The 72,089-nt window shown below is 35.2% G+C and overlaps 4 protein-coding genes and 2 pseudogenes across 4 annotated transcripts; all 6 read left to right on the forward strand.

Annotated features, from left to right (window-relative positions):
• The first annotated feature begins 14,502 nt into the window (after window positions 1-14,502).
• Window positions 14,503-16,539, forward strand: LOC132033714 (7-deoxyloganetin glucosyltransferase-like). The gene is made up of 2 exons (XM_059423762.1): window positions 14,503-15,393; window positions 15,490-16,539. The coding sequence occupies exons 1-2, from the start codon at window positions 14,880-14,882 to the stop codon at window positions 16,419-16,421; spliced, it is 1,446 nt and encodes a 481-aa protein (XP_059279745.1). The 5' UTR covers window positions 14,503-14,879; the 3' UTR covers window positions 16,422-16,539.
• A 3,843-nt stretch (window positions 16,540-20,382) lies between these two features.
• Window positions 20,383-22,194, forward strand: LOC132034854 (uncharacterized). Its single transcript, XM_059425201.1, has one exon. It carries the CDS (start codon window positions 20,383-20,385, stop codon window positions 22,192-22,194), a length of 1,812 nt encoding a protein of 603 aa, XP_059281184.1.
• Window positions 22,195-38,515: 16,321 nt separating this feature from the next.
• LOC132035714 (small nucleolar RNA U3) lies at window positions 38,516-38,698 on the forward strand (annotated as a pseudogene).
• A 2,867-nt stretch (window positions 38,699-41,565) lies between these two features.
• Window positions 41,566-43,333, forward strand: LOC132033711 (7-deoxyloganetin glucosyltransferase-like). Its single transcript, XM_059423759.1, has 2 exons — window positions 41,566-42,197; window positions 42,289-43,333. Exons 1-2 carry the CDS (start codon window positions 41,669-41,671, stop codon window positions 43,218-43,220), a joined length of 1,461 nt encoding a protein of 486 aa, XP_059279742.1. The 5' UTR covers window positions 41,566-41,668; the 3' UTR covers window positions 43,221-43,333.
• A 5,963-nt stretch (window positions 43,334-49,296) lies between these two features.
• LOC132034855 (7-deoxyloganetin glucosyltransferase-like) lies at window positions 49,297-58,367 on the forward strand (annotated as a pseudogene).
• Window positions 58,368-61,029: 2,662 nt separating this feature from the next.
• LOC132033712 (7-deoxyloganetin glucosyltransferase-like) lies at window positions 61,030-63,617 on the forward strand. Its single transcript, XM_059423760.1, has 2 exons — window positions 61,030-61,603; window positions 62,562-63,617. Exons 1-2 carry the CDS (start codon window positions 61,081-61,083, stop codon window positions 63,491-63,493), a joined length of 1,455 nt encoding a protein of 484 aa, XP_059279743.1. The 5' UTR covers window positions 61,030-61,080; the 3' UTR covers window positions 63,494-63,617.
• Window positions 63,618-72,089: the final 8,472 nt, after the last annotated feature.

The following is a 72,089-nucleotide window of genomic DNA, read 5'->3' on the forward strand; positions in this document are numbered from 1 at the left end:
TCAGCCAGCTCACTAGAAGAATTAGGGGGTGGCAGTCCAGATTACTTTCTCCAGGTGGTAAAGCAATATTGATCAGACATGTGTTATTAGCAATGCCTATGCATTTGCTTGCCTCTGTCCATCCATCGAAGACTGTTTTGGGACAGATTGAGAAAATCCTAAATACTTTCTTTTGGGGATCCTCTGATGGTAATGAAAGGCATCATTGGGCTGCTTGGGCCAAGATGTGTTATCCTTACTCAGGAGGGGGGGGGGTGAACTTTAGAAGGCTAGCTGACATTTGTAAAGCATTTCTTGCTAAAATATGGTGGAATCTCAGAACAAAGAAGTCACTGTGGGTTGATTTCTTAAAGGCTAAATATTTTAGGTGGTCGCATCCCTTGATTAAGCAGCTCACAAGTGGTGTGTCCCAGAATTGGAGAGCATCATGCAAGATTAGGTTTGAGGTGGAGCAACATTTACACTGGGTGGTAGGCAAGGGAGATATATCATTTTGGTTTGATAATTGGACCACCTTTGGGCCACTGAGCAGCTATCTAGCAGATGGTATTAGACCCATGCATATCAAATTAAAAGAGGTTTGGCAGGAGGGAGTTTGGCAAGAATAGTTGACTGATGTGCAATGGCCAGAGTCACTTTGGCGTATGTTGCATAACTTGAATGTAGTTCTGAATGAAGATAAACTTGATAGGCCTGTATGGACGGCTAAAAGCAAAGGCACTTTCTCAGTCTCATCAGCTTGGCAGATGTTGAGGCAGCAGAAAGATCCATCTAGCCTCGACAAGGCCATTTGGCACAAAGCAGCACCATTTAAGATGGCATTTATGGCATGGAGGGCAGTGCATGACAGGGTGCCAACTAATGAAAAAATCTACAGGTGGGGTTACCCTTTGAAAACTGAGTGTTATTGTTGTAGCAACTCAGATGGAGTTGAAACAACCGAGCATTTATTTTACTCAGGAGAGTTGGCCAGGGATTTGTGGCACATCTTCGCCCTCACCTTTGGTATTGTTTGTCAAGGACACACCTCATTCGGGCCTTATGCCGAAATGGCGGAGTTGGTGTCGCAATAAATGCTATCGCAGCTTTTGTCACTAGGATCGTACCTCAACTGATCATGTGGGAGTTGTGGAGGTCAAGGTGTGCGAAGAGGTATGGGTAGAGGCCCCTTCACTTAACAGATCAGTCACATTAGTCTCCTTTACTCTATCTTAGCTGGTTTACAGAAGTTTGGGCGATTGAAGGTGGATACAAGATGGGACAATCTGAAAATTTTTATTGATCTGCCCATGGGTAATAGATTATACAAGTTGGTGAAGTGGATCAAACCACAGCCCCTATTTGTTAAAGTCAATAGTGATGGTAGTTGCATTGGAGGGGTGTGTGGAGCTGGTGGAATCATCCGGGACTGTAATGGTATGTTCATCATGGCTTATTCAACTTACTTGGGGCCTGGTACAAGCAATTGGGCTGAAGGAAAGACTATGTTAGCTGGACTTAAGCATTGCACGGACAGGGGCATGAACAAGATTATAGCAGAGGCTGATTCAAGTTGCTAGTGACTGTTGTTAATGAAGAAACAAGTGCTCCATAGAGGCTGTTAGAGCTGGTGGACAGAATCAAAGAGATAATGGAAGAGAAAGGTGTTATAGTCCAGCATTGCTATAGGGAAGCTAACAAAGTGGCAGATAAGTTAGCCGCCCTCAGTCACATCCATAAGCAAAATCTGGTTTTCGCAACCTTCACTGGACTGCCAAGTATAGTGAGGTGTCTGTTGCAATTGGACAGGCTCGAGATGGCATCCTTTAAAGTGAGACAAAGAAAGGCTTCAGAGATACAGTTTGAGCCTCCTTAAGTTTGGTAGTTTATTGTTTATGCAGAGTTGTTTTGTCTTAGCATAGGGTATAGAGTTTGGTTTACTAAGCTCTCAACTATCATAGGAAGGGTAAGGCAGTATGTCCCCTCTTCCTTCAATGTATTTCTGTCTCCTTCTTTGAAGCAATGAATAAAGTCGGCTGTTAAAATTTAAAAATAAAAAAAAATAAAAAAACCATGCATCCATAACTATCTTTTTCATATTTACAATTCGTAGTTACATTAGGCATTTTCACTGTATTTGATGTATTTTAGTGTATTTGAATACACTGTTCAATTGTATCCAACCTTATGATGTCGCATGTATTTGATTGTATTTGAACGTATTCGAATTGTCGCGAAGTTGAATGTATTCACTGTATTTGAATGTATCTCACATGTATTTGACTCATTTGTATTTGAGCTTCTTGTCTTGTACTTGCTGGTCATTTAAGCCAATTTAGAGACTGCTAATGCAGATAGAAGACTTCATGATACGTCAAGAAACATGGTAACAAATGATGATGATCTCCTTATTCCACCCTTTGAATCTTTGACTATCGATTCGAGCGTCTTCAAGATATCTTTAACAAAGGTATCAAATTTTCGTAAATTCATGTACCCAAATACATATGACAAAATACACTCAAATACACTCAGATACAAGGTAAAGAAGCTAGGAAAAATATTTAAGAAAAAAAATGTGGTTGGCTAGGTTTGAATCTGGGCGGGAAGGGGCAGAGCCCACACCCAATAACTACTCCAGTCGCGGCTGCTTGATGTATTTTGATATAGCTATAAATGATAATTTACAAAATCACTGTAGCTACTAAATATAAATAAATTAAAAGATAGTTCTTATCAATAATTACTTTTTATAGATAGCTATGCTAAGTAATTATTCAAAAAATGAAAGACCACTCCAAAACAGGGGCAATCGTGTGAATTGCCCGAGCAAAAACTTATTGCTATTGTAAGCGATATAATAGTGGGCTGTAACATCTCTTTCTTCACTTAATCCATGTCCTTTTAGTCTGGTCTTTGTTTCAATCTTAACTTAGTAGGGCCTGGATTTATTTTGAAGGGAAAAAGACATAAATGGCCATCCGAGTGAAACTATTGATACCTAATGGCCCAAAAATGTTAAAGGTCATTTTTGAGCTTTTTTAAAATAATTCTATTTTCTAGCCATTTTTCAACTAATTTCAGCATTTGTATATAAATTGTATCATTCTTGCATCAAAAGTGTATCATATGTATAGAAAATGTATCATACATATACAATAGTGATACATATTCTATACAACAATGATTATACTATATATGTAGAGAATGTTGCATAGAATATATATCAGTACTGTATATGTATAGAAAAATTGTATAATATGTGTATAATTAGTAAGTATACATTAATTATATATTTATTAATCAGGAATTATACGTTGATTATACATTTATTATACACAAATTATACAACAATGATATATTTTTTATATATATACTTTATGATACATATTCTATAAGATAATGATATAGTTTCTATACGTGTGATACATTTTTTCTATACATATATAGTAGTGATACACATTCTATACAATAATGATTATATTGTATATGTATAGAATATGTATCACTACTGTATATTTATTTTTTGAAGGCTCATAATTTTTTCATTGATCTTTAGTGGAGTCACCTCGCTGGGCGGCTAGTGCCTGGGATTAATTTGGGTCGAAGGGCCACGTCGCGGTATTAAGCCCCGATTGAAGCCTTTTTCAGCCTTTTTTTTGCTGGAGGCCTCTCAATGTCCTTTCCCTATTTTGAATCCTGAATAGCTGAAGACTACTTGGATCATGACTGCTATTCCTATTTAGAACAGTTTCGAAATATTTAAGATGGATAGGGTCCAATGTCATCTTAGTGAAAGACTTTTTTCATAACCAAAAATGCAATTTAAACACCTCCTCTGTTTCTTAATGCCCTTTATTTTATGGGGATTGAGCTTTAAGAAAAAAGGGGGTAGCGTTTAAGACTTATGGTCTTCAGTCCTTTTTTAAACTCTTACCCGGTCAACCTATGTAAGATAAGTTTAAATGTGGGGAGTAATTTTTTTTTCTAATCTAGTTTTGATATAAAAAAAAGTTATTTTCAAAATGTGAAAATTTTAAAACAAATAATAACACAAACAAATATACTTAGTTAAATATTAACATATTAATATTTTTAAAAAAATTAAAAAAAATATTAATATGGCTTGGGCACTTATCAACTCTTGAAGTGGCTTTTGGAGTTGAGTTAGACTTAAGATTCGTTTCTTTGACATAATTACTATTCATTACTAGGTAGAACAAATATGTACTAATAATTACTAAACAACATTCTGCTTTAAAATCAAATACAGTGGTCCAAGTACAATGATAATGCATTATTTGTTTAGTTGTTATAAGGCCGCCTTCTAGCTTGACTGGATTTAAAAAAAGTGGTCAATTATTTAATTTGGTTCTCACATTCTTGTGCTCAAAAAAATTGGCGATTCTCTTTGTCAAAAGTCAACCTATATAGCCCAGTCGTGCACAATTGAAACTCAATAAGGTGAAATACTAAAATTGATGGATACAAATTGGGCAATTGGCAGGAATGCCCCTCATTCGGGGTGGTCTTTAATTTTTGTCCCTCAAATTGTTGGTCTTTAATTCTTGCCCTTCACGTAGAAACCCTGAGATTCTGGGTTCGAACCCCGGCTCTGGTATAAAAATAAAAAATAATTTCGCAAGGCAAGGATTGGGGAAAGTTATGCCGGATTTGGCATAAGCGCCTTAAGGCATAAGTATAGTTGTGTTGGATTCGGCATAGGTTGTTTGCCTTATAAGATAAACTTTTAGTTATGCCTTAAGGCAACCTATGCCGCATAAGACAGACTTTTCTCAAAGCCTTGACTTGCGAAATTATTTTTATTTTTATGCCTGAGCGGGGATTCGAACCCAGAACCTCAGTATTTTCGGCCACCTTTTTAAGAGAAGGGAAAAACTTAAAGACCACCAATTTGAGGGGCAAAATTTTAATACTACCCCAAAAGAAGGACAATCCGCGCAAAAAAAGCATACAAATTTAGCATTTTTTTTGTGCGGATTCCCTTCAAAGGCATTGGTCTTTAATTTTTGTCATTCGCTTAAACAAGTGCCCGAAAATACCCTAAGGTTCCAGGTTCAAAACTCCCGCTCTGTAAAAATTTTAAAAAATTCACAAGGCAGAGTTTGTCTTATGCCTAACAGCAAAGTATACCTTAAGGTATAAGGTAGAGTTTCATGCAAACTCTGCCTTAAGAGTTGAGTTTGCAGGCAAATTCTACCTTGCTATTTTTTTTAAATTTTTGACTGAGCGGGGGTTCGAACCGGAAACCCAAGGATTTTTAGGCGATGGACAAAAATTAAAGACTAATAATTTGAGGGGCAAAAATGACCACCCCCGAATCGTGCAAATTGCTAAAAATTGGGCAATTCGCAGGAATGCCCTTATTTTGGGGTGATCTTTAATTTTTGCCCCTCAAAATGGTGGTCTTTAATTTTTACCCTTCGCCCAATACCATAAGGTTTGGGGTTCGAACCCCGGCTCAGTAAAAAAAAAAAATTCGCAAAACAAAGTTAGGCCTGCAGGCAGAATTTTGTCTGCTTCAGGCAGAGTTTCAATTTTGGCCAAAACTCTGCCTTAAGGTAGAAGTTTGCCTTCAAAAAATTTTGCCTTAACCTTCAAGCAAAATTCTACATTGTGAATCCAAACCCTGCCTTGTGAAATTCCTTCTTTTTTTTTTTCTTTACCGAGTTGGGGTTTGAACCCAGAACCTCCGGGTATTAGGCGAATGACAAAAATTAAAGACCACCAATTTGAGGGACAAAAATTAAAGACCACCCCAAAAAAGGCCAATCCGCGCAAAAAAATGACCCAAATTTAGAGGTGTCAAATAGAGCTGGCCCAGCCCAAAACTAACAGGTCATAGACTTAAATGGGCTTGGACGAGCTGACTTTTTACCAACAAGCTTTTAAAATGTCAACCAAATATTAAGCGGGCTTTTTACTACAGGTTCGTGCAAATGTCCCTAGTCTCCAGTCTTATCAAAATTTTCAATTCAAATGAAGGGATAAGGAATTCGGAAAGGTATCTATGATAATAAAACTACACAGGTTAGTTAGAATCTTGTCGATAATTTGACATTGCAAGGTAAAGGTACTAGTCTTCCTCCTATTGTAGTGAAAAATCAATTGCAATTTAAGGGTAGCATGACTCAAGTAATGAGCAATATTGAGTTATTTCCTACCAAACATATATTATTTGGTTTTGAGCAAGATGACGAGGAGAAGCAATTGCTCAAAACTATGAACTTATGGTAAGAGCAAAGCCGGTATTTATTCATCAAAGAAGAATAAAAAATACCTAGTGTCACTATTTGAGCACAATCTCTAAGTCTGTAGACACCTAATTGCTAGCATTCCTTTTTAAATTATCTTGTTTTTTAATATTTATTTTGTTTCACTGTATCATCTTATGTGAAAGAGGTATTAAACATATTTTGCTTAAGTTCAGGAAATCAAATAATTATATAGTCACATGTTATTTTAGAATTTCATGATATATATGTGTAAAAATAAAATTCTCTTATAACAAAGACACAAAATTAAATATAAATTCATAAAAGACTACAAAATCAATTGACCGATCCGTATTTTCTTAAACTTTGTGCTTAGTTAAACCATGATACATTAAAAGAATAACGGAAAGAGTAATATATTATTACATCCAAGGGATTTCTTCTCTAATGACATCGTTTCGCGAGTAATAAAATCTATCTTGTAGTCAAGTTTTGGTCGTAAAGAAAAGGGGTCAATTGGTTGAAAATTTGGGAGATTTTTGAATCTCGTAGTCTTAAATTAAAAATATGTATAACATACTAAAATACGATTTAAATCTTGTAGTCCTAAAGATGCAATGTGGGATATTGAAATTAACGAGTTACAACTTACAACTAAATATAGAATGTAACATTCATTTTGAAACAGACTAAAAAGGAAAATAACACATAAATTGAAATTGAGGGTGTATTTAGTTCTGTAATTTTATTCTTCACTCCACTCATTTCTTACCTTTTTTTTTTTTTTAAATTGCATTAACTAAAATTTGAGAAATTAACTATGATTAGATGGTTAATTGCACTTTATAGAAGACTTCCCCTTTAGTCAAATGAACCTAGCTTTGATAATTTGATCTGTTACCCCGTTGGAATCAATCATACTCAAGAGAAATTTATTTTGCAAGAACTAAGTTAAGAATTCCTAAATATATTGGTTAAGTGACCTAACAAGTCTCTTACACTTGCGACAGAGACTTGTTAAAAAGGGTGTGAAATCTACCCGGACACATATTTAAGTTATGAAATTCTTTTTGGACATGTTGAAGGAGGAAGAAAATGATTCACAAGTGAATTTGCATCGAGCTTGAATGATAGGACTATTTCTCATTTTTAATTATATTATCGGTAAAAGAAAGTGTGCTTACCAACTCCACTTTCTTTCTTACTATTATTTCACCGGTAAAAGAAAGTGTGCTTACTAATATACCTTTGCAATTATCATTATTAGTAGGCTGAGCTGTTACTATTTTGTCATCAATAAAGAAATAAAAAAGGGGTAATATGAGTAGTCGAGAATAGTCTGCAAGAGATATAGTAGCTCAGTTGGTTGACTACCTGAACTTTCATTTTGTTGGTGAGGGTTCGAATCCCCACATTGTAATCCCCTTCCCCTACCCCCTATGTAATAAAAACAATTTTTTAAAAAAAAAAAAAAAAAAAAATAGTCTGCAGAATCATGATATGCTAAAGAAAGAGCAATATAATTAACTAACCGCTTAAAATATAGTTTATGCATCCATCAGAAGGTCGGGAGAAAAAAGAAGTGAAACTTATATAAACAACTATTTTTTAATAGCTTCTAACAATTTATAGCTACTTTTTCTATATTTAAAAATCGTAGCTAGTTTTTGTTGTATTCGGTTGGATTTCGCGTTTTTGAAATACACGGAAATACAAAATCCGGCAGAGTTCGCGTTTTTGAAATACATGGAAATAGGGAGAAGTTGATTTTGGTAGCCGTTAGAGTAGAGAGAAGTGAGAGCGTTTATTTTAGAGAGAGAAATAAAGTGGACAGTGTATTTTAGGGATAGAGTAGTTAATGGACCGTGCATTAAGGAAATGAGGAAACACAGTAACTGAAATATAGTAGGGTAATTTTAGAATAATATAGCTGCGAAATTAAATATTAAATAAGATAGTTATTATTCATAATTAAGTCTTAAGGATAACTATGACAAGTAAATTTTCCAAAAAGAGAGGCATGTCCAAGCACAACTTTAATGCTGAATTACCAATTATTCATCTTAAGGGGCCCGTGAATATGGATAGATAGAATATGTCAGCTATGCACATCTCTAACAGGAAAATAGTATAACATTATTAACATATATAACTTTGATCCTCCATGAGTTATAATTTGCACATATATATGGAGATTTCGTTTTATGCTTACTATTTTGTATGGCTTAGTTATCTCACTTCTCAAGGCTACATGGCCTATGTATTATCATACCAAATGCATTTACCTTATATCTTTTTTTTCTTACTAAAGATAGACTTTCTATCTTTCAAAAAACACTAGAAAAAGCTTGTTGTGAGACCAGTCTCCTCAAATCATCTGTAACATTTTTTTTTAGGACGAATAAAATGCTCAGTTAGTATTAAAAAAAAAAATATGGTGTCCCGCTTGCACTCACATGAGTCATGACGGATGAGACCAATACCAAACATCAATAACTTTTTCTTTAAAATAATAATCTTAGGTATAACATTGCTGTAATTGAAACATAATTAAGCAACGGAGCTGATCATACTTCTGTATCCTCGCGGATTTCAACTTTGTCATTTTGCATGCGCATCATGATATATGTGTAACACGTCCAGGATTGAGAGGGGATTCAGCCAATATTTATTTAGATTAAAGAACAAACACTGCCTAAAGAAGATGAAAAACGATACAGATCCCCATTCCCTGAAAAAGTTTGATTTGTACCTAATGTTAATTTCCAACACCTCCTTAGAAGTCGTTTTCTAGAAAGAAAAAAAATTTAGGTGCTCGTGTATTTCAATTGATGGTTTGTAACTTTGTATATGCGTTGAATTCTTTACTTGATTTAGTTGTGTTAGAATGATAGAGTGATTGCGCAGTGATGTAAGTGTGTAGCTATGATAGGAGTTAGGTTGAAAGCTGAGTAGCTTAGCCAAATCAATGTATACCATAGAAGTAGTTGGGCTCAGTAATTAGTTGATTAATAAACAGTTGTCAGTGTGTATAAATAGGTGATAATTATTGGTAGTTAAGATGCATGATCATATGAAGAACTGAGTTCTCTCTCCCTCACTTTCATAGGGGCGGCTCAACATATTGAATTTGATGATCTAAAGTCAAAATGTATTAATTAATTTAATTTTTGTCCTTGGTTCGGGTTTTCTAAATACCAAACCAAATCAATAGCATCAGGTTTTTAAATCTATAAACCAAATCAAACCAACAAAAGTCGGGTTTTTCGACCATGGGTTTTCTCGGGATTTTCGGGTTGCTCGGGTTTTTCGAATTTTTTTGGGTAAAGTCTTCATACAAAACATATAACTTGTACTTCAAATATTTCTTTAATCCTAGTAAGATACGACTATCTAATTAAGATATTTTTTTTAAAAAATAACACAAAATGTGAGATGAGAGATGTCATTGTACTAAAATATTCAACAAAAAAGAGTAATGAAATTGCATAAAATAAAATGATCATAATCTAAAAGTACTAAGTCATGCTATAATAAATACGACTAATTTATAAGGCATATAGAAAATGATCGTAATCTAAAAGTACTAAGTCATGCTAGAATAAGTACGGCTAATAAGTATTAATTACTTGACTAAATATTAAAAAAAAAAAATTAAGTTATGTATTTTCACTGTATAAACTAATACAAAACTGAAGAATAGATATCCAACATTATTGTCATTCCTAGTGTTAAATTTTTTTTTTTTTGGTTAGTATTAGTATTGGTTTAATTTTTGTTTGATTTTATTTGAGTTACTAATATCTAAGCTATAAAACTTATTGGACCATTCAAAATTTAATTTCAAGCTTGAAATAATATGTTAAAAGACAAAAAACTATGAAAAGGTTTAAGAAATATTTATAAATTACATTTTAAATAAATATTTTTATTTATAAAATAATTTTATACATGTAATGTCGGGTTGGTTTGATTCGGTTTGACTTTTCTTAGTTAAAACCAAACCAAACCAAACCAATAGTGGTTTTCTTTTTAAAACTAAACCAAGTCAAACTAAATCATTAGTCAAGTTTTTTTCTTAGTTTGGTTGGCATTATCGGTTTGGTGCGGTTTATCGGTGACGAGACCAAAGTGCATAGGAAAATTCGCTCGTACTCTGTCAAATTCTAGTATAGTTTAAGATATCGTCCCACAGAGATTGGAACCACCTAGGCTACAGATGCGTATTGTCTTGGGTACTATTTGAGAGAATCAAATTGATGAAAGGAGAGGTTTTGAAATTATAAATTACTTAAAATAAAATAAACAACTTATTAGAAAATTTAAAAAGAAAAGAGTTGGGAGTCGTTGAATCCACTTGGTACAATTATAATAAAATCTCATTCTATTAAATTCCACAAAAGAATAGAAAAATTTATTTGACTTGATTTGTGTTATGAGGAATAAAGACCTCTTGCGATTAGCCCTTAAAATCACTAAACTTACTTGAGTCAGTCCATCCGCGAGAATTAGAACTGAAAGAAATAAGATAGAGACCCCTCAAATCATTAAACTTATTTGAGTCAATCCCTCCGTGAGAATTAGAACCCAAAGAAATAAGATAATAATTTTAAACCAACAAAATTATTTGAATTAATCCCTCCGTGAGAATCAGGACTAAAAGAAATAATATTGAGATTTTTGAATCGATAAACTAGCTTGAATTAATCCCTCCGTGAGAATTAGGATTAAAAGAAGCAAGATCAAAGATTTGAATATCAAGACATGAAAAAATTAAAGTAAAGATAATATTATAACATCATACCAAGCTTCTTCAACTATCCCAATAAAAAAAAAAACTACTCCATTGAGGAGTACGTAAGAAAGAAATAAAAAATAAAATACTACTCCTACAAATATAAAATAAAAAGAAGAGAAATAGAGCAAAGACTATTTCTTATGTCTTTCTCAAGATTGGATTCTATTCTCTCCTTTGTAAGCAAAGTGATGCTTCAATTTATAGGAGAATGTAGTGTCTCCCCCTACGAATGCATTCTTTAAAGTAGTGCTCACATCCGTGACCTTACTTGATGGGTGAGAGTATGACAACGATAGTCATACCCGTGAATTTTACAACTCTTTTCTTGATGCCACAGTTGACGGGTGTGAGTATGAAGCAGCAACACCCGTGAATTTCAACACTTGACGGCTGTGAGCATGAAGCGGTGACACCTGTGGATTTCAACACTTGACGGGTGTGAGTATGAAGAGGTGACACCCGTGGATTTCAACACTTGATGACTGTGAGTATGAAGCGGTGACACCGGTGAATTTCAACACTTGACGGCTGTGAGTATGAAGCGGTGACACCCGTGGATTTCACAACTTCTCCCAATGTTGACTTTTGTAATTCCCACATGTAAAACTCCACGGTTATGACTTATGAATTCGTGGTTGCACCTATTGAATTCTTTGCTTACTTTTTTGACAATTCGTTTCTCTCTATTCTTCTGCAGTACTCTTCTTCCTGTAAAATTCTGTCAGAAAATATGAGAGAATAAGATATAATTATTCATGTTTTATTTTAAAACTTATTTTTTTATGTGTAAAATTATATGAATAATTTACACCCATTAATCGGTTTCCTTTGTACCCCTAGCTGAGCCTATTATCCACCAAATTTTGAACCTTGCGACACTTACCTCAAGAGATTTCTTAGTTAAAATGATGAGACACACAAAAAAAAAAAAAAAAACTTACTTTTTGATGCATGCATGAATTAATTACACATGACAAAACCAAATAGCGAATTTAGAAATTTGAGTTGAATTAGAAAATGAAACCGTCATAAACATTAACAAAAATAATATACATAGAAGATGAAAAGGTAGAATTGATGAGAAGGTAAATATATCACTTAATTTAATGAGAGAGGATTTTTTGTTATGTACCGATCACTCAAATATATACAATTTTTAACAAATACTGAAAATGTTATTGAAGTCTTTTATTAATAATTGCATAAATTTTGTCTTATATGGAGCATAATAATACTGTGCTACATATTTTTGGATATTTTACTCAATTTCTCTTGTACTATTTAAAAAGGCGGAATAAAATGAAATTCCGTCAATAGGTATATATGTAAGAAAACCTTTGGGACCCTTAACATTTCACTTGCCTTACCTTAGAGCCGTCCTACATCTTCTTCGTCATCACAATTCAACCATAGATTCATCGCAATTTAACAAATTGATGTTTTCTTTTAATAATATATTAGTCTTGTTAATAACCATCAGTGTGGGAAAAAAATACCGTTAGTGTTACGTTGTTATTTAATAGCCCCATTCCTCGCTCGAGGTCACAGGAACACATCGGGTTGGGGTCAGCCTAAACTGGCCTCCAATGATGGTGAAATTATATTTTAAAAAAATGTACCAATTACCAATCAATTTTAAAAGCGAGAATTTTTTGTCAACTCTAACGTGACCTTGAATCTTGATAGATGCATATGATCAGATTTACCATTGGATCTATACGTTATGGGGAAAATAGCTACAGTGCACTTTAACATTTGACCGGATTATTTATAACACACTCAACCTTTACGTGAGCCTATTACCCCCCTTAACTATTTTTAACTGGTATTATTAAGCTCCCAAGTGCTGAATTGGCAAAGCCTTGAGAGAGTGAGGAGCACTAGAAATGTTTTAAAAAAATCCTACAGCCATTATTAGTTTTTTTCTTTTCTTTTTCTTTTCATTCTCTCTCTATTCTTTTTTCCTCTTATTTCAATCATCTTCTGCAATGGCCATTTTCAATCATCTTCTCCAATTTCATAAAAACTCACTGAAAAGTATATCTCTATGTTCTTCTAATATAATTTTTTTTCCTACATCCATTTAAATTGCTTTACTTTATCAGAACAATCCTAAAACCTAGAATTTTTTTTCCAAATTTCCTTGCATTTGTGAAGAAAAAAAGGAAACAGAGCCCACCGGAGAAATTTTCTTAGATGGGACAAATTTTGGCTCAATTTGAACCTAAATTGCTACTCGTGAATTCAAATAATGAATCAGGTATATCAAAAGGAAGAATGGAAAGAGCAGTGAAGGAGGCAATTATGAGAAAATGGAAGAAAATGAAAAATAAAATAAAATATAATTACCCAAAATGGGGAAAAGGAAAAGAATATAAATTTAAAAAAATTATAAAATGTACACGTGTCGGCGCGCGCACAACACGTTCAGCCATAAATCTGGCTGTCCAGTTTTAAGGTGGAGTTTATTTCAGTTAAATATAGCTAGGGGGGTAATAGCAGCGCCCCTCTCCCCGTAAAGGTTGAGTATGTTTTAAATAATCCGGCCAAACGTTTGAGTACATTGTAGCTATTTTGCCATACTTTATACATATTCATGAATTCAATTTTAATTTGCGTGCATGTGCTGCACTATGGGAAGACTAGATTTTTAATGATCTTAGAATCTTATAAGTATATTTTTAATTTGTAAAATTAATTTGAATAATCTTAACCCAACGGATCCTTAAAAACATCGTAACTCCGTTTCACAACGTGAAGATAACAGTATGTATATGCATATTTTATACCTTTGGGATGTTCCTTAATTTTCTTTAAATCAAAATTTACCAGATCAGAGATCTATTTGCAGCATTTGTCTCATAAGATGCCAAAACCCAATTAATCACAAGACGGAAGCCTAGTCAAATCTTCACTAAAACCGCATAATTACTCCGAAAAGTACATATTCCTTAAACGAAATATGCTCAGGTACATCGATACCCTTTACAATATATATAAACGAAAATTAAATATGCTCAGGTACATCGATACTTCCTATAGTTAGAAACCTTTACAATATATATAGAGCATTTTCTTGGAAATATATTTCAAAAACTCTTTCTTTCTTGTGAAAATTATAATATAATAAATCATCAGGAATGACATAAAATAATTGTTGAATCTTACTTTAAAGCGACTTTGCTGGCTCCAAGGTCTGCGTTTTATTATTTTAAACGCCAAATGAAAAATAATCCAATCAAATAAATAAAGGCAGCAAGTTCAAGCCGGCCAGCCTGGGGAAAAGGAGAATCAAGTAGAGTAGTAGTTTTGTGCACAAATTGTTTAACAACCATATTCCTATCATAGTTAGGCGTTGATAGAAGTCGACAAAGACCTTAAATAAAAAACTAGTTACGCCAATGATATATATAACTTAAATCCGATTACTATTTTTTCCCGGGGAATACAATACGACTTTAGTATCAATCTTGGTAAATTAGTCCAAGTGTGGAATTTCTCCAATCGAAAATCTCTATATGCTCTAAGTGGGTGACATAGTGACAAACAAATGAAAGTTTGAGAAGAGTAGTCATAGAGGAAAAATGAAAAACAACTCTATCGTCCAGGTGTCATATTTATCCTTTCTTCTTTTAAAAAAAAAAATTAATTAAAAGTTGGCTGTCCGGTGATGGAATTCAACTTTGACTGATCTCCCATTTCCAGTTTTCTTGCTTGACTTTTAATCTTAACATTCAATTCTTACAAGTTGCATCTCACTTTTGATATTCTCTATATATAAATACCTGCACCTTCTTCTACTAGCCAAAATCAGACCAATCTTTTCCCTTATTACTCTTTCAGATAAACCTAAAGCTCAGTTAGAAATGGGTTCCACTAGAACTCATGAACTTGACAAGCCTCATGCAGTTTGCATACCATATCCTTGCCAAGGTCATATCAACCCAATGTTAAAGTTAGCCAAAATCCTCAATCACAAAGGCTTTCACATCACTTTTGTCAACACTGAATACAACCATAGGCGTCTCCTTAAGTCTCGCGGCCCTGATTCCCTCAAAGGGTTTCCATCTTTTCGATTTGAGACCATTCCTGATGGCCTCCCACCATGTGATGCCGATGCAACTCAAGATATTCCAGCTCTATGTGAATCCACTACCAATACTTGTTTAGGTCCTTTCAAAGAGTTACTTGCAAAGCTCAAAAATACTAACGTGCCACCTGTCTCATGCATCATTTCCGATGGTTGTATGAGCTTCACTCTTGATGCTGCTCAAGATTTGGGCATCCCTGAAGTTCTCTTTTGGACACCAAGTGCTTGTGGTGTATTAGGTTACGTGCATTACCGCGACCTTGCTGTAAAAGGATACTTTCCACTTAAAGGTATAGTCTTGTTTTATTTGTCCTGTTTTAAAATTGCAATTTAAATGTATTTGTGTTTTAACTTTTGTTCGTTTATGTTTTTGGGGGAAACTGCAGATGCAAGTGACATGACCAATGGGTATTTGGAAACGGCGTTGGATTGGATACCAGGCATGAAAGGTATACGTTTGAGGGATTTACCAAGTTTCTTGAGAAGTACAAATCCAGATGAATTTATGTTCAAGTTCCTTGTCCAAGAAACAGATAGAAGCAAATCTGCTTCTGCAATTGTTATCAATACATTTGATCCATTAGAGAAGGAAGTTCTTGAATCACTTCAGACACATCTTCCTCCTATCTATGCGATTGGGCCCTTGCATTTTCTTGTAAAACATATTGAGGACAAGAATTTGGAGTGCTTGGGATCTAATCTTTGGAAAGAAGATCCAAAGTGTCTTGAATGGCTTGATTCCAAGAAACCAAACTCTATAGTTTATGTCAATTTTGGGAGCATCACTGTCATGACCGCAAACCAACTAATCGAATTTGCTTGGGGACTTGCCAATAGCCAGATGGAATTTTTGTGGATCATAAGGCCTGATATTGTATCAGGGGAACAAGCAATTCTTCCATCCAAATTTGTGGAAGAAACTAAAGAAAGAGGGATGTTAACAAGTTGGTGCCCGCAAGAACAAGTCCTTAGCCATCCTGCTATTAGAGGGTTCTTGACTCACAGTGGATGGAATTCAACCCTTGAAAGTATTGGTAGTGGGGTGCCAATGATCTGCTGGCCGTTTTTCGCGGAACAACAGACTAACTGTTGGTTCAAAGGAACCCAATGGGGAATTGGAATGGAAATTGACAATAATGTGAAAAGGGATGAAATTGAAAGTCTTGTGAGAGAGTTGATGGTCGGACAGAAAGGCAAAGAGATGAAGAAAAAGGCAATGGAGTGGAAGAAATTGGCTGAAGAAGCTGCTTCAAAACCAACAGGATCATCTTACGTGAACATAGACAAATTGATCAACGAAATTCTCCTCAAACACTAGATGGTTAATTTTCATATTTTAATTTCCTGCTTTGAGCACTTGTTTCCCACTTTTGTTGTATTGCAACTTGGTATAATATGATTAATGATAAAAGAAAAATATATCTTGCTAATAAAGAGCTAATAACTGCCCTATAATTTTCTTCATGAGACCACGAAGCTTGCGCGAAACCAATTTATGTACTTAAGCTCTTAACAGCTACTTGTTCTGCTTTTGAATTATCATCCCTGTATCCTTTTCTAAGATTTTTCATGATCAAACAATAAAGATAGCTTTCATGTGTTGGAAATTTTACGGAAAATACTTGATCACGAACCTTGTCGGAAAATACTTGATCACGAATCTTTGTGAAATTCTTGAAAGCTTGAGGTATGTCAATTAAGACACTATCCTTCATGAGATATTTCACCCGATATGGGTGTATCCTCCAGGATTAATGGCTCTTCTCTAGTATAAAGCGGGCAGGAAATTTAATCTAACAGCATTTATATTAAAAAAACTCAGCACATGAAAATATGACAGGAGAATTTTTTGTATATTTTCATCCATTCACCAAAGAGCAACAAGTATTTATAAGTGAAAGAAGTCACTGCCATAATAGAATATCATGGCAACACCGGTTAATAAAAGAATTTATCAATAAAGAGGTATGGCAATAATGGGTGCAATCAAGGCTATTAAGACTCATACGTTTTGCCCACATTGAAGGTAATTGACAATGAATTAAATCACATAATGGCTAATTAATAATTTGGTCAACTTGAATAATAAGGCTCATTTGAATGGTATTAATGGAATGAATTTAGATAAGAATTTCTTTTTGAGATATTACATGAATTTTTTCAACATCATGGATAGGAACATCTTCATTATTCTTTGTGTTTTTCTGGGACCATTGTGATAAGTTATGCTATCTTGTGTTTTGATGATTTGACAAAACTTATTCGAGGAACCAGATATGTTTACTAAGGGAACATATAGGGACCGGTACGTAGTCCGCTTGACAAAGTCCCTTGCATCGTCGTATACCAATTCTACAATCTTTAATATGTATCGATTGACCTCAAGAATCACAGCTAGAAGATAAATGCGCTTGCTGTGAGGTCAAACCAAAGGTTGAGTTGTCCCTATCCATTGTCACATGATCCTCACCTGCTCCCCAATGTATATACAACATGTTACAATGATTAACCTGACACTTGTAAATCTGAAAATCACATTTCTCTCAAGTGCTAGCCGCCGCTGCTCTTAAGGTCCTCTCAAGAACAAGGCTGTTTCAAACTCAAGGACCAGATCCCAACACTGAAGATGTTTTAAGTCCTTAGGTTTGTTGAGTCTTATTCATTTGTTCTTTACTTGTAATCCTACACTACTTTTAAGAAGTGCCAAGTAGGACATAGGTCAACCTTTGTGGGTTTGTGTTCTTGGCTAGATTTATTCAAGTTTTGTTTGGGTTCTTGGCTAGAGTTAGTCAAGATTTGTCTTTGCAATAGAGTTATTGTAAAGTGCTTACAATAGAGGTATTGTAAGGGAAGTGATTAAGAGTTTAATTCTGGGTTGCAAATAGGTTGTAATCAAGGTTCGGTTTAGTGAAGTTGAAATCTTCTTGAGAAAGGCCGCGTTTTTCATCAGCGTTTAGCGAGTTTTTTTCATAAATATCTTGTGTTATTTCTTTTTTTTGCTTTGAACAGATGTAACCCGATTTTCTATAATGTTTGGTGGACTCATATATTCTATCACATTGCTAATACTACTTGATGGTAACTTCCAAAACAGGACATTGGATTTACCATCACTCACCAGGCTTTCACCACCCCTGATGGCCGGGTATTTGTCGTTGACCCTATCTCGTATATTATTTAAATAAAATAAAATAAAAGTTAAAGTACAAAGGAGAGGGTTATAAAACCGAACCTCCATGGCAAAAGCGAAGAAAACCAAGGAGAATTAAGAAATGGGTGTTGCCCATAAACATCGAAGCTTATTACAAAAAGGTCTCATGACCTGATAAGGATTCTGGTATTAGAATCCTACTGCATTAAGGGCCCTTAGCCAATTCCTTTTTTATGTGTTCTTATACTAAAATCCAGCTCTATTCATAAGTATGCTCGGCTAACTGACGCTCTTGGTATTAACAAAGATCTTTAGATATATCAAGAGTAGCTCTCGTTTTGCCATCACGTTAATCTCTCTGAAGCAATGATAAACCTTTCCATTGAGCTTATAGAGTGATAGAGACTTTCTTGGATTTTTGTAATCCAATCTATTACATAACTTTTCAAGAATAATTATATGACCAGTAATCATATCAACAACTATTTTTGAATCCATCTCTAATAGGACATTGTGACTTCATTTTTAAACACCATTTCAAGTTGAAAATAATGTTATTCATAGCTTTTCAAGTAGAGATTTTGATTTGTCCATACTTCAATAACCAAGAAAATCAAGGTCGAAGCTGTTATTTTTAGGGAGTTTGGTCACTAGCTTACTATGACGGCTTGTGAGTTTTTATAATGTCTTAGGCATTAGATTCTACTCACTCTGTTTTCTTTTACCAGTCTAGTATTATAAAGACTTTTTTACTTGTCTTTTGTAAATCAAGAGAGTTTTTTTATTTTTTATTTTACCCTTATCGCTACCCTGAGATATGTATTCTTTAGTATATCAAAGGCAAAAGACATAGATTAAAGGATGGACTTCAATTTCAAGCCGGAGCTAGATTTGGAGTGTCGGCAGCAGAGATAGTTTCCAAAGTAGGGATTTGGATTTGCGTCTACAGGGTTATTTTTGTGTAAACTTTATGCACATTTTTGGTGGATATAAATACCCTCCTAAGGTTCTGAAAAAGACATTCTCTGCACTTATTATTGTCTTTTTGTGAAGGAAACATTTATTATTGGTTGTTGGAGCTTTAAAGAGGAATCTTGCACTTTATTTTGTGGCTTTCTTCCAAAAAGCTTTGTAAGCATTATGGCTACATTATTTATCTTTGTCTCTTACTTAATGCAAATGTTTAGCTAAACCCATTAGCTAAGGTTGTGGGACCTAATGTGTTAGTTATGTGATTGGGTTTCATATTTATACCTCATTTATATGTTAATGATACATTCTATGAACTCTTCATGCTTTAACGTCCCTTGATGTTGCAAACATCATTTGTGCCTAAGTACTTTCCTTTTGCTTGAGAAAGAAGGTGGAAGTTAGGAAATGGGTTAGATAGCAAGGATTTGGGTCATTAAACCCATCTAATAGCTTGAGCTAGAGATAAAATGACTAACTTGTAGCATATTAGGTGTTTACACTGTCCACATTCTAAGGCTTGAGAAAGCTTAGTAATGATATTTATTAATTTGGTCGAAAGACTTTTGATAAAATTAAGTAATCCATCGTTAATCGCATCTAGACATTTAAAGAGATTGAATTGATACCCACTAGCATTACTTTCCATTGAAACCGCAACCATAGTCCCTTTCTCCAATAGTTTACACCTTATAACAACACCTTTTAGTTATTACTGAACAAACATCAAATCAATTACTATTATATTCCCCTCTCCCTTGAAATATAGACTAATAGTCGAGCATTACACTTGATAAGTATATTTCTTCACTGTATTCTCTGTGGGATTCGACCCCAACCTCATTGGGTTCTATATTTGACAACGACCGCTTACTCCTGATATTTAAGGTGTAATTTGGGCGTATCAAATTTTGGCGCTGTTGCCGGGGAATACTGTCTAGAATTTACTAATTAGTGTAAAACTTTACTTTTAGTCTTTATTGCTTTTCTTATTTCCTTTTTGTTGTTGTGTGTTGGGCAGGCAATATGGACGAGGCTGGTAATCCCATCCGAAATCCACCTGTGGTGGTCATTGAAGAGGCGGCGGGGGTAGGCTATGCGGCCCGCACCAAATTCCCCGCCTCTAATTAGAAATTCGAGTTTTCACGTGACCAACACAATGCTACACCTGCTCAACACTAAGGGCCTGTTTGGTGGTCTACCCAAAGATGACCCGAATAGGCACTTGAGGAACTTTCTTGGGATTTTTTCTACCGATGTGCATTCGGGTGTCTCAATTGAAGCAGTTAATCTACGGCTCTTCCCGTACTCCCTAACCGGGGAAGTCACGGCTTGGTTAGATGATCTCCCGTTCGGATCCATCATTACTTGGGAGGAATTGACCGAAGTATTCCTCAAGAAGTTCTTCCCTCCATCTCGGATGTTGCAACTCCATGACGAAATCAACAACTTTCGTCAACTTCTTGATGAGGCTCTCCATGAAACTTGCATACGTTTTAAAAAGAAAGTGAAAAGCTGTCCTAAGTATGGGTTGCTCGATAGTGTGCTACTACAAACATTTTATAGGTCTTTAGATTCGGTCAACGAATCAGTGGGGAATAACATCACAGAGGGGTCTATTATGGATAATTCTTATGCCACCGTTTGTGAATTGTTGGATAAATTGACCGAGACTAATGAAGCATGGCACACTAGGGATTCGAAAGTAGGTGGAGGAAGTTCCTCCAAAAATGTGTTAACTCGTGAGATGATTAAGAAGGAGGAAGAGAGAGATGAATCCATGGCTAAACTTGTCACCCAAATGGACCTTCTTACAAAACATGTCATGGGTGACGGAAGCAAAAAGGTGAATACAGTAGAATCTTATGAAGGGGGTTCTCTGGATGAGCAATGTTTCCAAATGTATGATGAGGAGGCAAGTTATATCAAAAATCAAAGGGAGGGTTCCCGTCCAAACTACCAAGGTCCGAGTCAAGGATCTTGGTGGCAAGGTCAAGGGAATCAAGATTGGAACAAAGATCAATGTCACTCAAATTGGAGAGATAATCATGACAACAATCAAAGGGGTTACAACAACAACTACAATAATCATCGGAGCTCAAATCCGTATGTCCCTCCAAAGGGTAATCAACAAAGCTCTAGTCAACCGCCCACTAGCGATCTCGCTAGTTCAAAAATTGAAGATATGTTGAAGAAAGTGGAATCCACCGACACCTTTTTCAAGGAGACTAGAGACGAGGTTAAATCAATGGGGCAAGTTGTGAGTTCACACTCCACCTCCATTAAACAATTGGAGTCTCAACTTGGCCAAATCTCAGCTAGCCTCAACCAAAGGCAAAAAGGCTCACTCCCTAGTGATACAGTTACAAATCCAAGGAATGATGGTGATCATAAATATAATGCAATTACTACTAGGAGTGGCAAAACAATTGGGGAAAAGACATTGGTGAAAGAGGATGTGTTGATTGACGATGAGAAAATGGTTAAAGAACCCATGGTTGTTGAAGAAGAAGTGAATCCAAAGAAGATGCGGGCTAGTATTGAAAAGCCCATTGTGGTTGAGGATGGTCCGGAAATTAATGAAGCTTCACAAGGCAAGGAAACCGTAGAGGAGGTATCCAGGGCTTCACCGCCCGTTATGAAGCCTCTTCCTCCATTTCCTCAACGATTAACGAAGAAAGCGGACGGTAGAAAATTTCTCAAGTTCATTGAACGATTAAAGGGGCTCTCAATAAATATTCCATTGGTTGAGGAACTTGAGCAAATGCCCGGCTATGCAAAGTTCATGAAAGATCTTGTGACCAAAAGAAGGAGTCCTGGCCTTGAAACATTGGGGGGCACTCATCATTGTAGTGCAATTGTTACCAAAGCTTTGGTACAAAAAAAAAAGACCCCGGAGCTTTCACAATTCCACGCAGAATCGGTAAATACAAGTTTGCAAAAGCTTTATGTGATCTTGGAGCAAGCATAAATTTAATGCCGCTATATATATTCAACAAGTTAGGATTGGGCACTCCCCGTCCCACCACGATGAGATTACTTATGGCAGATAGAACTGTAAAAAGGCCCATTGGCATTCTCTATGATATGCTTGTGAGAGTGGATCGATTTATTTTTCCGGCCGATTTTGTGATCTTGGATTGCAAAGTTGACTTTGAAGTTCGCATAATCTTGGGAAGACCGTTTTTAGTTACGGGGCGTGCCCTCGTGGATGTGGAGAGAGGTGATTTAAAATTTAGGATGAATGATGAAGAGATCACTTTCCATATTTGCAAGTCAATGAAATAACCGGCAGATATGAGTGTTGTGTCGGTTATTGATACAATTGATGAAGCAATGGAGACAACCATAGAACATGGGCATATAGGTGATATGTTGGTGGCGGTGATAATGAACTATGAAGGGGACAATGAAGAAGAGTTTGAGGAGACGGTCAATGCATTGATTGGAATAGGGTCATACCACCTCAATCCAAAGAAACTTGATCTTGATTTGGAAAACCAAGAAACTCCTCCTGCAAAGCCTTCCATTATTGAGCCTCCTACTTTGGAACTCAAACCTCTTCCTTCATATTTGAGGTATGAGTTTCTTGGACCCAACAACACATTGCTCGTAATAATATCTGCCCGGTTGACGGAGGAACAAAGAGAGAGGTTGATGGTGATCTTGAGAAGATACAAAATACCTATTGGGTGGTGTATTGCGGATATCCAAGGGATTCTGCCTGGTATTTGTACTTATAAAATTCAACTTGATGAATTTCGATTTAGAGCGTATGTTAGCTCTTCACTCTGCAAGGCCCGCATGAAACACTTCCATGATAAGAAGATCTTACAAAGAGAATTTAGCCTCAGGGATCGCGTATTGTTGTTCAATTCAAGACTTCGGTTGTTTCCCGAAAAATTGAAATCCAAATGGTCCGGGCCCTTTGAAGTAACACAAGTGTTCCCGCATGGAGCGATCGAAATTGCTTGTCCAAATAGAGATCATATCAAAGTGAATGGGCAGCGGGTTAAACAATACTTGGGCCTCCCAAATGAGTTGGAGACAAAGAGTATTGAGGAGATCTACCTCAATGAACCGTGAAAGAAAAGTAACAAAGTCGTGCCGCGATGTAAAATCAAGCGCTTCTTGGGAGGCAACCCAAGTTGTTATTTTGTTGTTTTGTTTTGTGCATATATTTTGTTATGTGTGTGTTTTGTTGTTTCAGTGTTTGGGAGCAAACTGGAGTTGTATAAGGAATGACCAAGAGAATATGCCTAAGTGTTGGGAGGGTGAAAAGAGTCAAGGATTTAAAAACAACTTGAGCACACTATGCGGTATCACTGCAGCTTCGCATGTTCAACCTGCTAAGCCGCATGTGAAGTCGCAAGTGTTGCCACCAGAGTAAGGAACTGGCTACACTCTGAAAAGGTTTGCGTTTGCATTGTAGTCACGCAAACATGATATGCGTGATGCATAATGTGCCGCAAAGTGTGCCACAGGTAAGTGAGACGCGGGTCAACTGACCCGACCCGACCCGCTAGTTTTCTTTTAAAAGAAATAAATCCCACGGCTATCTATCAGTTTCAAATTTTGCCCTTAAAGTCGTTCCATCTCCTCTCCTCTCTCTTTCATCTACTAGTTTTGCCTTTGCACAACTGAAAATCATCCTTATTGTGTGTTCCCAAAGATTGGTTGTAGAACAAGGCTTTCATTTCTTCATCCTCTGTGAAATTCAGGTATACACTATTTTACTCTTATGGTAGATGGTAAGAAGATGGGTTAGGCTCTAAAACTTCCTGTTAAGTGGTTATTAATGCTAAGTGCACCTTGATGATACTGTGAAATCATTGATTGGAGGTTGTGTAAAAAAAAAAAAAGTTTTTCTTTTAGATACATATTGGGTGTTGCTACCCACGAATGAGTATTGTGCTCTCTTACTTGCTTGGTAGGTGTTATGGAGAAATCTGAGTACCTAGTGTGTCTGAATTGTCACTTGGGTTGTTATTGCCTACTTCATGCTCGATGAAATGCCCCAAAGACCCTATTTGCTTAAGAAATAGTCGACTTGTTCCGCGTTGTTCTTTCCGCTTGAATTCATCGCTTCTCCCAATGATAGATGGTGTGATGACCTTCTTAAGGGAACAAGTCCTGTGAATAAGTGTGTAGAACAAATCCTGTGAATGGGTGTGAATTAGAGGGAATGACAGTGGTTGTCACACTTTGCGTCACAACATGCGACTCGTATGTCAAACATGCTGAGTCACAATTGTTATGCAAAGTGTGACAGGAGCTTCATAAGATTGAGACTTTGTTGTCACACTTTGTGACACAACATGCGACTCGCATGTCAGACATGCTGAGTCACAGTTGTCCCGCAAAGTGTGACAGCACTGCATGTTAAGTTTTCATTCCATTGTCACCTTTTGCGACATTACATGCGAGACGCAAGTCATGCTATGCGTCACGCATGTTGTGCTCGCAGATGGTGTCACCAACATCAATTCATTTGCTTGGTTTTACATCCGCTTTGTTTATATTTTGCAATTCGAGACATCATAAAATAGTTTCCACTTGTGGTTGCAGGATGGCGAGAACCAACCGATCGAAGGACACCCCCGTGCTGCGGATAAGCAGGCAGCCGATTCGCGTAAGTGAAAGGCTCCAATTACCGACGTCCCTCAGTCTAAAGAGGGGGCGTCTATAGCTCAGGTTACACCACGAGCATCTCAACCAGCTAGAGTAACAACGGGAATGTCGGAGAGTGATATTGATGCAGCGAGGAGGCAAAGAAAGGTTGAGCATGACATCTGATTTGCTGTTGTGGGCTCTAAAGCACTATACTACTCGTGGTGCAGGGTTAATGATGATGGTAACCTCACACAGGGTTTCCATGAGGAGAAACAGGTGAGTCGCAATGGGCTACGGGAGTTATACCCCGGATTAGTACAAAAGTTGGAAGCCCAGCGGTGGGAATCTTTCCTGAACCCTCCAGGAGAGTACTGCCAAACATTAGTCCGGGAATTCTATGCCAATTATGGGGCCTTGTTGAACAGCAAACGAGTGCGTCGTCAACCCAAAAGATCAATTGACCACATTAATTGGGTGCCAGTGAAGGGTGTTGAGGTGGACTGTTCAGCCGAGAAAATAAATTTGTACATCTGTGGGCGTCGAGAAAATGAATTGAGAGGGTAATAACCACCTGCCTCTTCTGAGTACACTTGACGAAAGGAAGTTCCAGCTGAATATCGTGGGTGGGCAGCGACAGTTATTTCTACTGGGACACCAAACTGGATAGATCCGGCAGTTGTCATCCACAAGAGTACCCTCAGCCTTCAAGCTAAGTTGTGGCTGTCCATCGAATCCTCCAGAATCCTGCCATCCAAGAATGATACTGGGATTTCCATTGAGAAGGCAGTCCTAATCGCCTCGCTCATATGAGGGTATCCGGTGAATTTGGAGGACATTATCCAGCAGGAGATAAAGGAACGGGCTCAATATAAAAATACATCTTTGCCCTTTCCTTGCATGATCACTGCCCTTTGTCGGAAAGTTGGGGTTCCCCAGTTAGAAAGGATTGATATACCTTTAATAGAGGATCAAACAATTGACATCACCAGACTTGAACCCGGGGCCAAAAGGAGAAAAGAGGCTGAGCACCTATGGGGATCAGTTGCAGAGCTAGACCCACACATTATGGGCACTCAGAGTCAGAGCACGACTATTCCTGCCACCCACTCAGGTCCTGAGCTTTCAGGCGCTCTGGCAGCAGCTACGGACACAACCCCTTCCACTTCCACGACCACACCTTCAGCTTCAGCACGGGGATCCAATATCCCCAGGGGGGAATGCGTTTGATCTGCCTTGCGGATGCCAAGGTGAACAAGTTGGTGACTGAGCTGCCTGTATTTATCAAGGATGCCATTGAGCTGGCATTGGCACCACAAGTTGCAGCACTTGAAGAAGTAAAAAGAGAACAAAATAAACTGAATGATCGGTTGAAGTCGATCAAACTCCGATTTGAGCGAGTCGAAAGTGGTAGTGCGGAGGATTTACCCTTCATTCGAGCTGATTTGGCACAGGCCCGTGCAACGAGTTGGGAGTTTGACCCGTCTCACATTGGCCCTATCTTACCTTCAGCGGTAGATTTTTTCGCCAAAAAGCCCACTGAGCCACAGGATGACCTTGCTTCTGAGAAAGCCGAAGAGGAGGCAAAAGAAGAAGATGAGGGTGAGCATGAGGGTGATGATGAGAATCGGAGGTTGGATAAAGCTCGTAAGGAGGCCTTGGCGGCTGGAGTTGATAGAGATGATATAGACACCATGGTGGGGGTGCAGAGGTAGATAGAGGAGCAAATTGGGACCTTAGGCACAGATGGTGATCCTGCACAGTCCAGTGGGACTGGTACGTCCGACCCAATTCAAGAGCCATTGGGTGGGTCGCCTGACCTCACACCACTATTGGAGGCAATCCCGGCTATCCAGATTCATGCTTCTGAGGTTGCATGTCCGGACGCTTAAGGCGTCCCAGGGAGCTCCTTACCTCCTTATTTTGTGTATTAGATGCATATGAGGACATTGCATATATTTTTGTTGGGGGTGGGGTAGCTCATGTAGCTCATGCTTTTGTCGTTATGGGGTTTTGAAAATCAGAATTTTATAGCTTTTGGTTAAAGTATTGCAAAGCAACTTGACTTGTATAGTGATGGTTTGATCAGTTATAGCATATATATGTTCAATTGGTGTGATAAAAAAAGGTTTTCTTTACATGATTCACTTAGTGACATAGTGTTTCATTGATAAGTATGTATTTTCCGCGAAGGTCTGGTTGGGAAGTATTTAGAAAATAGTGTAGTAATCCATGTGCTATGTTTGTGAGGTTTTTATCATTCTTGTCTTGTACATAATTGTGATCTAGAACTTGCCCGAAAAGTATATCAAGGCGAAATCCTAAACTACACCTTGCTTGAAAGAGGATATTAGGCTTTCTTTGGATCGTTACTAAACCTTAAATTGCATAACCATTGCATATTCTTCCCTAGTCAACCTTTGAACCTTAACTCCTTTTCTGTCGTAACAACCATATCACAAACCCTACCCTTTTGTCACATTAACTCATCATTTGACACCAATCCTCCCTAAGTGATTCGGAAACGCAAACGTTGGTCAAAAGGCCTAAGTTGGGGGTGGCGGTTGGAAATTGGTGAAATGGAAGTAAAAAAAGAAAAGTATATATATAACTAAATAAATAAATAAATATATATCTGTGTGTGTATATATATATATATTTAACGTGACTAATTGTAAGTAATAGTTGTCCTTTACTGAAAATATTGGTTATCACTGATGGGTGGCATGAAAAGATAGAAAAATAAGCAAAATTTCAGGAAGGAAGCGTTGTGGTATTGCTTAGGGAGGTCTCAAGTCACTCTTATCCAAAATCAACCCTACCTTGACCTTGAGCCTTCATTACTACCCGCAAGTCCTAATTGATTTTGAATGAGGTGTGTTTACATTAGTGGAGAAATACTTAAAGGGCAAGCCTATGGCATCGTATTTGTGTACTTGTACATATTCTTGGAGTGTGAGTTATTCTCTTCTCTTTCGTCTATTGTCCCATTCATTATTGTGAATATATGTATTCTGGGACTTTCTTTGGTCTTTTGTGAGGGCATGTGGATTACAAAGCTTGATGAAAGAATTGTTTCCTGACTTAGCATTCGAGGCCATTTCCTTAAAGCAAAATACATTGCACCACCGAGTGAAATGTTTGGTTATTGCTCAACTTCTAAAAATGTGCACTGTTTTGCAAAAAGTAGAATGAGGGGTAATCATGTCCCGAATGCATGCTTGTAACTGATTATTATTACCATCGTAGCCAATGTTATCTTTGAAATACTTGAACACCTGTCATGTGTTTCGGTTGTGTTTTAGTTGCTTGAGGACAAGCAAAAGTTTAAGTTGGGGGTGTTGATGAGCCGCGGAATTACGGCACATTCGATACTTGTTCCTTAGGCTTTTGTGACTCTTCAAGCACTCTTGATTTTACTTTTAGCATGTTTTTGTCACTTTGTAGGGAAAAATATTCAGAAAGCATAACGGAGCAAAATGAGGCAAAATAGGCCAAGGACACACTTTGCACAACATGCGAACCGCATGTCATGTCTGCGGATCCACAATTGCACCGCATAGCATGACAGGCCACTGAAGAAGAGAGATGAAAGGTTGCACAATTTGCGAGACCAACATGCGACTCGCATGTTAAACTTGCGATACTACAGTGTTAACGCAAACCTTGTCCGAAATCTAGGAAGCCTGAAGTCAAGAGCATAACATGCGGCTACTGAGCATGCTTCGCGTCTCACATGTTTGTCTTGCGACACAACATGCGAGACGCATGTTGCGTCTGCGCATAGGTTATTTTTATCTAAACTTTATGCACGTTTTTGGTGGATATAAATACCCTCCTAGGGTTCTAAAAAAGACATTCTCTGCACTTATTATTGTCTTTTTGTGAAGGAAACGTTTATTATTGGTTGTTGGAGCTTTAAAGAGGAATCTTGCACTTTATTTTGTGGCTTTCTTCCAAAAAGCTTTGTAAGCATTATGGCTACATTATTTATCTTTTTCTCTTACTTAATGCAAATGTTTAGCTAAACCCATTAGCTAAGGTTGTGGGACCTAATATGTTAGTTATGTGATTGGGTTTCATATTTATACCTCATTTGTATGTTAATGATGCATTCTATCAACTCTTTATGCTTTAACGTCTCTTGATGGTTGCAAACATCATTTGTGCCTAAGTACTTTCACTTTGCTTGAGTAAGAAGGTGGAAGTTAGGAATTGGGTTAGATAGCAAGGATTTGGGTCATTAAACCCATCTAATAGCTTGAGCTAGAGATAAGATGACTAACTAGCATATTAGGTGTTTACGCTGTCCACATTCTAAGGCTTGAGAAAGCTTAGTAATGATATTTATCAATTTGGTCGAAAGACTTTTGATAAAATTAAGTAATCCATCGTTAATCGCATTTAGACATTTAAAGAGGTTGAATGATACCCACTCACATTACTTTCCATTGGAACCGCAACCTTAGTCCCTTTCTCCAATAGTTTACATCTTATAACAACACCTTTTAGTTATTACTGAACAAACATCAAATCAATTACTATTATATTCCCCTCTCCCTTGAAATATAGACTAATAGTCGAGCGTTACACTTGATAAGTGTATTTCTTCACTGTATTCTCTGTGGGATTCGACCCCAAACTCGTTGGGTTCTATATTTGACAACGACCGCTTACTCCTAATATTTAAGGCGTAATTTGGGCGTATCAGTGACAACGGGGTAGAAGGATTTAAAGTTTGCTGGACCATATTAGATCCCCAACGGATCCACCGGGAGCGGCACTAGTAGCGCCGGTCGGTGTGTTTTTATGTTCGGCTGCTAATTGAGCATCTAAGTATGGTTTTCCAGCACATCCTCTCGAGTGTCTATCTAAACCACCCATCCCTCCCGCCTCTTCACTGCTTCCGTGTTGTTTAACTCCTTTACATTTGTGACAAATAGCCTGAGTTTTAGTATTATCTAAAGTCATGAATTTCCATACGGGACTAGTTCTAGGACGTTGCACCTTAGGCGGTACCCCGAGTAGGAGGTTTAGGGAGAAAATCAGCTCCAGACTGATATGTAGTTTGAGTTGGAGCTTCGGTAACGGGACTAGTAGGTGTCTCATTTAAATCTAATTCCTTTCCTTCTTCTACTTCTAAATTTTCAAATTCATAAAAATCTAAATTACCATAAGCTCTATCTAAGGCTTCATTTTGTAATTCTAAATCTTCTGGAATAGGAGGAAAATCGGGAGGAGAAAAAAGATCAGTTTTATCAACATGAGTGAAATCCTCTGTATTGTTTCTAAGAGCCTATTTGGATGGGCTTAAAAAAAGCAACTTATAAGCTGAAAACAGCTTTTAAGCCAAAAAAAAAAAAAAATGTTGGGGTAGCCCAACTTATTTGTTTTGGCTTATAAGCTGTTTTCGCTTTTATAAGCTGCTTTAGATAAGCTAAGCCAAACGGGCCCAATTATGTTTTTGGATTTATTTTAAGCATAAAATGACTTTAAGCTTGAAAGTTGCTCCAAAATTCAAATATTACCCAATTCACCAAAATAATAAGGGAAAAGACATGTTTTAACCCTTGAACTTGGCACGAAAACTCACTTTAGCAACTAAACTTAAGTTGTATTTATATACCCCCCTTAACAACTTTCATTTCAATTATTTTCCACCTCTAATGCTGATGTGGCAAAAAAGAAAAAAGAAAAAGAAATTTAGGCAAGTAAATGACATAAAAAGATGGGCCCACTAATATATATATTATTATTATATAATAAATCAATAAAATTAAATAAAAATGGGTCTTTTCTCTTTTTTCTAACCACCCCCCCGGGTCCTCTTCCCCACCACTGCCACCTCCACCACCACCACCACCACCTCCACCACGGCTACCACCATGGAAGTATATTATTAACCAGTCACTTTCTTCATTGTTTAACAGCATTATATCCCCTTCTTGCACAATATAATCTTTCCCCTCTAACCTCAACTGCGTACACAAAGATAAATCATGTAACCAGCTTGATCTATTCTTTGTTTGCACGGGTCGATAAAGGGCACAAAGAAACATCTCATTTTGAAGTCTTTGGATTCAAAGTCGGGAGATCGGTAATGACTATCAATATCCAATTACATAAATAAGGATTATTAAGGGATCCGACATGATAATGAAGTGGTCCACTAATTCTTTTTAAAAAGGTTCACTCAAAGAAATGTTATCCGATCAATACTAAATACTAATCGAAATGACACCAAAAAACAACCATGGATTCTTTACTTGTTGACTCATCTTCATCCGAATTCATGAAATGGAATGGTCGTAGTTAGGAAGTGGATACGGTGACGGTGTTCCGGCCCACCACCACCGAAGATGGGGTGCAGAACCATGGGAAGGGTGTGGAGGCGCGGGCAGCGATGATTATTAAGAAGAAGAAGACGAAGCAGATCTGTAGATGGGGAATGCGGGGCTGTGGGGTGATGAACAAGAAGAAGAGGGGGGCGGGGGGCGGGGCGGCGGCGGGGGGGGGGGGGGGGGGGGGGGGGGCCAAGAGTGGGAAGTAGATGGTGGGTAGGGCTGTGGAGGGCGGAATAGTGGGGTGGGGGAAGAGGAGCGGGTGAAGAAGAAAGAGAAAAGGGAGAAGTGGAAGAAGAAAGAGAAAGAGAAAAAAATGATAAAAGAAAAATAATTTTCTTTTGGGCGGCGGCGGCGGCAGCTTGGGCGGCAGCGGCGATGAGAAGAAGAAGAAGGAAGAGAAAATGGTGAAGAAGAAGAAAGAGAAAGAGAAAAAATAATAAAAGAAAAATAAAAAATGAAGTGTTGGTATTTTTTGACATGGCAATGACGTGGCAATGACGTGGCAACGATGTGGCAATGACGCGGCGCGAGTGTAATACACCTCCCATTGTGAGAGTGATATTATTTTTTTAGGGTGGAAAATAATTGAAATGAAAGTTGTTAAGGGGGGTATATAAATACAACTTAAGTTTAGTTGCTAAAGTGAGTTTTCGTGCCAAGTTCAAGGGTTAAAACATGTCTTTTCTCAAATAATAATAATAATAATATTTCACCAAATATTAGAGAGATGTAATTGATAATAAATATTAGAGAGAGAGATAATTGATGGATGATTTGTGGGAAGATGAATAAAAATGAAGAGGTATTTATAGTTTAGAATTTGGATTAAAATGCAATTTATTAAACTTTGGGGGTATTTTTTTTTTTGGGAGAAAAGGGACTCCAACGGTTGAAAATCAGACCGTTTCGAGTCCCAACGTTAACATTTTTGTTGGGCCCAACAGTTAGACAGTCTTTTAACTAAAAAAAAAAAATTAAATTTTTCGGCGGGTCGGGATCGGTCAGGCGGTTCAGTATCGGGACTGACAGGGATTTTCCTGCCCGTTCCCCCGCCCCCTACTCATCCCCCTACCCCCTCTACCCGCTCCCCCATAGTTGACCGGGACAGGGACGGTCCGGTGCCGGACCGGGCCGGACAGAGGGCAGGACCGAGATTGTCCCGTCCCCACTGACATCCTTATTAAAGACCACCAATTTAATGGACAAAAATTAAAGACCACCCCAATAAGGACATTCCTGCGAATTGGCCTTTTTTTTTTAATTTTTTAAATCAGCCCACGTAATAGCAATTGATTAAAACAAAAGCTGATAAGGGAGCATTAGAATTCTAAACCAGAAATGGCTTGACTATTTTTTCTCATAAATCCAATGAAAGCTCTTTGTATCACTCTCCAACCGTTATTAGAAGTAATTATACATTCATGAGTATTAAATTGTATCTAATTTGTTATTTACTTTTAGACCTTTCTAATTAATTCTCTGCTTGACCACCCAATTTCCCATCTAACTATATATAGTGGTCTCTGATTTCATCCCAACTACATTATGGTAGTTTCCAAATCCTTTTTGTCTTAAAGAGTATTCTTGAAATTAGACTAAATACCAAATGTTTCAGCAAATGGTCCTATATCCACACTGACACATAACAGAAATAAAACAGATTAATTACGTTTACAATAGTCGTAACCTTTAGTTGGTCATGACCAAAAAAAAAAAAATTCTACTGGCCAATCAAAAAGACACATCAACTTAGTGGCTGTTTTATTTCAGGCCGTGTTTCAGTTTCAATGGCACCAAGGCGGTGAGGAAATCCCAGAGGCGGAAAATCAACATCGGTGAGAAAGTTCCGACGTAAACTTTTATTTGGTACCTTACTTGAATATCTGTTTTGTCCACTGACTTCTTCTGCTTCATGCTTTTGGAACATCCCTACCTTATTCGCATACATATATAATTCTAGTAACGACAGTTAGAGTTAAATAAAATTTGGGATATTATATGTATAACATGTTTATGGAACAAAGCAGATTTCAAGATTTAGATTTCGGAATTGGGCCAAATATACCCCTGTACTATTGGGAAAGAGTCAAATATACCCTCGTTATACTTTTGCCTAAATATACCCCTATCGTTATACTATTGGTTCAAATATAATATACCCCTTCTCCGTTAAAGTGGTCTAATGTGGACATCCAATCTTACGTGGCACTAACAATTCGATGAGGCGGATGCCACGTGGCATTCCACCTCAACATCCCTAACCCATTTTACCCCGCCCTCTCATCCACTATTAAATTTCCTTCCCCTCCACCACCATTACCATCGTTACTGCCACCATGACCACCTCTTCAAATTCCAAGTAACATCATTAAGCAGATTTCAGCAATGTTTATGAACGATTTTAATATTTCTATACAAAAAATAAACAGATTAAGAGCACTGCAAGGTAAAACAGACTAAATGCCTTTGTTCTTCGACCAGCAAAAACTTTTTCTAATAATCAATATAGGGCATCCATTTGAAGGTACAAAAGATATGAATGATTTTGTAAATATCTAAAGATTGAAAGGATGAAAGCTTAGACTAGCAACAGAGAACTATATATTGGAAGCTAAGTTGCATGGACTCGGGTACGGGTATTTGATACGGGTGCGGATCCAGTTATGGATACAAGTGCGGGGATTCAGATAAGAAAATTCAAAATTATTAAAAAAAAATATAAAGCTATAAAGATTTTATAAATTTTGAGAGATATTCTATGAAAAACTTACATGTATATTATTCTTCTTTGTCATTTTTCTAAAATATTTTCAATTCATTCTCAAATTACATGTTAGAAAATTATGTAAAAAAATACTATAATTTACAATAATTTATAATTTATATTATTTAAATGTCATATGAAAAAATGGTGTTCCAAGAATAATCCGTTTTACAAAGGGGTCATTTTTATTATGTACAACTAGCAAATTTGTCTGCACTTTCACACGATTAAAAATATAAATTAATTATCAAAAAATCAACATGTTAATTATGAATTTAGAAATTATCCCTCTATTGTATAAGAAAAATATAGTTATAAATAGCATAAACATTTATAAATAGCATAATTAGGTGCCTTTCAATTATATGTCACAAGTAGCATATAATGGAAAATAAAGGGGACAAGTAACATATAATGAAGAATAAAGGGGTCATTTTATTATTAGAATTAAGAGTCTGCTTGTTCACGTGTCTTCTAGTTCTAGGTCTTCTTCTTCAATTCCCCAACTTAACTTACAGATCTGTAAGTCGTAGGTCGTCTCTCTTTCAAGTTGGTACAGATCTGTAAGTTCCACAGCAAGTTCTAGGTCGTCTCTTTGTTCTTTCCTCAAGATAGAAGGAGAAAGCCATGGCCGGAAACTAACTGTCCATCTAAACGGACTCCGGTTGACCGAAAACCAGTTTTTTTCCCCAAATTTGTCGATGGATTCCGATCAAAGTATCCGGAGTTAGTTGATCGTATCCCAGGCGTCTGCTGTTCCCGCACCCGACCCGTGTTGAGACTGGAATGGCACCTAAACTGGCTAGTCCGTGCAACTTAGGTTGGAAGTATGCATTTTCTTGGGAAAAAAAATTCACATTCAAAAGGGAAGGAAATTTTGAATAAGGACGGCTTCTAATGTGCCTCTGATCCCCTGTTGGAGGCGGACCTACTAGAAATTTGAAGAGGTGGTCATGATTGCGGTAATGGTGGCAATGGTGGTGGAGGGGAAGAGCATTTTAGTGGTGGAAGAGAGGAAAGGATAAAATGAGTTAGGGGTGTTGAGGTGGCATGCCACGTGGCACCTCATCGAATGTTAGTGCTACGTAGGATTGGATGTTCACATTGGATAACTTTAACGGAGGAGGGGAATATTTGAACCAATAGTATAACAGCATGGTATATTTGGACCCCAAGTATAACTAGGAGTATATTTAACCCTTTTCCGATAGTACAAGGGTATATTTGGCCCTTTTCCGTTTAGATTTTATGGGTTAAACCTTTAGGGTCTGTTTGGAAAGCCACCTGGTAATTGGAATTGGTGTAATTACTAGGGTAGTAATTACACAGTATTAAAATTACAACGACCTGTTTGTTTGTCATAATGTAATTACAGTGTAATTACAAGCGTGCTGTTTGGTTGCACAAGTGAAATTACACAGTTTGTTTAATTTAAAACTAAAATTTAATTATCAAAAATTTAGAATTAATATTAAAAAAATGTATGCCTTTATAAATGATATTAAATTAGTTATTTAATAACACATTGTTTCTTGAAATATATTAATAAATAAACATAATTGTAACTAATATTGTAAAAAATAATTGAAATATATTTTTCAAATTAATAATATTTTAATTTTAATAATTATAAAACGTAAAAGAAGACTATTTTTGTGAGAACATCATGGATGGGATGTTTGACAAATAAAATATTTATAAATATAATGCTAGAACATTATTCAAATGTTTGACAAAAAATCTATCAACTATAAGTAAAAAATAAACAACATGCAATATGAATAACAAGTCAATAGTACTAAAGCAAATAAATTAAAATAAAAAATATAACCTAAATTCAAAATCCAAAAGAAAATGTTTAATATAATACTCTTATGTCAAATTCCAATATTACATAAGTAAGTTCCAACGTAACTTAAGTAAATATAATTCAAAAGAAAGGAAAAATAAAGTCTATAACCTCATTCATAATGAAATTCGACTTTTATTACGTCACTCATTATATGTCAAGTTTGTTGATGACTCGTTCTTTCTAATATTAAGGGTGTAGTTTCAAAAATTAGAATAATAGCACGGTTATGCTAAATTAATAAAATAAAAAATTGAAAAAGAATACGAGCAATTACATGGAAGATGGAACCACAAGAAGTAAAGGCGGGGATTGAGAAGAAAGGAAATAAAATATAAATAATAGAAAAAGAAAAATATATTTTAAAAATAAAAATAATTAAAATGTACAAATAAAAAAGAAATTAAAATAATAGTAATATAAATAAATTAAAAATGAAAAGAAACTAAAAAGTAACCCTAGAATTACAGGGTATAATTACACCCAAATCTCAGTCCCCCCTTGAGAATTAGAGAGTGTAATTACACCCTCTCAATTACACCCAATTCTCACCTAACTGTGTAATTACTTGGTCAAACAAACAGATCAAATTGTGTAATTACACTCAATTACACCCAATTCCAATTACCTGGGTGGCTTTCCAAATAGGCCCTTAAGGTTTTTAGTATTAATTTATTATATTTTTAGAGTTATTGGTTCATATGTATTATTTATTGTAATTTTAGTAGTTCTTCTCATAAATTTATGCGTGACTTTAAAAGTATTGAATTCAGATCAACTTGATATTGTAATAATGAATCCGCCCCTAACGTGGAAGAGTGTATTATAGGAAATTTGTTGGCATTGGCATGGGAAAGATGGTGCCGGATGGTAGAAAATGTATTGAATGCTCGGGCAAAATATTTAGTCAAAGGTTCACAGTTCACACCCTCTCAACTTACTCTTAATTTATTTTGTTGTTTCCTTACTCACTGGGGGGCTTATATTGTTTTTCACGCCACTTTCTGTCACAGTCGTCGGAGCAACAAGCGGGGAGAAGGTTTTCTCCGAGCAAAGAATGAGGAGTAAAAAGCAGAAAACTCGTGAAGCTTCTACTACATGAGTTGATGTCGATCGACACCCCCTTTTCGTCTTACCATATCATATAGGGCGAGAATGAGACAGTTATTACACTAGGTATGTCTTCGTTGTTTTGAAAATTTTCCATCATTTTTGTGTAAATATTTCTTTATTTGATAGTTAAGTTAGTACAATATTTTGACAAGTGAATAGATTTGTTGTTGGTTATATTATTAGATATGATACAACAATTATTGTGCACGTCTACAACTGTACATGCAATTAATAATCCTCTAAAGCAACAACCAACTATTGCCAATGTGAGACATTGATGAAATAGAGAACAAATTTGGTGTAAAAATTGCAGAGACTATAAATGGTTTACAAAATGAAGAATCTTGTAACTTTGTTGAAAGAAAAATCCATGTATGTGTGTATGTATATATATGGTGATGTGACGCTTCTCTATGGCTAGTGATGATATTTTTTTTTTTTTTGACATTTCCCTTATTTTCCCATTAATCATATACATATTGGTATTAGTATATAAAAATAAAAGTCATTATTACTATTATTTATTGTCCTAAAGTTTGATAATCCTTATTGAAAATCAAAACTCACAAGCACGTACATTGAAATTCCCCATTAGTGGTCCCTGAAAGCTCCTATTAATTACTACAAAAAAGAGGGGGTCAAGATATTAAAGTATGAATAACACAAAAGATATAAATGGCAATCTTCTTCATATCAAATGCCTTGTGGATTATTCTCCACCACAATATTTTTAGATAATAGGTACACACATTATAAACGCTTCCAATATTTTAGATAATAGATTTTAGTTGGTTTTTTCATTTCTTTCGGTTCTAAAGCCATTGGTATTAAGAAGTCTATGTGCTATTCAGCGAAGAGGCTTGTTATTTGTTCGTTTTTGCACGGGTGTTGATGTTTTTCATCCGGCACAATTTGGAACTAAAAAGACAACTCTGCTCCGACTCTATAGGATTACCTTTCGATACTATTTTCCTTAGAAAAAAAGCATAAGAAAGATAAACACGGTCCCATCCAATTTCAAAACGTGAAGGTAAAAGCCTCCCACCATATGGGTTGTTTGATATAATATTTTCCTATATTTAGTGGCTAAAATATGAAGAAAAATTACAGTAAGACTCTGAAATGCTGTACAATTACTATTTTCTTTTATTTTAGAAGTGTTTATTGATCTATATTATCAAATGTGTTGCTTAATAGTTGTGGCACTTGGTATTCAAATTCTAAATGCTGAAAAGAATTTACGTACATATTTTTCTTCCCTTAATTTTTTGTTCTCTTTAGACTTTAATAAAAATAGAACAACTGAGAAAATAACCAAAGCAACAACCACATATTGCCTCTTGGTTTTATAGAAGAACTAGAAAATCTGTCCGCACTTCGCGCGGTGGTGAATGACCTCATTGAACTTGTGACTAATCCTTTTCCATATTTAAATATTAAAATAACAAAAGGCATATTCTTGTAAAAATTAGAAAAAATGTTGAGAATATTCCAATATAAATTAACATTAATTAAAAATAATAAAAGGTAGATTATCCTAAAATAAAAAATGTTGAGAATATTGTAATTTAAAATTTAAAAAGCTAGCATAGTAACTTACTCAGTATCTCTAATGAATTACTTGAACAGGATCTGTTCTATAGGCTCGTACCACTGTATCCTTGAGTTCTAAGGAGACAGGAATTTTGACCAGAGCGTGATTAACTCACCCATGGCCCTTTCGGGTTCATGGCTGCTGTAGATGATCGTTCTCAGCTCCGTCAATGGTGTTGGGATGGTCTAATGGTTGTCTGATAGATTCAAACTTTTTTTTAAAATAAAATAAAATAATATAAAAGTATTATTTTTTGATCAAGTTTTTTTATCTGCTATATATTCTTGGATTGTACATTTGTCTTCGACAAATACTTGTGTACATTAATAGTAAGGACTCTGGACAATAATAATTATCATCTTTTGCCCTTTCCAATTTTCATATACAAAATATTCTATAAGTAGTGATAACAAATAAGTTAAACCAAATTTTATCCTAATTCTACACATTAATTTTTTTTTTGTTTGTTATTACAGTATAATAAGATTGAGATCAAGCTTAAAATTAAAAATGGATCTTTTAAAATAACATACTTTCATAGAGATTTTATTGTGCTCAAAAGCTAATTTTTTTCCATGTATATTTAAGAAATGGAAGAGAAAAAGAAAGGACATGTACATCATATGATATTTAAGAAAAACGCAGAACCATGCCAAAGAATAGAAGCCAGAGTAATGGTAAAAATCAAAACATAAATTAATAATTAGGTTATTAAATAAAGAGAAAGAAACTTTACATTGATATCTTGGAATTGGCAGCATAGGAGGCAAATGAAGTCTCCAATTTTGGAAGTAATGGACAATTGAAATGGATGAATATGAAACTAACCAAGGAATGACATTGAATGGAAAATGAACGGAAATTGCTGGGGATTAATTAAGTAACTACTGAGGAGAGAGGGAAACAAGTTTTTGACAACTACTTGCTACAAAAGACACAACGTTTCAAAGTAAATATTCGGAACATCCGAACAGATATATCAAATCTTTTTTACTAATTATATAATACAATTAAAAATTAAATAAATGCAAAAATTTGAGAATAAAGACAAATAGAGATCCTGGCCTAGAAGAGTGCCACGTCACCGGTAAGGGTGGACAGGGTACGGTATTTGAAACTTCGGTTCGGTAACTTCGGTTTCTAAAAATACTATATGATTACCATACCAAAATAATTTGGTATGGTTCGATATTTTTCGGTACGATAATTCGGTAACCATAGTTTGTTTGACTTCAACTTACATATATACTCATATAATAAAGGATTGTGACTTCGACTTTCCAAGGAACGTCTGAATTATATTAAACTAACACCTTACACATGTAGACATATTCAAAAGAAAGTACAAACAATTTTCTTCGTTATTCAATTACACAAAAATGACATTTGAATCACGATAGAGTAGTCGAAGTTACAAAGTCTAAACAACATTAACCAAAATTAAGCATAATCCTTAGTCCTGTATAATTTTACACCAAAAATGCATACCAATACCATACCAAATACCCTAATATCGAAACCGCGGTATTAAAAATTTTGGTTTCGGTATGGTATTCGGTATATAACGTACCATGCCCACCCCTAGTCACCGGGCGTATGTCCTGCAATTATATATATATATAGATTTAACTGAAGTCAACTTAACATCCTATTCCAGCTTGTGGGGACTTAGTAGCTCAGTTGGTTGACTACCTGAACTTTCACATTGTTGTGAGGGTTCGAATCCCCACATTGTAATTCCCTCCCCCTCATTTCCCCATCCCCTACCCCCTATGTAATAAAAACAAATTTTAAAAAAAAAATCCTGTTCCAGCTTGCAATAAAATTTATATTTAGAACTATTAACAACTATATGACTGGATGAAATTTTCATTAGTGATCCCTACTATATTATAAGGTTTTCTTCAAATTAAAATGAGTGTTTAACTTCATCTCTAAAAAATCTCTATAATTGAGAGAAGTGATCTTCGAGAACTCTGTAATTATGAAATTATAAAAAAGTATTTATTTATTTTCATTTGTTTTTCTGTTTGATTTTTCATATGTATATTGTCGTCATAGAATATATTTTATTCCCACGTCTTACACTACATATATTTTTTGTTTTGGTACTTACAGGATTTTCTTTTCTTTTCTATCAACTAAATATAAAATTAAATAAAAAGATGTATGACCGTGCGAAGCGCGGGTTGGTTAACTAGTAAACAACTAAGGCAAGGAAGGGATGGGGATATTAAGCCTATATTAGGGGTGGGTTATTTGCAGAAAGAGGATTTTCATAGCGGGTGTAGAGAGAAACGAATAAAAATAGAGAAGGATGAGAGAGAGGCATTAGGAATGAAATAGAGGTAGACTATAAGGGGTCGTTTGGTTGGAAACAAATTATCCCAGAATAACTTATCCTGGGATTAGTTATCCCTGGATTAGTTATTTCGCCCTTTCACAGAGATAAAATAACACTACAATCCCAGAATAACTAATCTATACCACCATTTTATCCCAACCAAACTTGGGATAAATTCATCTAAAAAATAATTCCAGGATTATTTATCCTTATCCCTTGTACCAAACGAGTCCTAAGAGTGAAAATGGAATTTCGTTGTACTTTTTAATCTGAAAACGAGTTGGAAAACATTTCATGCACTCAAATATGAAGATAACAAACCCACTGTGCCAAGTCAGATCCTAGTGTGCATGAGACAAACTTGTGTTAAGTTGAGGTGTCTAGATGATCACTGAATAAGTTTAAGTGTCAAACTGACAGTTGGGGCGAAGTTTGAGTGTCTGTCCATGTATATTGAATGAGACTTCAAAGCAAGCTAATCCTATGCCAAAACCTAGGCAGCGCATGATTGTTACAGACATGTCGGACCCCTTGAAAGGTAGTGCTGTCTCCGTTTCATTGTAGCTGTCACATTTTGGAAGGTAGTGCTGTCTCCGTTTCATTGTAGCTGTCACATTTTGCTAGAAGTCAAATTAATTTGATATAAGGAAAACTGAAAATTAACTGAAATTTATACACCCTCTGTCTCTAATATCTTCAAGCATTATTTGATTGGATTGGAATTTAAGAAAGCATACTAGAATTTGACACAAGTTATCTATAAATATCTACATTCTTCCGATTGCCAAAACCATACTTTCTGCCTTCCAGTCTGAAATAAGAATAAAATGGCTTCCAAGTGCGCTGATGTACTTGACAAGCCTCATGCAGTTTGCATACCATGCCCTGCTCAAGGCCACATTAGCCCGATGTTAAAATTAGCCAAAATCCTCAATCACAGAGGCTTTCACATAACCTTTGTCAACACGGAATACAACCATAGGCGTTTCCTTAAGTCTCGAGGCCTTACTTCTCTCAAAGGGTTGCCCTCCTTTCATTTTGAGACCATTCCTGATGGCCTCCCACCATGTAATGGAGATGTCACCCAAGATATTGTTGCTCTATCTGAATCCCTTACCACTACTTGTTTAGGTCCTTTCAAAGAGTTACTTGCCAAGCTCAATAATAGGAGTGCTTCTTCATCCGATGTGCCACCTGTTTCGTGTATTATTTCTGATGGATGTATGAGTTTTACTCTCTCTGCTGTTCAAGATTTGGGTATTCCTCAAGTTTTCTTTTGGACCACAAGTGCTTGCGGTTTATTAGGTTACATGCATTACTGCAACCTTGTTGAAAAAGGATACACTCCCCTTAAAGGTATATGTTTTAATTTCACCAGTTTTAAAAACGTTCTGTATCAATTGCATTTTTATACGTATCTTGTCTCATTACATTCCTTTTCTTGTAGATGAAAGTTACTTGACAAATGGCTACTTGGAGAAGACTTTGGATTGGATACCAGGAATGAAAGAAATACGATTGAGGGATCTTCCAGCTTTTATTAGAACTGCAAATCCAGATGATTACATGATTAAATATCTCCTCCAAGAAACAGAGAGATCGAAAAATGCTTCTGCTATAATTGTCAATACATTTGAGCCACTAGAGAAAGAGGTTCTTGAATCACTTCAAGCACTTCTTCCTCCGGTGTATGCAATTGGACCATTGCATTTGATTGTGAAACAAGTTGATGACAAGAATTTAGAGGACTTAGAATCCAATCTATGGAAAGAAGATCCAAAGTGTCTTGAATGGCTAGATTCCAAGAAACCAAATTCTGTTGTTTATGTCAATTTTGGAAGTATTGTTGTCATGACTAAAAACCAACTAATTGAATTTGCTTGGGGACTTGCCAATAGCAAGGTGGAATTTTTGTGGATCATAAGGCCTGATATTGTATCAGGGGAACAAGCAGTTCTTCCATCTGAATTCTTGGAAGAAACTAAAGAAAGAGGAATGGTAGCAAGTTGGTGTGCACAAGAAAAAGTCCTTAACCACCCTGCAATTGGAGTGTTCTTGACCCACAGTGGATGGAATTCGACCCTTGAAAGTATTGGTAGTGGGGTGCCAATGATTTGCTGGCCGTTCTTCGCGGAGCAACCGACTAATTGTTGGTTCTGTTGCACCAAATTGGGAATCGGAATGGAGATCGACAATAATGTGAAGAGGAACGAAGTTGAAAGCCTTGTGAGAGAGTTGATGGTCGGAGAGAAAGGCAAAAAGATGAAGAAAAAGGCATTGGAATGGAAGAAATTGGCTGAAGAAGCTGCTCAAAAACCAGCAGGATCATCTTACATGAACGTTGATAAAATGATCAACGAAATTCTCCTCAAACACTAGACATTTATTAATTATCAATAGGTTATTTTTTTGTCTTTCCTATGTTGAGATGCTTTCTCTGTAATTGATGTCGTCTTTGAATAAAATTGAAAAATGACGAATGTTGTGGTCCATGACCTGCCCAATTATTCAAACTCCAGTATACATTATAGACTGAGCTTCTTTTCCCCTCACAATGTCGTGGTGATCCTAGTAGCATATACAAATTTCTTCTCTTTGAGAAGATGAGATTGGATATTTGGTTTTAGTTAGTGGCAAAGTTCTGTTTGAAACATTATATTATTTATGTTCTTTTTACAACAATGTAAAAAAGTTATTCTTCCTAGAAAAGTCTATAGAACGACTTTTAGTACAACAACTAACATCAGTTACTAAATTTCACTAGTACATTGCATATGTCAAGTATAAAAGTCCAAATTTTGCAGCTTCATTGCTAATTGTGGCTTCATATTTCCTCTGTAAAATTCTTGCCGAACGATCAGCTTAGTGATGACAACGATATTCCTTTGTTTATCCTTGGTGATGATCTTGATCTTTATTTTGTAGATTTTGGACGTGATTTAGAAATGAACGGAACTTTGGTTGTAAATTTTAAGGATTTATTGCAGTCGTGGCCAGTGTATTAAAAGACGTTTTCCGGGCGAGCCCCGGTGCTAGTTCAGGGGCGAGGCGTACCAAAAACGCCCTGAGGCGTACTGGCGGGGCATAAGCCCCAACCTTCGGGGCGTTTGCCCTAGGCATAAGCCCCAACATTCTGGGCGTTCATTTGGGGCGTAATCTCCAAGAACTTTTCCAAATTTGAGTCTAAATTTCTTAATAATTATATTAAAGAAAGTTAAATATCCAAAAGTTAACTCATAGTAACTCTCAAACTAAAAACCTCAAAAGGTCAAAAGTTTTTCTAATTGTTTAACCTTATTTCATAATCTTTTCTCTTAGTTGTTTACGGATTTAGACATTTGTACGCAAAGTGTAAACTACAAAGCAAAGAGTTTTGTCCTCCAATTTTTACTAAGCTTCCATGCTTGCATTTTCCTTCTTTATGCTTTATCTTCAAGATTTTTTTAGCATTCTTCAATTTATCTTTTTCAAGATAGTTTTTAGGTTTAGAATTACTTTTGGTATCACTCTAGTTTAGATAATGTTTTGAAGACTCTATTCTAGCTATTTGTATTATAATGAGTATTAATTTGTTATCTAATTTTAGGTTTTAAAATAATAACTTTATATTATTGTCATTTTTATCTTTGAATTATTAGGATATAGAGTATCATTTTTACAACTCTAATTATATTTCATCATAGTTATGTTATTGGTCTAATGCATCTTTACGTCATTCACTTTTTCAAGATTTGTTTTAATGGTTTGTGCACATGTTATAATGTTTATAATGTGTATATATATATATATATATATATATTAATTTATAAAATATTAATAATTAAATACCAATTGGCTTACGGGCCTCAGAGCTTACATCTCACCAAGACATATATAAAACGTCTCGCCTTATGCACACGCCTTTTAAAACACTGGTCGTGACGTGTTTTGATTTGAGATTTGAGTTTACCAACTTATAAGGTGCGGTTTAACGTAACTAATCTAGACGGAGTGTTAACCATAATGGTGGGTCGTGCCAGCCTTGTTAAACGGAATAGGTGAGTCAATGATAAAGTGTAGTGTCTTCCCTGCTAAAAATATTCAAGAAATGTGGTCATTGATTTACACCACATATGTTTGTCAAAGAAATCTAGTCATTAATCTATCTATATCTATATTATTATAAAAGCATGAATATGAATATTGGTTGACCAAAATATCCTTTAAATGTTGAACGACTTTTATACCCTTTTAGTTTAATTCTACGAGATTTCTATCACTATTTTGGTAAATATAAAAAATGTCACATTTAAAAATAAAGTTTAAAGCAAATACTACTTTTAATTTTCGGTTTCGAATCAAATTAGTTAAAGAGTTGCTATCACATTTAGATTAGGAAGCATCAAATTAGTTAAAGAGTTGCTATCACATTCAGATTAGGAAGCATCAAACCAATGTCCTTATTTCCCGGGAAGTGCACGTTGAAATTTAGTCTAACAAAGAAAATGATTAGGTAATTATTAGACCATGATTTGATAAGCTTAGGTATTTTTAGATGATTTTATATGTTTGATCTTAAAAGATAGAATAAGAGTCATTAAACTGAAGTAAAGTATCAATTTTAGAGGGAGTACTTCCTACTTTAGTTTTAGAATGACGTAGGCTAAAAGGAAAAAAATAAATTACGTTTAGGTTTTCAATAATTAATACTTACCAATTCACCTGGGAAATAGACCTCCTAAACATACTCATGCGTCTCTATATAGATGGTTACAACTAGGGGTGTACAAAGCAAACCAACAAACCGCACCAAATCTATAAATCGAGAAAAAAACCCGATTAGTGGTTTGGTTTGACTTGGTTTGATGTTGAAAAAAAAAACGACCATAATTGGTTTGGTTTGGTTTTAGCTAAAAAAAGTCAAACCGAACCAAACCGACCCGACATTACGTGTATTCGATTTTTAAAATATTTTATACATAAAAATATTTATTTGTAATGTACTTTGTAAATATTTCTTAAATTTTTTCATAGTTTTTTGTCTTTTATAATATTATTTTAAGCTTGAACTTAGAAATTTAAATGCATGCGAATAAGTTTTATATCTCATAGATGTTAATAACTCAAATAAAGTCCAAATCAAAACCAACTCAACACTAATGCTAACAAAAGAAATTCAATTCTAACACTAGGAATGACAATAATGTTGGATATCTATTATTTAGTTTTGCATAATTGGTTTAGAGCGTAAAAATACATAGCTTAATTATTATTATTTTGGTCATGTAATTAATACTTATTAGCCGTACTTATTTTAGCATAACTTAGTATTTAGATTAAAGTCATTTTCTTTATGGCTTATTAATTAGCAATGCTTATTTTAACCGATTTTATTATCTTTTTTGTTGAATATTTTAATACGATGTCATCACCATCTCACATTTTGTGTTATTTTCTTAAGAAACACCTTAGTTATATAGTTGTATCTTACTAGGACTAAAGAAATATTTGAAGTAAAAGTCATATGTTTTGTATGAAGACTTTTTTGAAAAAAAACCCCGAAAAAAATGAATAACCCGAGAAAACTCGAAGCTGAAAAACCCGAATTTTTTTGGTTTGGTTTGGTTTAGAAACTTAAAAACTCGACGCAATTGGTTTGGTTTGGTAGTTGAAAAATCCAAACCAAGTCGATCCATGTATACCCCTAGGACTTACAACTGCTTTGAACAAATTATATGCATGCACCTCCTAACAATTGTATTTGAAGATACTCACGTTTTAGGTATAGTTATTTGGTTTATTTTTTTTACAAGCATCCTAATGTATTTCCTTAATCAAATGAAGTCTCTCTGAAAAATCTTGATCTCGTTCTTTTTAAATTGTGCAATTATTTATAATTTTCATAGCTAATGCTGCACATCTGATAGATAGATCAGAGATGTGCGATTAATGATCTGACTGATTTTCTTATTTTCCAGCGATCTGGTTGATTTACATTTTAGTCACAATTTCTCTTGCTCACTGTTATTGGTTCTCTTCTATACTTCATCATGAGGACTATAAGGATCTTACAGACTTGAAGGCAAAGAAATGTCAGAGTATTTATGGTTATCATAATCCTCAGAAAAATCTATTAACATGCATATATTCGTATATAATCTTTTATATATTTTTATGGACCGTTGAGGTATTACTACAAGCTAGCTTTTATTTGCAGAATAATTGAAAGGTTAATTTTAACTTTTTTCGGTGTAAAATTTCATAAAAACGCTGAGGGGGCTCAATGTAATGTCATTAGTTTCAATATCAAAAGGAAGATTCAGGAGATGTTCCATCAATTTTTATTCTATTTCTTATCAACTAATTTGATTGCTCCATGATATTCACAAGTTGGCGTTCGAGCAATATCGGACCGCAAGTTAGTACACAAATTGATATTTATCTTAATTGAAATCTCTCAAGGAAAAAAATTCAACATAGACGCGGTTGTCCTTCAATATGTCTAACCACACTATCTTCTTTGGTTCCTTTATTTCTATTTAGGCTACAGGTAATGTACTCTGTTTATCCATTAATTTCATTAGGTTGTATTATAAAAATATATGCTCGTGCTCATTATTATCAATTACCATGCTTTTGTAATCACCATTAACAAAATACTTCAAACTTGGGATTTGACGTCAAATATAAAGATGCGGCGGGCTAGCATTATGCAGAGCAAGTGCAGCCGCACCAAAACTTATGACCTGAAACCTTCAATTTTGGAATTCAAAATCTGAAACCTTCATAACATGAAGTATGGGGGGCTTCAGCCTCCACCAATTGCTCAGGCACGAAATTGCATTTGTTAATTAGAAGTAGGTTGTAATTTGTAGGGTAAAACTAACTATTATAGCTATTTTGTCATTCTTTCGGTTTAACTTCTGAGGTGCAAGACAACATTAGTTGTTTAAGTAAAGAAGTAGCTCATAAAAATGCTTGCTATTTTTTTCACTTTGATTTAGAGTCGACATATATATATATATATATATATATATATATATATATATATATAAGGGGTTAAAAAATTAATATGGTTAAAAAAAAAAAAACTCTCACATTGGACATAATTTTCATCTAATGTTCTTAAATATATATATTTAGGACTTTGAAATCAATAAAAATTTTGGTTATTAAAACTTTTCTTAGTTAAATTATGTAGTTAATATTTAAATGTATTTGAAGTCAACTAGAAGAAGATAAGAGAATCAAACTCGTAATATTATTCGGTTCCAAATTAAAATCGCGATACTTTTCCTATCAAATTCAAAAGACAATTTCATATGATGATTAAATTCTTAATCACGCAATAGATATAGAGCAAACAAAGTAAAAAAGATAAGTGATGTTAGCACTATAAGTCGGTCACCCAAAAAAAAAACCTATATATAATAGAAAATTTAAATAGCTTAAAATGATTTTTCGTTTCTATATTCCTATAATGTTTGAACTTGCCTGTATTAATAATCGATTCTTACAATAAATATTATTTTATACATTAAGTTATTTCACTGATAAATAAACATGAATTATCGATAGAAATTTAAATTGTAAAATTTGTCGTTAATCCAATTTAACGATAGCTTAGTAACAAATTGTCAGACTAAATTTGGCTATGAGTAATTTAGCGACTGATTAACGAAGAAGTTCGTATCTAAATCCAACTTTTTTCCTATATAGTATTTGTTGTCAAATGAGGTACACACTTTGGTCACGTGTAAAACGCGTACACTGAGACTAGTCTAAACAAAAGACGCTTGCGTAAAAGATGGAGCTAACTGCTATGGAGTACTCTCTCCATCCAAATTCATTGGCACACTTTTCCTGTGCAAAAAAGAATGTTACCAGTGCCTGAGATTTGAACTTGGTTGAACCAACCTCTTCTCTTGTGTTCAAGGTATTTAAAATCTATATATGTACATATAAAATAAAAAAATATCTTATATATACGGTGTAATTTTTTACCTAGAGTGTTCGGGTGAGCATCTTCGGCGAGCCCTAAATACGCCTCTGGTTAAATTGTGTCATATAAATTGAGACAGAGGGAGTAACATTTCTGGGAAAGGTTGGGCCATAGTTTTGCAGCACGCCTGCGAAGTAGTTTTCAACACGTGGGTTGGTAGGGTGGTGGGTGAGGATTGTGGCCAAAAACATTATACGTCATTAAGAAATTTCAGTAGGACTTTGTCCTTATTCCGTGCCGTTAGTTATAATATGCCGCCATTGTGATGTTGTAGGCTTGTAGCAACATGCAGATTTTGACAAAATGAGAAGTAAGAGCATTATGTCATAGTGCTAAAAAATTTAACATCTAATGTTAAAATATTTTAAGATTTTGACTCTTTCTAAATCGTCTAGAAGAACATTCTCATCCTCTTGCAAAAATTGTACCAACTCCCACTTCTATTTGAAAGAAACCCAATAAGGAAACAAAAGAATGTATTCCATTAGTGAGGAAGATTTAGAAAAGCCTGATCATGCAGTCTGCATACCATATCCTGCCCAAGGTCACATTAGCCCAATGCTAAAGATGGCCAAGATCCTGCATCATAAAGGCTTTCATATCACCTTTGTCAACCCTGAACACAATCATAAGCGTCTTCTTAAATCTCGGGGCCCTGATTCCCCCAAAAGGTTGCCATCTTTTCGATTCGTGACCAGTATAGAATTATATAATTTATATTAGTATTATTTTAGTTTTGAAACATATTGGTATATAAATTTAATTGATATTTACAATTTTATCAAACATAAGATGCACTTTCGGAGGAACAAAAAAGTCGGTCAAAATTTTGCGTTGAAGCTTTGTGCTTGATATTGCTGAAAAGATATTTACTATAGAAATCTAAGTTGAAATACAAATTTAAACCCATAGGTAAAATTGATAAATCGGTGTTTTTTTTTCTTTGGTTGTGTGGTATGTGTTCAATACACATCTAGATCTACTCCGTAGCCAATATTTCACATGTGAGAAGTGATAAACCAATCGGAAATAAAAAATATAGTATCAAAATTCGGTATCCTATCGCACCATACCTATATTTAATGGCTTAATGCATATGCGGCCCCTAAACTTCTCCCTTTTTTTCCATTTTGGCATCTCAACTAAGTGTTGTTCCTATTGAAATCCTGAACTTAGCCTCAAGTGTGTCTATCAAACATAATCCGACTTACTTGGCATATATGGTGAGTTTCACTTTTTTTAACCTTATGAGTGAATGTCAATCGCATCCTACATGGAAAATCTTAAGCTGACAAGACCAAATCACTAAAAACATGCAATCATTTATAGTCTACTGCTGATGCCGCTTCAATGAAATGTAGACACAGTCCAAAAAGGAGTTCTTGAAAGTAGGGCTAATAAGGCAACAACTCAATAAAATATGACCAATGGAGTGCATCCACCTCCTGAGATCCGCTCGACAAAGGAGCGGATTCTACTCGACTTACGACAAGGCTTTCTTCAGAGCATTCTCGAATTCTTCTTCACTCTTCCATGAGGTAATCTGCATAATGAACATGAAACAATAACTTGAGTCTAATGTTTCCCGTGGATTATACCAAATTGAACTAAAACTGCTATATAACTCAAGTAGCATGCACCAATCCTCCCCCCTCCCCCCCCCCCTCCCAACTAAAAGCTGAATTATGTTGATACTACTTTTAAAAAATGGGTGGGGTTTTTAATTGGTTGAATTTTACGTAGGATGCGATTGACATTCACGCGCAAATTAAAGAAAATGAAACTCATCATATATACTACTATGTGAGTCGGATTGTGTTTGATAGACATATTTGCGCGAGTTCGGGTGTTCGATAAACAATCTTAGTTGAGGTGTCAAAATGGAAAAAAGGTGCAAGTTTAGGGGGCTGCATATGCATTAAGCCATATTTAATTTTCTGTTTTTCAGCTTTCTTGCCCTGGTCCATTGGCTTTTGATTTCTTACAACTTACAAGCATGTGGTAGTTGTTTTCTTTCGTAAGTTATCATTAAGTTTCTGCATATTTTTCTTTTGCCAGAAACATACATACCTATCAATATTCAGTTGAGAGAACCGAGAGAAATAAAGAAAGAATGGCTTCCACTGGTGCTGAACTTGATAAGCCTCATGCAGTATGCATACCGTACCCTGCCCAAGGTCAAATCAACCCTATGTTAAAGTTAGCCAAAATCCTCAATCACAAAGGCTTTCACATAACCTTTGTCAACACTGAACACAACCATAGGCGTCTCCTTAAGTCCCGGGGCCCCGATTCCCTCAAAGGGTTGCCATCCTTTCGATTCGAGACCATTCCTGATGGCCTCTCACCATGTGTTGCTGATGCCACTCCAGATGTTGTTGCTTTATGTGAATCCACCAGGCGGATCCACCACGTTTCGAATTAAAAAATAAAGAGACGAAACAAAGACCTACAGGTGATCAGGGATTCGAACCCTTGACCAAAAGAAGCAAAGCTTTAAGAGTTCTTTTTTTGCCACTGAACCAACAACACACTTTTTTAATGGGTTCCCAAGTCATATTTGTTATATATTTACTGAATTTTTCAATACAAATACATGGGGGTTCCCGGGAACCCCCATGTAATATGCTAAATCCGCCCCTGTCCACAACCACCACTTGTTTGGGTCCTTTCAGGAAGTTACTTGCCAAGCTCAATGATACTTCTTCATCAAACGTGTCACCCGTCTCGTGCATCATTTCTGACGGCTCATAAAGCTTCACTCTCTGTGCTGCTCAAGATTTGGGCATCCCTGAAGTTCTCTTTTGGACCCCAAGTGCTTATGGTTCATTAGTTTACGTGCATTGTCGCGATCTTGTTGAGAAAGGATACACACCACTTAAAGGTATACCTGTTTTTCCCATTTTAAAATGACCTTCCCTGTATCATACTTTTGAAGTATCTTGGCGACTTAACTTTGGTTTTTATTATCTTTGGTTCTCAACTTTGGTTAATCTTCTTGGGGAATTGCAAATGAAAGTCACTTGACAAGTGGATATCTGGAGACAACTTTGGATTGGATACCGGGCATGAAAGGAATACATTTGAGGGATCTTCCAAGTTTCATTAGAACTACAAATCCAGAAGAATACATGATCATCAAATTCCTCATCCAAGAAACAGAGAGAGGCAAAATGGGTTCAGCTATTGTTCTTAATACATTTGAACCATTAGAGAGGGAAGTTCTTGAATCACTCCAGGCCCTTCTTCCTCTGGTCTATGCCATTGGGCCCTTGCACCTTCTTATGGAACACGTCGATGTCAAGAACTAGGAGGAATTAGGATCAAATCTTTGGAAAGAAGACATGGTGTGTCTAGACTGGCTTGATTCCAAGAAACCAAATTCTGTTGTGTATGTCAATTCCGGAAGTATTGCTGTCATGACTAAAAACCAACTTATCGAATTCGCTTGGGTTATCGAATTCTCTTGGGGCTTGCCAATAGTCAGATCGAATTTTTGTGGATCATAAGGCCTGATATTGTATCAGGCGAACAAGCAATTCTTCCATCCGAATTTGTGGAAGAAACTAAAGAAAGAGGGAAGTTAACAAGTTGGTGCCTGAAAGAACAAGTCCTTAGCCACCCTACAATTGGAGGGTTCTTGACTCACGGTGGATGGAATTCGACACTCGAAAGTATTAGCAGTGGGGTGCCAATGATTTGTTGGCCGGCCATTCTTTGCAGAACAACAAACAAATTGTTGGTTTTGTTGCAGGCGATGGGGAATTGGAATGGAAATAGACAATAATTGTTAGGTATTTGGTGTGAATGGGAAATGAAAGTTTTATTTCCTTTGCCTTTTTTGGAAAAATATTTTTTTGCCGAAAAGACAATGCCTTTCGAAAAAACACCTATTTCCTTAATGACAGCAACTTGTTGTTGGTTATAAATATCTAGTCATCCGTTCTGATTTTCCTGATGAAAAATTCTGAATTCTTCTATCTTCTTCTTACGCACTTCATAAAAATTACGTGATTTTACGACCTTCGAGTGGTTATTTGTCACCAAAGTTTGTAGTACCGCTACTACGGTGAGTAAATCGTTTATCACAGGAGGATATATTCCAAACCTCGGGTACATTGAGAGGAATAATTTCCTTAACACCAATTGTGCATTCGGTGGGCTCGATTTAATTCCTACACATATTTTGAATCTTGTTCTTCTGATTTTCGTTTCTGAAATTTGCTTCTATTTCTGTTTAAGTATATTTTCAAATACAGGTTACTAACAATCTTAAGGAAATTATATTATTTATTTGTTGTGCTCTTCTGAACATCTGTTTGGTGGAAAGAAAATGAGAAAGAGAATTATCAATAGATGATAGGAAAAAATTTGGGGGGTGTTGGTCTGCTACTAATCCAAAATTCAGTTGCAATCCGAAAAGTGATTTGCATTCCCAAAAGTCGTAACCGAAATTGTCTGCTCTCTTTGTGTACTCTTAATGACAAAGTTGGAAGTGAACTTTATCTCATATCTTAAAATCTTCTTGATAACTTTTCTTTTGTCAAAGAAAATGGCACTTGCATTTTTGGTTTAAACCCAATTCATGCCCGATATGATTATGTTTCCACACGTGGCAAGGAATATCATGGTAGTCAATAGAACTTTTATTTAGAGATAAAAATATTAGCGGCATAGATGCAATGCATGGTGAAAAAGCTGAAAGTCCAATATGATTTTCAAGTGTAATGATGCTGTCTATGTTTAAAATAATGGATAATCCTTGAAACTAGGCACCGTTTCACTTTATTATTATTTTAATTTACTTTCTATGGGAAAGAGTTCCGTGAAGTGTTGCTTGCGGTGGCACATTTAAATAAATAAGATGAAATTGTTTCTGGAAACATATTCATCGTTTGAATTGAGAATTTTGAAAAGAATGTACTATGTGTTTCTAGGCCTTTCGAATTCTGTTTGTGGGAGACTAAATCCTTGTGAATTCTACTTCCGTTTTGAAGACTAAAATCTACGAATTTTCTACTCCATTGTTGAGATTAAAATCTTTGTGATTTTCTAGTCATTTTTTTCTCGGTTTGAAGATATAAAAACTTCACCGAGTAAATGTATTTGGCTTGAAGATATAAAAATTTCGATGTGTTAAAGTCTGGCTAAGGGAATAGAGAGATAAAAAGGTATTCTTTTCAGAAGATAAAAAAGGTATTCTTTTAAAAAATAAAAGGTATTCTTTTGGAGACTAAAACCTTTGTGGTTTTCTACTCCGCTGTTTGGAGATTAATATCTGCATGATTTTCTACTCCAAGTTACTACTCGGTTTAAAGAATGTTAAAACTTTACCGATATAGTAAAGTTCATTGGTTTGAAGACATAAAATCTCCGCTCGTTGTTTATTCGGTTTGAAGAGATAAAAACTTCACTGGTTTATTAAATCTGACTGTTTTATATTTAGTTTGAAGATATATGGTTAAAGAATTTACTTTATCGAATGATAAAGAAAGGAACTAGACTCTGTCTCTGCGCCGTTACCGTTGATCTGCCTGACCTTTCTGAAAGATTGTCGCTTGCTTAATGTTTTGCATTTGAAACTGATACGGCACCAAAGAAAAAATGTTCTGTGGTGGAATAATTAATGCGGTACTGTTTGCTTCACTGCTGCATTGGTTTGTGCGGCGAGCCCTAACATCGAATTTATTTCAAGAGTTGGATGAGGAGCTTTATAAATCTGCCTTGAGCATATGACGATATCCATGTTTCCTAGATTATTGGAAGATGGTGTCTTTTAGATTTAAAGGCCATATTAAAATGGTTTATGTGTGACAGTTGAGAAAGACAACGATAACAAATGTACTGAACCGTTGTTTTCTCCAAGTTCTGGCATAATGTTTGCAATCATTTGTTGATGGCAAGTAATGATGGCAATCTCAATGTTTAAATTAGATTATTTTGTGCAACTATAATGTACTTGCCAAGGTCGTCCATATTTTGGTAAGATGACTTTATTTGGATTTAACAATCATAATGGTTTGATCGGTTCGTTTTATGATGGCATTTGTGAGGCGTGAGGATGCAAAAGCCAGTAACTTGGCAAGCAATTTGCAAGCTATTATTCAGATTCAGAGGGATTGGAATGGCTCGATGGAACTAAAAATCGGGTTCTATTTTCTTTCCCTGTTCGTTTTTTTTTTTTTTAAATTTTCTACCCTTTATGCTCTATGAAATACAATTTTTACAAATGTTAGGGTAGACGTTTATTATTTGATGATCTCGAAGTATATTCTATTTGCGTGCCATAAAAATTAATTAAGTGATATACAATTTGGTAGCATGCATGAAATATGTGGAGGATTATGTTCAAGTTAGTAAGTCATCAATTAGGCTTACATTATACTTGAAAATTATTTTTGAGATCATGAAAATAATATGAATGTCATTTTTGGGTCTACTTAAGCTTAAGTTGAGGGGCATTTTATACTTATTTGATGTTTTCTAATGAGAAAAATAAAGTATAAACATTTAGTGCATTTGTTTGGCATTAATAGGATTTTGAGTGGCCAACAGATATGGCACGTATGTGGAGGTCTTGTCTTCTCATTAAGAATCAATATTAGACTTAGTATCTAATTTAGTTTGGAAGAATAAGAGATATGAAATTTAATGACATTCTTGTATTATGCCAGACCCACAAAATTCTTAATGGATTGTTGATATGGTGGTCGTTGAGATTAACTAGTATACCAAATTGATAATTGGTTATATATTTGTTCAGAAGAATTATGTTCTTTCATGAAAGTGTATCACTAGGAATGTCATGACTTTCATAAAAAACGTGTCTATTAAAATACAATTATTTGTATTGACATGGATGTTGGTGAAAGGCTATCCGATGTTTATTGATTGATAAATATGACGATCAGTTAATAATTGATAAGAATGAATGCCTTGTTAATAAGTTCTGGTTTACCTTAGAACTTGTGGGGGAATCTATCCTTGTGACTAGCCGATTACTCAATCGAGTGCCTATAGAAAAACACAATTTATTCCATATGAAAAATGGAAAGAAAGAAAACTCAATTTGAAATATTTCAAAGGGTGGGGATGTTTGGGTAAAGTGCTAGTTCCTAAACCCAAAAGAATAAAATATGACCGAAAGTGTTGATTGTATTTTCATGGGATATGCCACCAATAGTAAAGGATATCAGTTTCTGGTTCACAAATCAGAAAAGTTCGGTAGAATCAGAAAATGTTGACTTATTGACATTATTCTATTATGTCAACCCCACGATATATGTCCTTGGGGATATTGACATGGTATGCCCTTGGTGGTATTGATATGGTAGTTAGTGAAATATTCACATAACTCGTTTTGTCTTGGTAAGGACTAGTTGATCGAACTACTAATTTGATGAGGTTGATCATATGTCTTTCATTATAGGTCATGTTCATTAATTTCGTGATAGGATGTCACTTGGAAGGTTGTGACGTTTCATGATAAAATGTGTATGTTGAAAGACAATTCTTTGAAAAGACAAGACGGTTCATTGAATGTATAAATTCATTGGTTTATAAATCGAAGAACCAATTGATGATAATGATAAAAATCAACAATAGCTTGAATTTTCATATCGGTGAATGTGCTATCAGTTGGATATTTGAAGAAGTAGACTTACAAGAAGTGGAATGGTTGAGAAAATATATATTTTTAAAAGGTTGTGGCCACAACTGATGTCAACCATCCACGAGTGTCATGATGTCACTTTAAGTGTAGTCAGCAGTCTGCAATATATCCTATTGTATAAGCTTTGTTTTGCATTATAATAAAAATTATATCACCGGGTTGTTCGAAACAAAATCCACGAGTGGATGTGTTGTTACCATTGGTGGAGGAGCAATGTCATGAAAATCATCCAAACAGACTTATATCGCTCGCTCTACAATGGAGTCTGAGTTCACAGCTCTAGACAAAGCTGGTGAAGAAGCTGAATGGCTCCGGAATTTCTTAGAAGATATTCCATTCTGGCCCAAACCATTGGCTCCAATATGCATATAATGCGATAGCCAAATGACAATAGGAAGGGCAGAAAGCGTTATGTATAATGGGAAATCTCGTCACATATGATGGAGACATAATACCATTCGATAACTACTCTCTAGTGGAGTTACCACAATTGACTATGTAAAGTCAAGAGACAACGTGCCGGATCCACTTACAAAAGTCCTAACTAGAGGCGGTTGAAAGATCATCGAGGAGAATGGGTTTAAGGCCTAGGACAAGTCATCATGGCGGTAACTCTACATAGTAGACTGGAGATCCCAAGAGCTAGGTTCAAAGAGATCAAACAAAGTTATGAATGACGGTCAACATTGTCAAATAACTCAACCTATTCTCATGATGAAGACAATGTTCAGAAACAAGGATAAAGCAGTAAGGCTTTTTAACTAGTTAATAAAGCTTAAGCTTTTTAATGGTTTCTAAGTTTGGCAAGATATGACCAGATAGTGTATCTATAGGATTACACGTTTAGAAATCACCTACGTGAGTGTGAATTAAGCCGCTTCAAGGAGAATGATAGTAAAGGCCTATTTTCTATGCACTCATGAAACCAGGCGGTGTTCATGGCTGAAACGAACACAACCGTGAGAACCATAGACGGTTAAGGGTTAATTGTGTGACATATGGTTTTCTAGGTATACACCAAAGCTCGACGGTTCAAAGATATCAAATCTACCAATTGACCGAGTATATCCGACATATGTTCACTACGGAAAGTTCAAAGGGAAACCTATTTATCCAGATGCAATTAATCTTTACTTGTAAATCACACACCTGTCTGTGCATTTTTATATCATAGAGTCATTCCCCATTCATGTGGGGGATTGTTAGGTATTTGGTGTGAATGGAAAATGAAAGTTTTATTTCCTTTGCCTTTTTCGGAATAATATTTTTTTGCCGAAAAGGCACATGCCTTTTCAGAAAAGACACACCTATTTCCTTAACAGACACCTGTTGTTGGTTATAAATATCTAGTCATCCTTGATTTTCCTGATGAAAAATTCTGAATTCTTCTATCTTCTTCTTCTGCACTTCATAAAAATTCTGTGTGATTTTACAGCCTTCGAGTGGTTCGCTGTCACCAAAGTTTGCAGTACCGCTACTACGGTGAGTAAATCATTCTATCCTGGGAGGATATATTCCACAACCTCGGGTACATTGAGGGGAATAATTTCCTTAAGGACACACTGTGCATTCAGTGGGCTCGATTTAATTCCTACACATATTTTCAGATACTGTTCTTCTGATTTTTGTTTAAAATTTATACATTTCTGTTTAAGTATATTTTCGAATACAGGTTACTAACAATAATGTGAAAAGGGACGGAGTTGAAAGTCTCGTGAGAGAGTTGATGGTCGGCAAGAAAGGCAAAGACATCAAGAAAAAAACCATGGAATGGAAAAAATTGGCTGAAGAAGCTGCTGAAAAGTCAATAGGATCATCTTATGTGAGCATAGATAAAATGATAAACGGAATTCCCCTGGTCTCCAAACGTTAGGCAATAACACTAATCAATAGATGGTTGATTTTCATCTTCTTTTCCTTTGTTGAGATCTTATCAGGTTTTCAAATAGTACTTGTTTCCCTTCTTTGATCATTTTATTGCGTGATAAATAAAACAAAAACTCTCGATCTCTTGCATCGTCAAAAAGTCCTTTTACTAATTTTTCGACTCCTTTTAATCGATTTTTAATTGACAGGCAACTGACTGCATGTAGCTCTCATATAGCAACCTCATGCCTCTTTTGTCTGTTTTCAACTATTCTATACTGGGAGTAGGCTTATGGAAGTTGAGTCAGCAATCTGGCTTCATTTGGGTGGTATACTAATAATACTCCCTCTGTCCCAATTTATGTGACACTATTTGACTAAAAAAAAAAAGACTTTTAAAAAATGTGATTCAAAACAAGCGTTAGATATTTGTGTGGCGATAAATCATCTCATAAATAAATATAGAAAGCTGACATTCTTTTAGGACAGACTAAAAAGGAAGGTGTAACACATAAATTGAGACAGAGGGAGTATAATATATGCTTTATCGCCATTAGCTCTACAGAACTTTCTGACTTTCAAATACTTCTAAATTTTGCTGAACTAACAAGATAAAGCAGGAGATAATGTCCATGGGAAGAGTCAGCAGTCCAAATCATCAAAATAATAAGTATCAGAAATATGCTACATAAATTTATGTTTTAAAACAAAAGATGTGTCTGTATGAGATGTTTCCTCCAATTTTGAAGTGTGAGCTTTAACTAAGCATAGAGATCAACCTTGCTATTAAATATATTGCTCTCTGTAAGTCATTTGTTTTCCATATTGCCAATTTGTATGTATTTGTCGAAATCTTTTCAGTTCCACCTTTCAACAAATTTGTCTAATGTTGCTTGAATCGGCTCAATAAGTGACATATGACATGTGATAAACTAATCAGGTCCTGGAAATAAAATATATCAAATTCAGTACTGTCGCATCTGTCCTATGCATTGGCAGCTTATTCAATTCAAATGGAGTGATTTCCCATCTTCAAACTTTCTTGCCCTTCTCCATTGGCTTTTCAATTCTTACATATTTCATTTTCTTAGTCTTTCTTAAGTCATCTATAAGTTTCTGCATATTTCATCTATAAGTTTCTGCATATTCTTCCTCTTGCCAGAACGATACATATCTTTTGGCTGTCTTATTAAATAGTACAACGTCACTACAAGAAAGTACAGAAATGGCAACAACTCTTTGGCAACAAAAATAATATTGTTGGCAAAATTCAATATTTGATAACTTAGTTTTATTGTTGGCATATATGATGAAACTTTTAAAAATGACCCTTTTTTTGTTTCTAAACCTTTTAATTTTGTTGTCATATATTGACTATTGTTGCAAAAGGTACTTTTGGCAACAACCAAAAAGTTGTTGCACGTCGTTGCAATAACAGCTCATGAGAAAAGTTTAATGTTGTTGCCAAAAGTACTTTTTGCAACAATAGTCAATCAATTATGACAACTAATATCAGCTAAATCAATTTCGGTATTACATTGCATATCTCAAGGGTAAAAGTTATGGATTCATACTTCCTCAGTAAAATACTTCTGAACAATCAGCTTAGTGATAACAGCAACATTCCTTTAGTTATTCGTGGTGATCTTGATCTCCATTTATAGATATTGGACGTGGTAAAAAGTGAGTGGAACTATGCCCTTAAATTTTAGGGATCTGTTGCAGTCGTGGCATGTTATAACTTTTAATTTTGACCTGGTTAATTTATGGTTCGGTAAACTAAACTAGACTGACCATAATGGTGGTCGTCCCATGTTAATGTATTGGTGAGTCTATGATAAAATGTCTTGTGCCTGTTCTACATTACTCAAGAAATCTAGTCATTTTAGGCCATATAAGGGCAGCCCGGGGAGGACCAGACCACAAGAGTCTATTGTATGCAGCCCTACCTTGCATTTCTGCACGAGGGTGTTTCCATGCTTGAACCAGTGACCTCCTCGTCACATTTACAGTAACTTTACTTGTTACACCAAGACTCTCCTTTATATGGTCATTTTAGGCCATATGTTCGTCAATAATGCTAGTATATCTAAATAAGAGACGCTTACTTAGGAGATTGAGCAAACTACTGGTTTGGCAACAGAGTGGAAAATTTGGCTTCCTGCCAATTAGGGTGGTGGGAGATTGAGCAAACTACTGGTTTGGCAACAGGGTGGAAAATTTGGATTCCTACCAAGTAGGGTGGTGGGTGAGGATTCTGGTCAAATGCATTATACCTCATTAAAAAATTTCAATAGCACTTTGTCCTTATTGCTTGCCGTTAGTAACATGTCATTATGATGTTGTAGCAACATGTCATTGCAGACTTTGACAAAATAAATAGTAAGGCCATTATGTCATAGTGCTTAATTTAACATCATTATGTCATAGTGCTTAATTTAACATCTAATGTTAAAATATTTTAAGATTTTGACTCTCTACATAGTTTATAAGAGCATTCTCTTCCTCTTGCAAAACAATTGTACCAGACAAAATAAATAAAACCGGCCATTATGTCATAGTGCTTAATTTAACATCTAATATTAAAATATTTTAAGATTTTGACTCTTTTTCCATAGTTTATAAGAGCATTCTCTTCCTCTTGCAAAACTATAGTACCAATCTCTCCCTCTTCTATTTGAGAGAAAACCCAATAAGGGATAAACGAAAAAAAAAAAAAAATGGGTTCCATTGGTGCTGAAAATTTAGACAAGCCTCATTCAGTTTGCATACCATATCCTGCCCAAGGCCACATTAGCCCAATGTTAAAGTTGGCCAAAATCCTGCATCACAAGGGCTTTCATATCACCTTTGTCAACACTGAACACAACCATAGGCGTCTCCTTAAGTCTCGAGGTCCCGATGCCCTCAAGGGCTTGCCATCTTTTCGATTCGAGACCATTCCAGATGGCCTCCCACCATGTGACCCTGATGCCACCCAAGACATTCCTTCTCTAAGTAAATCCACTACCACTACTTGTTTAGGTCCGTTCAAAGAGTTGCTTACAGAGCTCAATAATACTTCTTCATCTAATGTGCCACCTGTCTCGTGCATCATTTCCGATGGTTCAATGAGCTTCACTCTGGCTGCTGCTCAAGATTTGGGCATCCCTGAAGTTTTCTTTTGGACCCCAAGTGCTTGTGGGTTATTAGCTTATATGCATTACCGCGACCTTGTTGAGAAAGGATATACTCCACTTAAAGGTATAGGAAAAAGGCTCAAAATAGTCCCACTATCTTTGGGTTTAAACTTGAAACTATCCATATTCTTTTTACTTGAAGTACTAACAGTCCACAATGTTTGTCAAGCTGGTGCACTTTTAGTCTCTCCCCAAACATCCCATTGACAGAGATAAAGCTTCTTTCACCAAAATTTATCTTTGTAAGACCTATACTAGTACTATATGCACGGACAAGGATTATATCAACAAGTTTACATACAGATCTTGGTGGACATTGAGCGAGAGCATAGAATAGCATATCTCTATGACTCTATTCCTGCTATTCTTTCATTTTACCTGCAAATTATTAGCTATCTGCTAAGATGGTCATTAGATTTCTTAAAAATTTGGAGCACAATTTTGTTTCTTCTTCTCATTTCCATGTTATCCTATTTTCTCATCCATGCATCTCTCTAGTTTCCTCTCTTTTATGTTTGTTGAACATATAGTTTTTGGCAACTTAATGTTTTTTTTTTCTCGGAAGGCTTGACCAATTAAGAAAAATGATCACCTATGTTTAGATCACCTATGTTTAGAAAAACAATGGCGCAAATGAACTACAAAAAATAATGAAAGATGAATCAAGTTTTTGGAACTCCCATTGACAATTTTGGTGAAGAAGCTCTGATGTTCTGCAGTTTAGGCCTCACTATGATCATTTTTTTGCGATTATCTCTGGTAAAACTTAAGCGAACATTTGAGGAGAGACTAGAAGTACACCACTTTGGCAAACATTGTGGATTGTTAGTGCTCCAAGTAACATGATATGCATGAGTTTAAGTCCAAACCAAAAGATAGTGGACTATTTTTGGCCTTCTTACATGCTTTTTCCCGTTTTAAAATAGCCATCGCCTAATTTTTTTGAAGTATCTTTGGGCTTTAACTTTGGTTTTTATTATCTTTGGGTCTCAACTTTGGTTTATCATCTTGGGAAGTTGCAGATGAAAGTTACTTGACAAATGGGTATCTAGAGACAACTTTGAATTGGGTACAGGGCATGGAAGGAATACGTTTGAGGGATCTTCCAAGTTTCATTAGAACTGCAAATCCAGAAGAATACATGATCAAATACGCCATCCAAGAAACTGGGAGAAGCAAACTGGCTTCAGCGATTGTTGTCAATACATTTGAGTCATTAGAGAGGGAAGTTCTTGAATCACTTCAAACACTTCTTCCTCCGATCTACACCATTGGGCCCTTGCACCTTCTTATGGAACACGTTGATGACAAGAATTTGGAGGACTTAGGATCAAATCTTTGGAAAGAAGATACGGCGTGTCTGGACTGGCTTGATTCCAAGAAACCAAATTCTGTCGTTTATGTCAATTTTGGGAGTATCACTGTCATGACTCCGGTTCAACTTATCGAATTCGCCTGGGGACTTGCAGATAGCCAGATGGAATTTTTGTGGATCATAAGGCCTGATATTGTGTCAGGGGAACAAGCAATTCTTCCACCCGAGTTCGTAGAAGAAACTAAAGAAAGAGGGATGTTAACAAGTTGGTGCCCGCAAGAACAAGTCCTTAGCCACCCCGCAATTGGAGGGTTCTTGACTCACAGTGGATGGAATTCGACACTCGAAAGCATTGGCAGTGGGGTGCCAATGATTTGTTGGCCATTCTTCGCAGAACAACAGACAAATTGTTGGTTTTGTTGCAGGCGATGGGGAATTGGAATGGAAATAGACAATAATGTGAAAAGGGACGAAGTTGAAAGTCTTGTGAGAGAGTTGATGGTCGGCGAGAAAGGCAAAGAGATGAAGAAAAAGGCCATGGAATGGAAGAAATTGGCTGAAGAAGCTGCTGAAAAATCAACAGGATCATCTTATGTGAATATGGATAAAATGATAAACGAAATTCTACTAAAAAATTAGGTGGTTAATCTTGATCATATTTTTAATTTGCTGTTTTGAGTTCTTGTTAGATCCTTCTAGTTATTGTTTCCCTCTTTTGTTCTATTGTATGATCTAATGGTAAAAGAAAAATATTTCTTGCTACATCGAGGTATTTTTTGGTCCCTACATGGTACACTATGCCTTGCAAATAACCCTCTAAAAAATTAACGGGTGAATTGATTAAATAACCCTCTACAAAATATAACAGATCGTATACGTGTTATTTTAATTTTAGCGTATTGTATTCAGAGGGTCATATACCTCTATTCATTTTGTAAAGACCCCTTTTAACTAATTTCCTCAAAATTAAGTGATTAACTGCCCTATAATTTTCTTGATGAGACAACCGAAACTTTAGTATCAGATTTCATTAGCACTAAACTATTAATACTACCATCTGTTATTATAATCATTATTTTTACATTTCAATAATGAGTAGTTGGTGTTGGTGAATTCATAATTTATTTTTATCAAATTGTTATTGTCATCCTAATAATTTTCAGGATTTCATAACATTAGTCATACACAAGTGAAATTAATTCTTTGTAAGTTGACTATCCAATAACCGCTTATTTGAAGAATAATCAGAGTATGATCTAAATTGCATAACAACTCTTAAGATAGTACATTTTAAAATCACTTTGGATCGAATGTCTTATTGCTTTTCCAAAGGCTATTGTCTCATAAGATGCTAAGCCGCTCTGAGTAAATTCTTCACTTAATAAATGCATTACACAGTTAAGTGCATATTTCTTCAACGACAGTCGAATAGATCGCTCCCAGAGGTATGTATTCTTTAATAGATTAAATTGTGACAAATGACATAAATGAGACTTTAAACCAGGAAAAGGAGATCTCTTGTCCTCTTATAATTTGAATAGAAGAAAATGACCTTTTTCAACTCTCTTATGTGTTTTTGATTCTTTTATGTGTAAAAAATGAAGATCTCTTGTAAAAGGGTCATAAAACTAAAATAAATCTGTAAAGGGCTACAAAACCATTGTAACAAACATGTAGGAGCCTTGAGACATTAGTGCTTTCTCTGTTTCATTATGGTTGTCACAATTTTTCTAGAAGTATGTAATAAACCCAAATTACACGCACACTAACTGATAGCCAAGTAATTTGATTATATTGAAACAACGAACTAATTGTAATGAAACTAAGGAAATAACAAGGACAACGAAGGAAAGAAATGGGGACGAGAACAGAGATTAACCATAGAAGGGTGATGAAGCTCAGAGCTAGAATGGGGATGAGAACCAGAAACTACTCAACAACAATTGCCTAACCTTATACAGAGAACTAGTTATATAGCAACTACATTTCCTTTTAGCTCACCTGGTTCCCAAAATCTATATATATATATAAAGGAGAGATATAGGCCCAGTGATGTGGCACCTTAGTTAGGATTTGGACTTATTTTTTTCTCTTTTTTTTAATTTTTCTCCCATCATTTTTTACTTCGGCTTATAGTAAAAACCCAAAAAGAAAAACCAAAAGACACTCATTTAAAGACTGAACCGTTTCGCCTCATTAATGAAGAGATGCATCCGGTCAGTTTGCTATACTTTCGAATTCCTCTTCCTATGTATCTGCTTACTTCCCCATTTAGCAATCATTTAAATTGTAAGTGAAAGCAACTTTTATCCATCTCTCCTCAAAATTTAGGTAAACACTTCCTTCATGTCACTCTTTTCTTAACATCTTTGCATAAAAAATTGTATCTTAATTTTTATACATATATCATTGTATTCATGGATTGAAATTGCTGCAAAGTATTTTAGGTTTGAAATGGAGATTAGCGTTTGTATGGTTTGACTCTTAAAGTCACACTTCAATTGTCAAGCATGTTGATTACCATGTATGCTACCAATTTTGATTTTACTTTTCATGTACTCTTTGCTTCTTACTATGAATCTTAAATTGAAATTTCTACTAAATCTTTATTTCTCTCGTTAAAATAAGAAGAAAAAGGATTGTATGAAATCTAAAGACGTGACTTTTATATTTTGTTAGGGCCTTCAATGGGTCAGTGGAATGCAGGGAACTCTTGCAAGTCGATGAAACGATAGCCATTTTGGTGACTCATTCCGTAAGTCTCTCTATATATGATACCCTAGAATGAAAAAACTGAAAAGACAAGCGTTTTTGCCGTTTGATAGAATTTTGAAACACGCCTTTCTCCCCTTTCTCTTACTTATTTTGAAATAGCAGTTAAAACCTTATTTCCATGTGGACTTTGTAATTGTGTTTTTTTAATTTCGTCGACTCTGTTTCTTCTTTTGGGGAAAGTTGCCAAAAATTGTGGTAAAAGATAAATTAGGTGTCAGACGGTGCCTATATATATATATATATATGTTAACAAAAGAATATCGGTGGTTGAACAACAGAACGGGGTGTATGGACGGTGATTAAAGATGAAGAGTGGTGCTCTCTTTTTGCCGTTATTTTCCTCTATTGTCCGTTTTTTAAAATAATATGAGAAGAACATCAAAAACTATTCTTATCGAACGTACATTCTTTTATTGACAATTAAAGAAATTTTTATTAATCAAACTAATCAGTTGGCCCTTCATGGAAATAACCATGTATCCCTCTTGTACAATTTAACTATTGAACAAGAAACATATAATTTAGACTAAACTTTCTCGGTTCAGATTCTGAGTATCCACAAAATTTACCGCAACCTTGATTTCATAAAATACATGATAGATGAGTATCTAACGCCAAATTTTCACTTTTGGATGGAGTCTTTTTTTATCACGTTTTTGTTTTCCCATTTTGTTCCAATTTTCTTCCATTATGACGTGTCCTGTTTTTTTTTGTTTAATTTACATACGAATATTCTTTATATTTTTGTGCAATTCTGAGTTCAAGCCATCTCTTGCTTTCGTGCTATATTTGATTATCGAGAATTAAAATTAAGGAGACATTAAGATAGTGCCTTCTTGAAGTTTGAACAAGGGTGGGAAAAGGAAGTATGAAGAATGGAAGATGGGAGTAGAGAAGTTCACTCAAGAGAACAAAAAGGCGAGAGAGAAGACGGCACTACATTTCTGAACCTGCATTAGTATATTATTCTTTTATTTTTTTTGTTCGAACTCCAGAGTTATAATACTCTATGAGCCCATTTGGATTGAAAAAAGTGGCTTTTTAAGTATTCGAACTTATTTTATAAATAAATAGTTATGTTTTTGGATAAAATTGCTGAAGTTGAAAATAAGTTGTTGATGTGTTTGGTACACAAGTCTTTCTTAAGCACTTTTTCCTTGTCAAAATGACTGAAATACCCTCAAAGCTGTTAACACTATAAAGAAAAATTATTATAAGATTTTTAATTTTAAAATTGATTCCAACTAAAATTAATTTATATTTTATCAGTTCCAATATAAACCGATTATTTAAGTTAATTTTATAAAGGGAAACGGGTTAAAAATACCCCTCTTGTCATTAAAGTTTTCAAATATACACATGTCTTAAGGGAAATCCCCAACATAACCCGATTTCATTTTTAAAACTGCTCTATTTTAACCCGACTTAACTAAATAAAAAACCCATATGGATTACCCGCTCCTGTGCCTAGTGGCTCCAGATGTAGTATTGGGGAACAAGTTGGTCACATATGAGTTTTTTAGGTAGTTGGGTCGGGTTTAAATGAAGGGGGTTTAAAAATAAAATCGGGTTAAGTTGGGGATTTTCGTTAAGATAATGATATATTTGAAAATCTTAATGACAGAAGAGATATTTTTTACCCAAATTTGTGATGAAAGATATTTTTAGCCCTTTTCCCAAAGTAGAGGGGCATTTTTGGCCCTTTTCCCTTTTTATAAATATAAATATATACTGATTACTTTTAATTAACTGTACAATCTAGGAAGATGATTGAAAATGCAAGTACAAATAGAAAGAACAAAAGAAAAGTTGTGCTACTGTTGTTCCTTTGAATGGCTTGTGATAGTTCTTTGTTATCCTGGATCAGCCGTAGGATATCTGTTAACATAACCTGTTGGTTGATTATTTTGTGACATTCCTGAAAAGGAAAATTATGCAACATAAAATAAAGAGCGACCTGAAGTCCTGTGGAAGCCTTTCTCCTAAGAAAGTGGAAAGTAAATAAAATACGAAAATAACATTCTTGCATTTCAAAACAGTGGTTAGTCAGGGCTCAATGGAATTCTTCAAATCTTGCAATTACCAAGTTCCACATTTTGGGTAGCTTCAACTGCCTGAAATGAAAAATCATAAATTCAGACACACTGAAGTTCAAAGCTAATTAATCTCGTGATTATAATCTTAAAGAAATTGATGGAGAAGAACTTACCACAAGCTCGATAGGAGTAAAATCTCTGAGAAAAACTCGAAGAATAGATGCAAAGATAAAGGAAAGGAAGAGGAAAGAAGAGAAGAGGAAGAGTGCCGTGAACCGAAGAAAAGAGGAGAAAGCTCCATAGTTTAGGGTTTTTTAGTAGTGAGGGTAATATTGGAATTAGAAGAAAATATAAGGGATAAAAAGATAAAATTGTTGGTCAAACTAAATGACTTATAAGCCAAAAAGAATTTCCCAACTTTTTGCCTTTGGCTTTTTTCAGAATAGTGGATCCGCCCTAGACTTCTCATGAGCTCCATTTGGATCGTCCAGATGTTTTACCGGCATTAACTCTAGGGAAAAGGGTCAAAAATATCCCTCTACTTTATTTTAATGGCTAAAAATATCCTCCGTTATAATTTTGGGTCATTTATCTTTTCTTAGATTATGAAAGTTAACAAATATACTTTTATTTGTGAAAATCTCATATTGATTCAAATAATCGATTTAAGTAAAAAATAACCCACTCTTGCTACTCCCACTTTTGCTTCTCCTTCCTATAATTACTCACACTTTTGCTACTCCCATCAGAATAATTCGATGACAATGGAGATCCAGTTACACGTTTGTAACTATACAACCCTGCCGAATTCTTCTCCAACTCCTTATTAATTTGCACAATGGAATGTATGCTTTGCTTCCCATTTCCCAATTTCGGTTCATCTATCAAAATATCATACGTAGGGTTGACAAAACTAACCCAAACCCATTTGACCCCCCAAAGCTTTAATGGGTTTAGGCTAGAGTGATTTTGAAAATAGGCTAATTTGGGCTTGGCCCAAGTTGACCCATCACAAATCATTAGCCCAAACTGGCCCATCAAATGAGCCCAAACTAACTCATTAATTGTCATCCATTCATAAGAATAAAAGTTGCAAAACATGATTAACTTCTTTTTAATTATTATTTAAATTTATTTTTGTAATTATTTTTATTTTTGAAAATGTTCATTTTTAATTTTTTAGAAAAAAATATTATTATTATTTTTTATTTCCTTATTTGAAAAATTTTACTAGTAACTTTTTATTTTTAAGTTTTCAATTTTTTTCCTGAGGGTCTATGCTTTTTCATTTTTGTTTAAACTATTTTCGACTCACCCATATCCGACATACATTTGTCACTCTTAGTTATGTATAAGACAACCATAAAAATATATAAATAAGACAAAGGGGTAAAAGAGAGGTATTTGACAAAATCAATATTCATTACGTCAATTAACATTTAATTTTCTTTTGATTTATTTTCGGAATAATTTCGAGTATAATTTATGAGGAAATATTTACAGTGAATATCTTTATTATTTTGAGTAAAAGCATACGATTGAGTTTTTTATATCCAATAAATATTTAAATTTGATTTTCAAAACACCTTTTATTTAGAAAAGCATGAGCGAGAGAATATTACAATCAAAGAATATCGATATATTTAGTTTCTCAAAATGTTAAAAAAGTGGGTTAAGTTAGGCGAGTTGGATTATGACCCTTCATTTACCGCATCTTGACGCAGCCCATCTTGACCCAAACAAACTTTGGACAGGATTGGACTTTGGCCCATCTATAGATTCTTGAACCGCCCAGCTTTAGCCCAAATGCCCATTTGCCACCCCCTAAATTCATACGATAACAATGTCACAAGAGGTCTAATGACATTCTCCCTAGCAAACTCCTCCTGAGCTAACGAACTATAACCGGCCATCCCTCCCACTAAATCAGCACACTTAATTTGAATTCTAGTCGACGAATCCTCCAACAACTGAACTATTGTCGGTACCCCCATTTCACGAACAATTTCCCTAACCCTTTATTCGTCATTAGCAAGATAACAAAGGGCTACAGCAGCAACAATTTTAGCATCCGAACTTTTGTCCTTCAAAAGCTTTAACAAAGGGAAAATCCCACCTTCTTCAACTATAAATTTATTATTTCTGTCATTATCTTAAGCAAGTGAAGCTAATTCATTAGCAGCCTCAATTTATCTTTACCCAAATATAATGAAGCAATAAAAGACCAAACCCAAGATATTATAGGGTCATTACTAGCAATTGGTGAAGTGAAAGAACAATACCACCATCATAATCAAATATACTAATGAGCCACGTCATATAAGCTATAGAAGATTCTGGAAGGTTATTTGCCTTACGAAAATCAATGGTGTTTTTGTGGCGGCAGCCGTCGGCGGTGGGAAAGGAAATGGGAGAATCGGAGATGGATTTCGCCGGAGCGATGGGCTTGAGAGCCAAGTCGCTAGAGGAGCAAATATGAGGGAGAAGGAAGACTTGGTTAATTTAGGAGGTGGGTCACGGCGGGTAAAATACGGGAGTGAGTTATTTTTTGTGAAATCGGGTTATTTGAATCAATTTGGTGATTTCCGTCAAATAAAGGGTAAATTTGTTAATTTTCTTAACGGCAGGGGCATAAATGATCAAAAATTGTAACGGAGAATATTTTTAGCCATTAAAATAAAATAGAGGGACATTTTTGACTTCCAATTTAACCAGTAGTCCAAATCATTAAAAAATAATTAAAACATAAATTAATTAAAATTTACTAATTTCTTTCAAATATGGGATGCTTTCTCTGTTTTTCATGTCGGCTTTCATTAAATTTGAACAGTGACACTTTTTGTGGTCCATGATCTGCCCAAACGTTCAAACTACAATATAGGAGGTTGTGCTTCTGTTTCCTCATAACTAGTTAATTTGTTCGCTCTTCGCGCGTAATAAGGAGAAAAATGACTGAATAATTTTTTGATAGAAATTTTATAATAAAAATTAATTTTACTAATTAAATAAGTAACCTAAACGATAGAAACCACTATTTGTAAAGACATTGTCTAAAGATAGGCTCGGTAGCAAAAAAATATTTAACAAAATAATATGCATGAGATTTCTTTGGTATCTAGAAATTGAATACTACATACAACAATAATTTAGCAACATTTTAATCTGCAGAAAGATTCTTCTATTTACAATGTTGAAAATCTTTGTCAACAAAGTCAAAAATGCACCCTCCGCATTTTTCGCTTCCAACACGTTAAGTCCCTGGGAAGAACAATCCTCCTTCTCAACAAATTCGTTAGCATCATTGGTAGGAACAGCTTGTCACTCCTCTGCAAATTGCAACTTTTAACCTCCGCAAATTACTTGCTTTTTTGTAATGTGTTGATCTTCAAGATCTGTTTTATTTTCGATTAAAATGATCGCGATACATCTATTAGCATATATGTAACTATTCGGATGACAACTTTTTATATATCTGCAGATGACAAAGAAATGATAAAATCGATTATACAAAATTATTAAGTATCTACTCCACTTATTATCGAATATAAAATCAGTCTTATGATAGTTACTCTTGTTTCCTAATTTATAACAAAAGATTCATGAATATTTCTTTACAAGTAACAAATTTTCACTGTTACAAAACTAAAGAAACGACCTTCATATATAGCTGAAGAGAGAAGTACTCTCTTATTGAGAATTAAGTGAAGCAACCTAGTATAGTCTTGAGAAATCCAGTAGCATTTTGGTGTGATCATCCTTTAATTCTTATCCTCGTATCCTTCATGACACCCTCAAGGATTTTTTATTATCCTCCATTCCTCTGTCTATCAGAATTGGTAAAATCACATGTAATTAGTCCTTTGATTTGATGAGATCATTTTTATACTCTATTTCATCATATAATAATAAATTTTAATGGTTACAATTTTGAATTTTTAAAGAAGAAACTAATAAAAGAGGAGGAGATGAAGGTGTAGTTAAGAGCATTTAAATTGAGCAGTTTCAATTATCAATGCACATGACATTTATTTATTGAAAAGGCTAAATGCAATTAGGCGGTGACTTTTTAAGAACCAAAAGTATTAGTCATTTAATAATTGAATAATAATTGCATTAAATTGAAGGGAAAAAACCAACAAATGCCAAAAAAGGAGAAAAAGAAGAAACACAATAGTTGGTCATCGAGAGGGGGCACATCACTTGGCTACGATCAACTTTATATAGATCTATAAAATATTAGTGAACTTATTCACATTTCGTACGATTATAAAATAGACTAATTAAATTTAAGAAATGAATTTTATTGTAAATTAAGCTGAGAGAAGATAAAGTTTTCATATATATGCATAAAAAATTTAATTTTATGTGTTGAATGAATTCTGAATTATTGATCTCCAGCTTAAAATTTGAATGTTTAGATTAAA

This window comes from Lycium ferocissimum, chromosome 10 (genome assembly GCF_029784015.1).
Source record: "Lycium ferocissimum isolate CSIRO_LF1 chromosome 10, AGI_CSIRO_Lferr_CH_V1, whole genome shotgun sequence".
NCBI lineage: Eukaryota > Viridiplantae > Streptophyta > Magnoliopsida > Solanales > Solanaceae > Lycium > Lycium ferocissimum.

Bases quoted from the DNA above. Each gene is read 5' to 3' on its own strand.
- LOC132033714 (XM_059423762.1), top strand. From the start codon at position 14,880: ATGGGTTCCACTAGAACTCATGAACTTGACAAGCCTCATGCAGTTTGC. The intron at 15,394-15,489 runs GTATAGTCTTGT...GGGAAACTGCAG, and splicing joins AGGATACTTTCCACTTAAAG to ATGCAAGTGACATGACCAAT.
- LOC132034854 (XM_059425201.1), top strand. From the start codon at position 20,383: ATGCTACACCTGCTCAACACTAAGGGCCTGTTTGGTGGTCTACCCAAA.
- LOC132033711 (XM_059423759.1), top strand. From the start codon at position 41,669: ATGGCTTCCAAGTGCGCTGATGTACTTGACAAGCCTCATGCAGTTTGC. The intron at 42,198-42,288 runs GTATATGTTTTA...CTTTTCTTGTAG, and splicing joins AGGATACACTCCCCTTAAAG to ATGAAAGTTACTTGACAAAT.
- LOC132033712 (XM_059423760.1), top strand. From the start codon at position 61,081: ATGGGTTCCATTGGTGCTGAAAATTTAGACAAGCCTCATTCAGTTTGC. The intron at 61,604-62,561 runs GTATAGGAAAAA...GGGAAGTTGCAG, and splicing joins AGGATATACTCCACTTAAAG to ATGAAAGTTACTTGACAAAT.